At 46.2% G+C, this 72,089-nt stretch overlaps 2 protein-coding genes across 2 annotated transcripts; both read left to right on the forward strand.

The window, feature by feature from the left end:
• The first annotated feature begins 25,569 nt into the window (after positions 1 to 25,569).
• On the forward strand, positions 25,570 to 28,992 carry LOC141082252 (uncharacterized). Its single transcript, XM_073566191.1, has one exon. It carries the CDS (start codon positions 26,048 to 26,050, stop codon positions 27,530 to 27,532), a length of 1,485 nt encoding a protein of 494 aa, XP_073422292.1. The 5' UTR covers positions 25,570 to 26,047; the 3' UTR covers positions 27,533 to 28,992.
• An 8,757-nt stretch (positions 28,993 to 37,749) lies between these two features.
• LOC141082398 (gastrula zinc finger protein XlCGF66.1-like) lies at positions 37,750 to 41,896 on the forward strand. The gene is made up of 4 exons (XM_073566338.1): positions 37,750 to 37,797; positions 41,215 to 41,364; positions 41,494 to 41,673; positions 41,756 to 41,896. The coding sequence occupies exons 1-4, from the start codon at positions 37,750 to 37,752 to the stop codon at positions 41,894 to 41,896; spliced, it is 519 nt and encodes a 172-aa protein (XP_073422439.1).
• Positions 41,897 to 72,089: the final 30,193 nt, after the last annotated feature.

Below are 72,089 nucleotides of genomic sequence, written 5' to 3' on the forward strand. Positions count from 1 at the left end.
TTAGGCCGGAATCAAACTACCGTGTGTGATGCAAGAAACACATGAGTCTCTCACATCAACATCCGGCGCTGCTGCCTGTACTCAGGACCGGAGCTGCGGCTGCATAGAAATACATGGCTGTTGATGCGACAGACTCGTGCGAGTTTCTCGCATCACACACAGTAGTGTGATACCGGCCTTACATGTCTACTCCTTTCTCAGTAAAGGCTTGCACACAACTGAAGTTTATTCTCAAGACAAAGAGACAGGAATTAGCCATTCTCTCCTTCACATTAGGAGACGCTGACCGTTACCTTCCCAGATCTGTAACTATAAAGCCAAATGACAGCGTACGTAGAATGTGCTGACAAGATAGAAAATCACTTTGAAGAAAAATCTTCTGCTGGGCCTGTAAGAGAAAGCGGAGGGTAATGATTCTGTTGGCTTCCTAGATCCCTGAGATGTTATCGGATGAATCTTCTCTCCCTTCTGTGCTGCTGAATGTCTCATGGTCCCTACAAGACCAGGTCCAGTCTTTCTGGCCAAACTTTCCTTTTATAATTAACAACAGTAAGGCTGCGTTCACATCCGCCCACATAGGGATGCATTGTTCTGCTTACTTTCCGCATGTGGCTGTGCACACCATGCGAAAAGTAAGCAGAACATTTGCGGATGGTACCCACGGTCCGGAGGAGAGGAGACTGTCCTCCAGGCTCTGGGTACCATATCCCTGTAAAAAATAGAATTAAAATTAAAAAATCAGGTTATATTCACCTTCCGGCGTCCCGCGTAGCGTCCCCAGGCCTCAGCGATACAAACGGCAGCTACCGTTCCCAGTAATGCATTGCGATGCATTTGCTGACGTCGTGTGTCGTGATCATGTAGCGACGTCAAAGGTCATTGCCGCAATGCATCACTGGGAACGGGACCTGCCGGAGGATCGTGGAGGCCTGGGGACACTGCGCGGGACGCCGGAAGGTGAATATGGCCCGATTTTTTTATTTTTTTTTTTACTATTTTTAACATTAGCTCTTTTACTATTGATGCCGCATAGGCAGCCTCAATAGTAAAACGTTGGTCACACTTGTCAAACACTATGTTTGACGAGTGTGACCAACCTGTCAATCAGTTCTCCAAGCGATGCTACAGATCGCTTGGAAAACGCTAGCATTCTGCAAGCTAATTGCGCTTGCAAAACGCTAGTTTTTCCGCGGGAAAATCGCGGGAATTTAAAATGCGATTTTCCCACGGAATGGAATTCTCTCGGTAACTTCCACGGGAGTTCCGCAACGTGTGCACATAACCTCACTGCACATTTAGGCTAAGTGTGAATTTTTGTACAATAACAGCAGAGTTTCCCTTTATCCTGACTTTTCAATTTGTATTAAAACCAACTAACTTCAAGGAGTATTGTGATAATCTCCAGGACAAACATTCCACCTGTGCCATGATAGATCTCTAAGCTGTGCGTGGCTGAGGGCTGTAATATACATTTATTCCCGCCTGCAGGAGATGTGTTGGCTCCAGCCCTGGTGTCATGGATTCCCTCCACGTCATACATTACATTGTTTTTGATCCTAAGGAATTCAGATTACTGCACAATCTCTCCTGAAATGTGGAGCAATATTATTTTCTCTAATCTTCTGCTCAGGATCCATAGTAGCTCCAATGGTCCACCATAAATGAGGGCGACTCTGATTTACTGTTGTGTAATCTGTATTTGTAGCTTTCAGTTAATGAGATTCTCGTACTCTGGGGCGGGGCTGTGGGTGGGGCTGTGGGCGGGGCTTTATGTGGTGCGCTGATTACATATTCATCTGTGCTGGCTTATGACAGGTCGCTGATCCCTCACTGACCTGCCCCCCATATTTACATAATGCATATAATAGCATTGATATTATTGTTGACTAGAGGTGTGCCCGACGTTATCGCATCGAGAGGGAAGTGTATGTGTGTGTGTACATGTGGGTGTGTGTGTACGTGTGTGTGTGTCCCGCAGCTGCCTGTGCACCCACCTCCGTGCAGTCACAGCAGGCAGGAAAGAGGGTGGTTTGTGGCCTGTGCTGGAGATGTGTGTGTGAGTACGTGTGTGTGTATGTACATGGTGGGCAGGCAGGTTACTGAGCACAATCCTGCTGACAGGTTCCCTTTAAGACCTCTCAGCTCTGCACTTTTATACACAGTTCTCTATAAATGTGTAATATTTCTTCATGAATGGTTTTTAACAGGGAGAAATGCAAAGTACTACATCTGGGCAATAAAAATGAAAAAAGCATATATAGAATGGGAGGAATAGGGCTAAGTGACAGCACATGTGAAATAGACTTGGGTATACTAATAGATCACAGACTGAATATGAGTCAACAGTGTGATGCAGCAGCAAAAAGGCAAATGCAATTCTAGGATGTATTAGCAGAAGCATACAGTCTAGATCACGTGAAGTCATTATTTCCCTCTACTCCTCTTTGGTCAGACCTCATCTGGAATATTGTGTCCAGTTTTGGGCACCACATTTTAAAAAAGACATCAACAAACTGGAGCAAGTTCAGAAAAGAGCGACCAGAATGGTGACCGGTCTGCAAACCCTGTCTTATGAGGAAAGGTTGCAGGATTTGGGAATGTTTAGTTTGCAAAAGAGAAGACTGAGAGGAGACTTAATAGCTGTCTACAAATATCTAAAGGGCTGTCACATTGTAGAAGGATCAACTTTATTCTCATTTGCACAAGGAAAGACTAGAAGCAATGGGATGAAACTGAATGGGAGGAGACACAGATTAGATATTAGAAAAAACTTTTTGACAGTTAGAGTGATCAGTGAGTGGAACATGCTGCCACGAGAAGTGGTGAGTTCTCCTTCAATGGAAGTCTTCAAACAGAGGCTGGACAGACATCTGACAGGGATGATTTAGCGAATCCTGCTTTGAGCAGGGGGTTGGACCAGATGGCCCAGGAGGTCCCTTCCAACTCTACGATTCTATGATTCTATCTGACAGAAAATATTGGCCCTTACGATAGTTTAGATTGTGACGTCACCGAGCCCCATACTCTAATTACACCAGAGAGGTTTTACCACTAGCTACTCATTTTTTACTGATGGAGACTGTGGAGTTTGATCATTTCAGTAGATATTATTGTCTATAGTCACAGTTTTAGATTACAGTAGTGTCCAAAATCCTCTGATTTAACCTCTTCCTGCAGTCAGTTTTGTGTTCCTAATCAGGCCCCATTATTAATATCTGACGTGTGTCACTTTATGTGGTGGTAAATTATTCACAAAGGATAATAGAAAACAAATGGATCTTACAAATACCCTATATACGGTTGTACACTACCGTCTGGGCACATGGCAGTGTTCAGTAGGGAAGGAGCGCCATTTAGCTATTTGAATGCAGATCTTGCTGGAATAGTTTGCAGACACAATGTATTGGGAGCTCTGTTCATGGTCACCTGGCAGCTCAAAAGATGTCCACCATGAACATGCTTGGCTCTATCTTCTCTGCTTTCCATATCCCAAGGATTGCCTTGCTCATCGCCCTTTAACACCCTTACATGGATCTGACCTTACACAGGGACCCCTAGGCTTGTACCATGGTGTTACCTGCTATTCTGTGGTGTTAGATGGCGAGAAGAATAGTCAGGTAGCTGGGTCAGAACCAGAAGGACAGAATACAGAATCAGAAGACACAAGAGTAGTCAGTAAATGGGCCACGGTCACAACCGCAAACAAATACACAAGCCGCAAGCTGAGCACAGAGGACTGAACCAGAGGAGAACAGCGCTGTATCTGGCAGATTCCGGCCATGTGCTTTGCGCTTTAGTAGGTTGTTGTACTTTCCAGTTGGCTGAAGTGTGGAGCAGATTACTCCAGCTGGACAGCAGGAACAGATCCCAGATGAGATTGGACACACCATATGCAGAAGCCCTAATATAACTAAATGACAGAAAACCAGAATAGTCGAAATCCCCATAAAGTGATTCCATGTTATTAATTAATTCACTGAAGGTTATAATCTATACACACGTGGTCAAAATTGTTGTTACCCCTCGTTTAATGACAGAAAAATCCACAATGGTCACAGAAATAACTTAAATTTGACAAAAGTAATAATAAATAAAAAATCTATGAAAATAAACAAATGAAAGTCAGACATTGCTTTTCAACCATGCTTCCACAGAATGTGAAATTGCGGTGTGTCCACTAATTAGCATCACCGGTGTCTACAATCCTGGAATCAGTGAGTGGCCTGTATAGAGGCTACAGATCCTCACTGTGCTGTTTGGTGACATGGTGTGTATCACACTCAACATGGACCAGAGGAAGCGAAGGAAAGAGTTGTCTCACGAAATTAGAAAGAAAATTATAGACTAACATGTTACAGGTAAAAATTATAAGACCATCTCCAAGCAGCTTCATGTTCTTGTGACTAAAGTTGCACATATTATTGAGAAATTTAATATCCATGGGACTGTAGCCAACCTCCCTGGACATGACCATATGAGGAAAATTGATGACAAATCAAAGAGACAGATAATATGAATGGTAACAGAGCCCAGAAAAACTTCTAAACATATTAAAGGTGAACTTCAAGCTCAAGGAACATCAGTGTCAGATCCCACCATCTGTCGTATGAGCCAAAGTGGACTTCATGGGAGACGACCAAGGAGGACACCATTGTTGAAAAAAAAACAAAAAAACAGACTGGAATTTGCCAAACTACATGTTGACAAGCTACAAAGCTTCTGGAAGAATGTCCTATGGACAGATGAGACAAAAATGGAACTTTATGGCAAGGCACATCAGCTCTATGTTCTCAGACGGAAAAATGAAGCATATCACAAAAAGAATGCTGTCCCTACTGTGAAACATGGAGGAGACTCTGTTGCATTCTGGGGCTGCTTTGCTGCATCTGGCACAGGGTGTCTAGAATCTGTGCAGGGTACAATGAAATCTCAAGACTATCAAGGGATTCTAGAGAGAAATGTGCTGCCCAATGTCAGAAAACTTGGTCTCAGTCGCAGGTCATGGGTCTTGCAGGATAATGACGCTATACACAGCTAAAAACACGCAAGAATGGCTAAGAGGAAAATATTGGACTATTCTGAAGTGGCCTTCTATGAGCCCTGACCTAAATCCTAATGAGCATCTTTTGAAAGAGCTGAAACATGCCGTCTGGAAAAGGCAACCTTCAAACACGAGAACTGGAGCAGTTTGCTCTTGAAGAGTGGGCCAAAATATCTGTCGAGAGGAGCAGAAGTCTCATTGACAGTTACAAGAATCGTTTGATTGTAGTGATTGCCTCAAAAGGTTGTGCAACAAAATATGTTAGTTAAGGGAACCATCATTTCTGTCCAGGCCGATTTCATGAGTTTTACTTTTTTAAATTCTGTGGAAGCATGGTTGAAAAGCAATGTCTAACTTTCATTTGTTAATTTTTATAGATTTTTTGATTTATTATTACTTTTGTGAGATTCAAGTTATTTCTGTGACCATTGTGGGTTTTTCTGTCATTAAACGAGGGGCACCAACAATTTTGACCACGTGTGTAGGAGGAGTGAATATTTTGACTCCACAGCAACTTTCCGGAAATTAACACACAGTGGATGTTGGAGAGTGAAAATTACACATTTGCCATTTTCTTACCCAGCACATAGTGCCCAGATTGTGCTCCAGGAGACACACACCGCAAATTAAGTGGGTTCTTCTCACTATAATATTGCTCAATACAGGGATCCTAAATGTTGTTTGCGCACACTGCAAGACTCCGAAGTGAGAGCGGATTTTGCTGGATTGGTTTATAGAAACCTTGTTGCTTTTCAGCAGCCTTTGAGCAACTAATAGTGTGGGAACCTCTGTTTTTCCATTGACAGATGATGGACCTGAGTGGGGACTTGGTTTTGTGAGATGAGAATTGGTATTATTTTCGCATACATAACATTGATTGGTTTCTTTTTATTCGATATTTGGGAGGCAGAATGAACACCACAAACTAGAGTTGAGCGAAACGGGTCAGCCAAATTCAGAATCCGACGACTTTGGCTTAAAGTCGGGTTTCGCCGATCGAAACCCGACCATAGCGTGAGGTCACCGACTTGAGCGCCAAAGTCGCATTTCCCACAATCCTTCCAGCGCCTTTTCTCAGCCAATCATCAAGGACGCACACTGTGGGCAACGGGATTACGTAGGCAGCGGCCCCCACCATATTACAGAAGGGCGTTCAAGTGATTGTCTGGCTTTGTGTGACGTTACAGTGCCTATAAAAGGCCGTGACCGCCGACCGCCATCTTACTTCTGCCAATCTTAGCATAGGGAGAGGTTGCTGCTGATCGTTCTCAATAGGGAGAGTGTTTAGGCAGGCAAAAACAAAAAAAGTTCCTTCTGCTGATAGCGAATGTCACTGTAAAACACAACAGTACAGTGTGCAGTGACAGGGGAGGATATATTTGTGTGCAGCAGCTCTGTTGGTGATTAGACTGCCTTATAAGGCTCTGTGATGAAGGAGCAGCCGCCATCTTAGAGATGGGGCCACATGTCTGAGCTCGGCATCCATTTTGGTCTAAGTTCATGAATTACAGGCAGCTTCTATACCCCCAGGTGCTGTGTACTTAGTGAATACAAGCAGGATTTAGTGTTCCAATGCTAAATAGGCAGGGCCATTGGTGTGATAATGAGAATAGGCCCAAAACAGAGCTTCAAAGCTCAGGTACGGAGCCGTGCCAGCAGGGGGCCGGAAAAAAGCCTAGGGCTTCAATTAGAATGTACCTGCTAGCAGACACAGGAATATACACTCACTGGCCACTTTATTAGGTACACCTGTCCAACTGTGTGTTAAGACTTAATTTCTAATCAGCCAATCACATGGCGGCAACTCAGTGCATTTAGGCATGTAGACATGGTCAAGACAATATCCTGCAGTTCAAACCGAGCATCAGTATGGGGAAGAAAGGTGATTTGAGTGCCTTTGAACGTGGCATGATTGTTGGTGCCAGAAGGGCTGGTCTGAGTATTTCAGAAACTGCTGATCTACTGGGATTTTCACGCACAACCATCTCTAGGGTTTACAGAGAATGGTCCGAAAAAGAAAAAAAATCCAGTGAGCGGCAGTTCTGTGGCCGGAAATGCCTTGTTGATGCCAGAGGTCAGAGGAGAATGGGCAGACTGGTTCGAGCTGATAGAAAGGCAACAGTGACTCAAATTGCCACCCGTTACAACCAAGGTAGGCAGAAGAGCATCTCTGAACGCACAGTGCGTCGAACTTTGAGGCAGATGGGCTACAGCAGCAGAAGACCACACTGGGTACCACTCCTCTCAGCTAAGAACAGGAAACTGAGGCTACAATTTGCACAAGCTCATCGAAATTGGACAGTAGAAGATTGGAAAAACGTTGCCTGGTCTGATGAGTCTCGATTTCTGCTGCGACATTCGGATGGTAGGGTCAGAATTTGGCGTAAACAACATGAAAGCATGGATCCATCCTGCCTTGTATCAACGGTTCAGGCTGGTGGTGGTGGTGTCATGGTGTGGGGAATTTTTTCTTGGCACTCTTTGGGCCCCTTGGTACCAATTGAGCATCGTTGCAACGCCACAGCCTACCTGAGTATTGTTGCTGACCATGTCCATCCCTTTATGACCACAATGTACCCAACATCTGATGGCTACTTTCAGCAGGATAATGCGCCATGTCATAAAGCTCGAATCATCTCAGATTGGTTTCTTGAACATGACAATGAGTTCACTGTACTCAAATGGCCTCCTCAGTCACCAGATCTCAATCCAATAGAGCATCTTTGGGATGTGGTGGAACGGGAGATTCGCATCAGGTATGTGCAGCCGACAAATCTGCGCCAACTGTGTGATGCCATCATGTCAATATGGTCCAAAATCTCTGAGGAATGCTTCCAGCACCTTGTTGAATCTCTGCCACGAAGAATTGAGGCAGTTCTGAAGGCAAAAGGGGGTCCAACCCGTTACTAGCATGGTGTACCTAATAAAGTGGCCAGTGAGTGTACATCCTTTGTGTGTCCCAGACGCTTTGGCTCCATCCTAGGAGCATGGATTATTAGCCCACCCTCTGACACAGGAGGAGGAACCTAGCATGTTTAAGGACTCGCAGCCCCTGGCAGACATTCATTCCTTCACACAGAAGATCCGGACAATGACGATCTAAGAAGGACCTGGGGACAGACCTGCCGAGGGGAGCAGCGGCCCATGCTTTGGGGGTCTGTCCGGCAACTAAGATTCTTGTACCTGTGGACTGCAGAGCTCCCCAGCACCCACATGACCCTACAATCTTGTAAATTGACGTCCAGCTTAATATCTTAAGTCTTGTACCCTTATTGTTATATCTTTTCTCTGACTCCAAATTTACTGTATAGTTCTGTAATTATCTAGTGCGCCCTTAAGGCAATTAAACTATAAACTTAATCTTGGGCTGATGCTTTTACTCTGATCACGAATCTTAGAACCCCCAGCGGGTAACAGGACCTCCTCCCCGGCGACCATTTGCTCTAGGTGCAGTTCCCTTACTGACCTGAGAGACAAAGGGGGCGCCGGAGAGCTGTGCCTGTGTAGTTACGTCACGTGGTGACGTGGGAGGAACGGGTCCGTGTGTGCGTTCCTCCACACTTGGTGGCAAGCGGTGGGATCAGAGTAATAGTGTGCGTGGGACCCCTACTCCCAGACACTAGAGACTACCAGCGGTAACTTTCACTGCTGGGGTCTTAAGGTCAGCCCAGCACTAGACGGTCAGAGGGCAAATATAATAAATTGTGTGCGAGGCCAGGGTTGCAGCTGTGTCAGTAACCAAAGGTTCCCAAGATGGTGGAAGGCACCAGGAGTAGGACAAAGGGGGAGGCCAATGCTATGGTCTATGTGGAGGTGGTGGAGGACAATACCAATGAAGGCGAGGGGGAGCTCAGCCAGGGCTCCCCAAGGAGCCAGACCCCCGTGCTCAGTCCCGCAATGGACTGCCCACCACATGCCCACCCCAGCCTGTCCAGATCGGAGGCCCTTTTCCAAGCGGCTATGGCACAGCTCGAGGCTGGTAATGACGCCGCCCATGACAGACTCCTAGCGGCAGCAGAGAAAGCAGCGGAGCGTGAGCAAGCAGCGGCCGCGAGAGCAGCGGAGCGTGAGTATACTGAACGCCGTGAAGCGGCGGATCGCCGGCATCGACTGGAGATGGCTCAGCACGGGCTCCCGCTGGACGCTCCAGCCCCACCAGGGACCAAGGCTTCCAAGGTGCGGGAGGAGGACTTCCCCTTGCTTGAAAAGGATGGAGACCTGGATTCCTTTCTGCTGGCCTTTGAAAGAACCTGCCTCCAACACCATCTGGCCCTGGATCAGTGGGCAAGGTACCTGACCCCCCGTTTGAGGGGTAAATCCCTGGAAGTTTTGGGGGACTTACCTGCCGGGGAGGAGCAGAACTACAACAGCATCAAGCGGGCCCTGATCCAGCACTACAACCTCACCCCGGAGTCGTACCGCAGGAAGTTCCGGAGCCTGCAGCGGGGCTCAAAGGACACCTGGACCGACCACATGCGGGCACTGCTGAGAGCTGCGGAGCAATTGACCTCGCGTCTAGAGCTCACCACCCGCCAGGAGGTCCAGGAACTGTTTGTCACGGAGCAGTTCTTGTGGAACTGCCCAGAGGACCTCCAGCAGTTCCTCCGTGACCGGGAACCAAAGGGGGCTTCTGCTACAGCCGCCCTGGCAGACGAGTATGCCAACAACAGGGCCCCTGAGCCGAAGAAGCCTGCCAGCAGCACCTGGAGAGGGGGTAAGCCCAGTCCCGCCCCTGTCCCCCCAGCCCCCAGAGTGCAATGGGTGTACCCCCCTGCTGCCCTCTCCAGGCCAGGAGCAGAACCCAGACTTCATCATTGCAACCAGCCGGGACACTTTAAGGCTGCGTGTCCCCAGCGCCATAAGGCCCCATCCCTGTCCCAGAAACCGTCCACTGTTTTGTGTGTGGGGGGGGTGGAGAGAGGTCCCTGGACAATTACCAACCCGTCACCATCGGCCGCTCAGCGGTCATGGGACTGCGAGACACAGGCGCTGAACGGACCCTGGTACTTCCTGAGGTGGTGTCCCCTCAAGACTTGGTGCCTGGGAAAACCCTTTCCATCTCCGGAATTGGAGGTGTTGAACCGGCGCTGCCCGTTGCCAAGGTGTTTTTGGACTGGGGTGCCGGGAGGGGAATGCGGGAGGTGGGAGTAACGCCAAATCTTCCTGCCAATGTGTTGCTTGGGACCGATTTGGGGCAGCTAGTGTCTCAGTATGTGGCCACTGAACCCCCAAGTCCGGCTCCCCAAGAATGTCATGACCCTACTGTGACTGCAAATGCTAATGTATTGAATGTGCCTCCAACAATGGAGGTGGGAGTAATGCCAAATTTTCCTGCCAATGTGTTGCTTGGGACCGATTTGGGGCGGCTAGTGACTCAGTGGGTAACCACTGAACCCCCAAGTCCGGCTCCCCAAGAATATCATGACTCTACTGTGAATGCTAATGTTAATGTGTTGAATGTGCCTCCAACAGTGGGGGAGGGACTGAAACCTGATGGTAAGCCATGCACTGACACTACACACACAGGGCTCACAGTGAGGACAGGTGAGAAGCCTGCAGGGGAGAGCTCAGAGGTGGAGGGAGGGGCTGCAATGGGCAGTGTAGGGCCCCTAAGTGAATCCAGCCTGCTGAGTCGAGGGCCTCTGCAGAAAGAGGAACAGGCCATGGGGGGAGGGGGCGTCCCGGGGGAGGAGCCACCAGGTAAGACCCCAGAGCAGGAGTTCCCCACATCCGGGATGTCAGGAGGCCAGGGAAGTCTGCCTGACCCAGCGACTTGGTCGGGGGCCGAGGGGAAGCAGGCGCTACCTGTGGTCTCAGCGGTCGTGGCCGCTGTTACCAGGAGTAGGAGCGCTGGAGCCCAAGGAGCCTCATGGAGGTCCGACGGTTCCCCTCTCTCCGACCAAGTGGCTGCCGAGTCAGACAGCGGCCAGGAGACAGGTCCCGGGGAGCTGACAGAGGAGGTGGCAGTTTCGTCAATTCTTGCCACATCGAGTCAGGGATTTCAGGCAGCGTTGGAAGCTGACGCTAGCCTGAAAGCTCTCAAGGAGCAGGCGGCACAGCCTCCCATGGAGTCCCACCGCGAGCGAGTGGTCTGGGACCAGGGATGGCTGTACCGGGTAACGGTCCAGCAGGGTTCACCGGAGGCGTGGCCCAGGGACCGACAGTTAGTGGTACCCTATCCGTTCAGGGCAGAATTGTTGCGGATCGCACACGAGATTCCCATGGCTGGACACCTAGGGATTGCTAAAACCAGGGGCAGGCTAGCTCAGCATTTCTACTGGCCAGGAATGAGGACCGAGGTGATTGCCTACTGCCGTTCGTGTGACACCTGTCAGAGGGTGGGGAAAACAGGGCGGCGCCCCAAAGCCCCACTAGTAACTCTGCCCATCATCGAAGAGCCTTTCTCGAGGGTGGCTGTGGATCTCATTGGACCTCTGTCCACTCCCAGCTGCTTCGGGAAATGCTTCATACTAACGGTAGTGGACTATGCCACCCGGTACCCGGAGGCGGTAGCTTTGTCGTCCATTCGGGCCGACAAAGTGGCCACTGCCTTACTGGAGATTTTCTCCAGAGTGGGGTTTCCCCAGGAAATGCTCACCGACCGAGGGACCCAGTTCATGTCGCAGCTGATGGAGTCTCTCTGTAAGCAGTTACAGGTGCAACATCTGGTAGCCAGCCCGTACCACCCACAGACTAATGGCCTGTGTGAGCATTTCAATGGCACCTTAAAGCAGATGCTGAAGATGTTGGTCGACTCCCACGGGAGAGACTGGGAGCGGTATCTCCCACACCTGCTGTTTGCCTACCGAGAGGTCCCACAGGCCTCAACAGGGTTCTCCCCCTTTGAGCTCCTGTACGGACGACATGTACGGGGGCCCCTTGCTCTGGTGAAGGAAGCATGGGAAGGGGATTTGGCTAACCCTGGAGTGTCGGTCATTGAGTATGTCGTGCGCTTCCGAGACAGAATGACGGCCTTGACACGGCTGGTGCATGACAATATGGCCCAAGCCCAGGCTGACCAGAAGCGGTGGTATGACCAGAATGCTTGTGAGCGGACCTACGAGGTGGGTCAAAAGGTGTGGGTACTGGTCCCCGTACCTCAAAACAAGCTTCGTCCATACCTCGTGCACCAGCGGCTCAACGCTGTCACCTATTTGGTCACCCTGGACCACGCCGGTGGAAGGAGGAAGGCCTTCCACGTGAACATGATGAAGGCCCATCATGAGCGGGAGGCTTGTGCCCACCCAGTGTGCAACCTTCCCGGCAAGGAGAGGGTGCGGAAGGGCGCATGGGGATCACAGGAATGTGATACCCCCTAGCGCCCTCTAAAGCAGGGAGGTGTGATGAAGGAGCAGCCGCCATCTTAGAGATGGGGCCACATGTCTGAGCTCGGCAAGCATTTTGGTCTAAGTTCAGAAATTACAGGCAGCTTCTATACCCCCAGGTGCTGTGTACTTAGTGAATACAAGCAGGATTTGGTGTTCCAATGCTAAATAGGCAGGGCCATTGGTGTGATAATGAGAATAGGCCCAAAACAGAGCTTCAAAGCTCAGGTACGGAGCCGTGCCAGCAGGGGGCCGGAAAAAACCTAGGGCTTCAATTAGAATGTACCTGTTAGCAGACGCAGGAATATACGTCCTTTGTGTGTCCCAGACGCTTTGGCTCCATCCTAGGAGCATGGATTATTAGCCCACCCTCTGACACAGGGGGAGGAACCTAGCATGTTTAAGGACTCGCAGCCCCTGGCAGACATTCATTCCTTCACACAGAAGATCCGGACAATGACTATCTAAGAAGGACCTGGGGACAGACCTGCCGAGGGGAGCAGCGGCCCATGCTTTGGGGGTCTGTCCGGCAACTAAGATTCTTGTACCTGTGGACTGCAGAGCTCCCCAGCACCCACATGACCCTACAATCTGGTAAATTGACATCCAGCTTAATATCTTAAGTCTTGTACCCTTATTGTTATATCTTTTCTCTGACTGCAAATTTACTGTATATTTCTGTAATTATCTAGTGTGCTCTTAAGACAATTAAACTATAAACTTAATCTTGGGCTGATGCTTTTACTCTGATCACGAATCTTAGAACCCCCAGCGGGTAACAGGACCTCCTCCCCGGCGACCATTTGCTCTAGGTGCAGTTCCCTTACTGACCTGAGAGACAAAGGGGGCACCGGAGAGCTGTGCCTGTGTAGTTACGTCACGTGGTGACGTGGGAGGAACGGGTCCATGTGTGCGTTCCTCCACAGGCTCCCTGATAGCTGCATTGCTGTTTGCACACTGCTGTGCAGACTGATTTTTTAAAAGCAAAAATCCTTTTATTCCTTTTTTTCTGCACAGTAGATACTGAGCGTAAATTTTTTCACACACCGTATAGAGGTGTACGCTCCTCACACACCACCGTGTACTGGCTGGTATCACGGACAAATACATGCTATATGTGTGTGACTCCGTAAAAAAATACACGGAGATTAACATTTTTCCATACATACACCGTATAGAGGTGTCCGATTCTCAAACAGTATTGGATATCTGGTGTTCTTATTACGGTCACATCTACACAGAGTCAGCGTTTGTGTGTGACATTCCGTAAATACATATACGGACATTTCCATTTCTCCATACACGGTATTGACTGCTGTCCGATTCAAACACTATCGGATATCTGGTGTTCTTATTACGGTCACATCTACACAGAGTCAGCGTGTGTGTGACACTTCGTAAATACATATACGGACATTTCCATTTCTCCATACACCATATTGACTGCTGTCCGATTATCAAACAGTGTCGGATATCTGGTGTTCTTATTACAGTCAGTGCACATCTACAGAGTCAGCGTGTGTGCGTGTGACACTCCGTAAATACATATACGGACATTTCCATTTCTCCATACACCGTATTGACTGCTGTCTGATTATAAAACAGTATCGGATATCTGGTGTTCTTATTATGGTCATATCTACACAGAGTCAGCGTGTGTGTGTGATACTCCGTAAATACATATACGGAGATTGACATTTTCACCAACAACGTATACAGCTGTACACTTCTGATACAGTACTGTATATCTGCTTGTTAGATTACTGTGAAATACATACTGGGTGAACGTCTGTGACTCACAAAATATATACGGAGATTTCACTTTTTACACACACCTTACACAGCTGTACGCTCCTCGTACAGTACCATTTCTCTGCTGGTCTTTTTGGTACATTTTCCCAAAAATGAGGAAGTATGATGGAAGAGGCCACGGACGTGGGCGGGGGGGTGCAGCTGGTACTGATGGTGGTGGTGGTGCATCGGCTGGTTCTGGGAAAAGCACAATAGCAGCTAAGGCAGGAGGTGTTGAACCTGCGTCATCGTCTGGCACAACAAGGCTGGAGGGATGTGGATTTGCCAGAAAGTGCTCCTCCACACATCACTGTCAGTGCAGCATTGACACCTGGAACATTGGCCCACATGTCAGATTATGCCTTGCGGATCCTAAAAAGGGACCCCCGCATTGCCAAAATGATGAGGGATGACGACTACAGGTTGGCCAGCATCCTCGATCCACGCTATAAATGCAAACTACACAACATCATGCCACAGGAGAACCTAGAGCTAATATTGGCTAATAAACAAGCAACTCTGGTAAACCATTTGTTTGAGGCATTCCCAGCACACAGCAGCGGTGATGGTTCTCCCACGAGCCGTAGTGGGCAAAATGGAAGAGGTGTTCGTGGTGCACACAGCCGAACTGGCGTTGGAGACGGGGTTCCAGACCATGTTGTGGTCTGATTTCTCAAGTACCGTATAAAAAGAAAATTCTCCAAAGAAGCATTTTAGTCCATTACTGTAAATACAAGAATTGTGTCTCATGTAGTCTCAATCGACAAAGACGGCTCCCACTAAATTGGAAAGAAACAAGAGAATGCTGGAGTCCAGATCTATCTAAAGCAGTGCAAACTTTTATTGACAAACAACAGGCACATATAGAGTAACAGAACAATCATGATAGGATAATAAAAAGGCAATAAATGACTGCCCGGAGCCCACTGAGACAGACAAATCAGCAACAAATAAATTTGTTATCATGTGAAAAGCACTCAGGCCCTTTGTAAGGGAAATGGATTAGTGCAGGTAAAAAGTGCTGGGGAGTCTGCACTGAAAAGAGTTAATCCACAGAAGTCTATGGCACTAGACCCTGGCAGTATGAATCTCTAGTGCTGTGGCAATGAGTATGACCCCCACTGATATCTAATTCGCTGTGGACAATATAATCTGAAAATGCAGCATATCATAAGGGGGGCAATAAGACATCACCACCGGACCAGCGTCCCCGCAGTAGCGAGTGCAGTACAATCCAGGCAGAAAAAAGATCAGCACTACCCCCGAGGAAGCGGTATTTTCACCGCGAAACACGTGTTGGGGTGCACAGATCAGCGGTCTCTTTGCACCAGGACATGATGGGTATGTCCATACAATGATATTTCTCTTCCCCTTCGTTTGGGCATCTGTGCAATAGATATAATACACAGTGCTGGTCGTTTTTCTGCCTGGATTGTACTGCACTCGCTACTGCGGGGACGCTGGTCCGCTGGTGATGTCTTACTGCCCCCTTATGATATGCTGCATTTTCAGATTATATTGCCCACAGCGAATTAGATATCAGTGGGGGTCATACTCATTGCCACAGCACTAGAGATTCATACTGCCAGGGTCTAGTGCCATAGACTTCTGTGGATTAACTCTTTTCAGTGCAGACTCCCCAGCACTTTTTACCTGCACTAATCCATTTCCCTTACAAAGGGCCTGAGTGCTTTTCACATGATAACAAATTTATTTGTTGCTGATTTGTCTGTCTCAGTGGGCTCCGGGCAGTCATTTATTGCCTCTTTATTATCCTATCATGATTGTTCTGTTACTCTATATGTGCCTGTTGTTTGTCAATAACATTTTGCACTGCTTTAGATAGATCTGGACTCCAGCATTCTCTTGTTTCTTTCTCAAGTCCCGTGCAGACGACAGCTAATACAGAATCGATGGAAAGTGACAGGAGACAGCAGTTGTCAACTATGGTTACAAACTACTTCTCCTCCCATATCGATGTTCTCCCACACAGGTCATTCCCCTTTGACTATTGGGCCGCTAAACTGGACACCTGGCCTGAATTGGCACAATATGCCTTACAGGAGCTCGCTTGCCCAGCTGCTAGTGTGCTATCGGAAAGAGTCTTCAGTGCAGCTGGATCAATCCTGACAGAAAAAAGGACCCGTCTGTCAACCCAAAATGTGGATGATCTAACCTTCATTAAAATGAACCACGCATGGGTTTCCAAGGATTTTGTCCCACCTTCCCCTGATAGCACATAGATTGGCAGAAAAATGGCTTGCTTTTGTCCTCCTATTCCTCGGACTTCTCCAATTCCTCCATTTGCAGCTGCTGAAAGTCCAGCCTACACATAAACATATGCAATTTTTTAAATCTCCCTAACTGTGCTCCCCCCCAGGACCGGGGTCACCACCTGCCGCCCCCGGGCAAGTGCTGTTGCCCTGAACAGGTGTGTGTGCCCACCCTTGGGTGACGGCACTGGCACAGGGCCTCTCATAGTACAGTAAAGTGTCTCTGATGGTGGGGGGGCCCACTCGCCGTCAGACACACTGCCGTGCTATGAGGGGCAGGGCCAGCTCCAGGTTTTTGAGGGCCCCGGGCGAAACAGTCTCAGTGGGCCCCCCCTTGAACACATACCACGATTCATGATGCACAGATACAGCAGAGAAATATAGGTCAGCCGCCAGTGGCTACACATCAGGTGCCAACTGCCAGAAAGCAATGACCACACATCAGGTGCCAACTACCAGAAAGCAGTGACCACACATCAGGTGCCAACTACCAGAAAGCAGTGACCACACATCAGGTGCCAACTACCAGAAAGCAGTGACCACACATCAGGTGCCAACTACCAGAAAGCAGTGACCACACATCAGGTGCCAACTGCCAGAAAGCAGTGACCACACATCAGGTGCCAACTGCCAGAAAGCAGTGACCACACATCAGGTGCCAACTACCAGAAAGCAGTGACCACACATCAGGTGCCAACTACCAGAAAGCAGTGACCACACATCTGGGCTGCCCTGGAATATGGGAATGGTCACGTGCAATATTTTTATTATAGTCGATGCGCACTTGGTGCAGATTTCCCTTATGGGTTTCTGTGCTGAATATTGGCAGTGTACACGGTTCTGCAATTGTGTCCACTTTCTGCTTAACCTTTAGCGGGTTTGCTTTCATCATATTTCCGCCAGTATGGAAGGTTGGTAACATCTGTTTCGGCAGCTTCCTAGCATAGGCGCGTCTCCATCAGTGAACGTGGCATCGACTGCACGTACCACAGTGAGGTGCTTGTGACTAATGTCTAATGGTGTATATTCAAACTGTAGGGTAATTGACCTGTGAGGCAGATTTGTGCGGATATAGGAGAAAATCCCTGATAAAATCCGCATGTGACACACTGGGAATGGATTTTACTGCAGATACGTCGTGGAAAATCCTCTGCCAGTCCCAACAAATCTCCCACAAGCTTAGTGTGGCGGGCATGCTGCCAGGCTGAAATAAAGGCTCCACAGAGCATGAACAGCATCAGTGTGTTCTCTGGTAGTGGGAAAGTGAGGAATGCAGGGAACTCTGAGGAGTTTGCCACCACTAACATGGCTGCTCGGGCCTGATATTTGTGAGGCGTGGGGGAGACACCCTTGTTGTGGTGGGCCCGTCACATACCTGCAGTGCCTCCCTGACACCGGCGGCTCCGAACCACACTGCAGCCTGGCGGGTGGTAGGCAGGTCAGGAGATGTGTCTCGACTCTTGCCGTCGCCAGTGTCCGGTCGCCGCCCGGTCCCTCTATTTCCAGAGAGAGGCGCGCAGCGCGCTTCACAGAGCTCCTGCCCTGCGTCCTCCGTCCGCCCTGTCCTGTTTCTGCCTCGTCACTTCCTCCCTGCGGGCCGCGGCACACGTGACAAGAGACAGGGGAGGGGAGCTCTCCCACCAATCAAAGGAAGACACTCCTGGGCTGCTGGACTGTGATTGGCTAAGGCGCGCGTCTCCTGCCGGAGCCACTGAATCAGATTAGGTCGCATTCCCCAGCAGCCAGACAGCGTGTGTGGGCCCTTCCGTCGTGCCAGGGCCCCGGCACTTGCCCGGGTACGCTGGGTGCTGACGCCAGGCCTGATGAAGGGCCCTTTGCCAGTACCGGCACCCACGACTGGCACCACCCTGCTTGCTCAGGGAAACAGCACTTGCAATACTTACTTCTCCCTGCTCCACCACTGTGTAGTCTGGCCAGTTAAATCCTTCACAGGGACAGCCACTACAAATTTGGTGTACTGATCGATGATGGTTAAGATGTAGCTATGGCCTGTCCTGCTGGCCTCTACCTTCAGATGATCAATGGCTACCATTTGTAATGGACGTCAACTCACAATCAGATGCAGTGGTGCTTTATGATCACCTTTCACATTTTTCATAGTCATAGATGTGTGACCTTCCTGCCACTATTTTTCAATGTCTCCTCTCATGGCAATCCAACAGAATCCCCTACGCCTGTGGCTTCTGTGTTTTGCACTCCAAAGTGACCAGACAGATCATGATAGGCAGTGAGGACCATGTCTACAGCTCTCCCTGCGATCACAATGTGATGGAGGTGAGTAACGGTGATGGGATCGACGCTGCTGCGATACAGCAACCCTTTCTTCACTAATTTCTGTTTTAGCTGTATCCACAGTAAAAGTAATTGAGGGTCACCATCGCCTCTGCTAATTCTCCCGGGAGGTTTTCCCGCGATTACCGTATATACTTGAGTATAAGCCGACCCGAGTATAAGCCGATCCCCCAAATTTTGCCACAAAAACTCAGAAAACGTATTGACTCGAGTATAAGCCTAGGGTGGAAAATGCTCCATAGATTATTCCCCATATGCTGCCCCCATAAGAAGCTCCATAGATTATTCTCCCATATGCTGCCCCCATAAGAAGCTCCATAGATTATTCTCCCATATGCTGCCCCCATAAGAAGCTCCATAGATTATTCCCCCATATGCTGCCCCCATAAGATGCTCCATAGATTGTTCCCCCAAATGCTACCCCCATAAGATGCTCCATAGATTATTCCCCCATATGCTGCCCCCATAAGAAGCTCCATAGATTATTCCCCCATATGCTGCCCCATAAGATGCTAAATAGATTATGGCCCCATGTGCTGCTGCTGCTGCATGTAAAAATAAAAAAAAGACATACTCACCTCTCCGTCGCTGGGTGTCAGGTGCCGGTGTCACTGCTGGCACCTGAGATACTCACCTGTCCTGCGTCCATGGCTGCTTGCTGCTGTCTGGTACGTCATCGGTCAGTGACGTTCAGACTGCAGGGGGTGTGGTGCGCACTAACCACGTCACCGCGCCCTCTGCTGTCTGAAGTCACTGACAGATGATGTGCCAGACAGCAGCAAGCAGCCATGGATGCAGGACAGGTGAGTATCGCTATACTTACCCGTCCTGATGCTGTCTCTTCAGCCCTCAGCTTCTCCGCGCTCTCCCTTCCTGCCTTCAGTGGTCACGTGGTACCGCTCATTAAGACTCATGAATATGCGCATATTTTTAATGAGCGGTACCACGTGACCGCTGAAGGCAGGAAGGGAGAGCGCGGAGAAGCTGGGGGCTCAAGAGACAGCGTCAGAATGGGTAAGTATGACCTGACACCCCCGCCCCCCTCTGACTCCCTGGTGTATATGACTCGAATATAAGCCGAGAGGGGGGACTTTCAGCCAAAAAAATGGGCTGAAAATCTCGACTTATATTCGAGTATATACGGTAGTAATTCAAACTTTTCTGAAATCACTCGACTTTCCATCTGTACTTTTATCCATCTAGCTTCTTGTAGCGGAGAGTCTGGACTGGCTTATTGAGACTGAAATATATACGAAGATTTCAAAGTACCCCAACACTGTATAATGGTGTACGTTTCGAATATTCTGAGGAATAAATATCAAAATAAAAAAACACCAATATACTTACCCCGATCCGCAGAAGTCCACGAGGGTCCCACGTCCATCTTGCGTGGAGAACAGCAGCATCAGCTGATGCTACCGTTCTCTACCAGCTCCAGGAATACAATGACGGAAGGTAGGTATCCTTCCGCACTGTATTCCTCCACCACTTTAAAAAAAAAAAAAAGTCCCTAGTCTCACTTTATGCCATTGCTGCGTGGGAATTTCCCATGCAGCAATGGCATAAAGTGAGACTAGGGACTTTTTTTTTTTTTTTAAAGTGGTGGAGGAATACAGTGCGGAAGGATACCTACCTTCCGTCATTGTATTCCTGGAGCTGGTAGAGAACGGTAGCATCAGCTGATGCTGCTGTTCTCCACGCAAGATGGACGTGGGACCCTCGTGGACTTCTGCGGATCGGGGTAAGTATATTGGTGTTTTTTTATTTTGATATTTATTCCTCAGACGACAATGGCTTCGGGGATCAAAGTGACAAGTGACGGTAAGTATGTACTCTATGTTATATGTACTGTATGTCTATATGTATGTATTGTATGTAGTATATATGTATGTTGCATGCATGTAGTATATATGCAGTATATATGTAGTATGCATGTTGCATGCATGTAGTGTATGTATGTAGTATGCATGTAGCATGTATGTAGTATGTATGTTGCATGTATGTATGTATGTATGCATCGGACGATGCCTGCACAGACCACCGGAGCCTGCACAGACCACCGGAGCCTGCACAGACCACCGGCAGGCCGGCACAGCCCCCCGGCAGGCCGGCACAGCCCCCCGGCAGGCCGGCACAGACCACCGGAGCCGGCACAGACCACCGGCAGGCCGGCACAGACCACCGGCAGGCCGGCACAGCCCCCCCGGCAGGCCGGCACAGACCACCGGAGCCTGCACAGACCACCGGCAGGCCGGCACAGACCACCGGAGCCTGCACAGACCACCGGCAGGCCGGCACAGACCACCGGCAGGCCGGTAAAGACCCCCGGACAGTCGGCACAGCCCCCCCGAAGGCCCGAACTGACGGCGCATCATAATGCGCACAGACAGCGCATCATGATGACGTCATTTCGGCAGCCAATCGGAAAGCTCAACACTAGTCAACAGGGGGACACAAAATCGCTAAGACTCCTATTTTTTTTTTTTCAGAGTTTAATACAAGCAATTCTAGTTTCTTAGCGATTTTGTGTCAGCAGGGGGACACAAAATCGCTAAGAAACTAGGATTGCTTGTATTAAACTCTGAAAAAACTAGGATTGCCATTCCCCATTCATTAACATTGGAATCGCTGCAATACTCGCATCCCCATTCATTAACATTGGAATCGCTAGACTCGCAACGAATAGCGAGTTTCCGACTCGGACTCGTTACAGTCTAGCGATTCCGAGTATTTCAGGATTCGCCCATCCCTAATCCCTTACCCTTTTACTGATTTTTATATTGTGTAATCCATACTGACCCTAAGAGCGTTTGTGTGTGCCTCCTGAAATAAATAGGGAGATTTGCAATGTTTAAACAATGCTACAGTATATCTACCTTGTATCTGGTGATACAGTACCCTTTTTCTACTTTTTATATTCTTGGCTAATGCATACTGGGACTGAGAGCGTCTGTGTCTGCCTCCTGAAATGTCTACGGAGATTTTGAATGTTTAAACTATACTATATATACCTTGTATCTGGTGATACTGTACCCTTTTTCTCCTTTTTTAATTGTTGTCGAATCCATACTGGCCATGACAGCGTCCGTGTCTGCCTCCAAAAATATAAACGTAGATTTAGAATGTTGAAACTATACTATATATCCCTGGTATCTGGTGTTAAAATTAAACGCCACGCAGGGCTGGGGGTTACTCAGTACCGGGCCTTTCAGGCTCTTTTAAGGGGGAAGTATGTCACGGTGGTGATTGTTACACGGTCCGTGGCCCTGGGTGTCCAATAAAGAACATGACAGTTCAGATGAGGGGGAAGATGGTATGATAATTAATTTGAAAAAGGGGGATCGTGACGCCACCCATGGTACTCAGCTTGGGTAGCCAACGCTGCAATACATATCCTCTGGGACGGTGTTAAAGCATCCAAGATGATGAAGCTCTCCACGGGCACAGCTATATCCCAGGGCAGTTGAGATGGTGCTTGTGAGCCGTTGACGATGATGGTGAGTGTAGCGTGTGTAGCAGGCGAGTTGTAAAAGACATCAAGGACACAGTTGGGTGCAGTTTCTGAGTTTTTCCTCAAAAGTTTTGTGCACAAGATGACCCACTTGGTACTGTGTCCTCCGAGGGAGGGGTCCGGCAAACTCCAAGGTAGATCAGGAACACCTGTTCAAGACTCCTCCTTGTGTATCCTTTCTAGGCCGTGTCTCTGCGCTGACCTCTCCCTTCCTTCCTGTTGTGCGCCTTCGCAAACAGTATCCCAAGCGGGCAGCCACGGATCACACTGGGCTACGTGGGTCAGGCCCTGGGGTCTTTTATTCCATCTGCTGCCTTTTTGAGTTTTGAATGCGGCTGCGACTGAGGCACTTAAAGTTATCTCAGCCTCCGTCTTTCTAGCTGAGCCCTGTATTTCTCCACTACCTTCAGGAGCCACCTTCCCGAACGAGGCCTGGTTCTTCCTTCTCCAGAAACAGGCCTCACAGGTGGCTTATTGCATTTCCCATGCCCCAAAGATGCCTTCCTTCCAGTCTAGGAGCTTGGACAAGGTGTTTCTATCTTCTCTGACCCTCAGCCCTCTCACAGCAATCCTGCTCTTACTCTGTCCTGTCACCAACTGACAACTCTCTAGAAAGATCCATTTACCTCAGACTAGCTACACCCACCAACTGTCACCTTGCTCTCTCTCATTGGATGGCCATAATCACTCCACTACCTAAGCTCCTCCCACTGTACTTACCTTCAACACTAACCCCCAACACCCTTTCCTAGTTAGTCTGGGATGAGGCCATCCTCTCGCTGGGTACACACAGATGCCCTGACTAACTAGTGTGTGTGTTGAGTGCAGGTTTAGGAGTCCTGAATGGTGATCCCTCCTTACCTGAGGATGGGATACCACACCTTTGGATGAGGTGCAGTACCTCTGTGGCGACCATACCCTAAGGGGCGCCATAGTACCCTTTCTCAACTTTCTATATTGTTGTCGGATCCATACTGGGCCTGAGAGCGTCTGTGTTTGCCTCCTGAAAAGTATACGGATATTCAGTATGTTTAATCTATACTATATATACCTTGTATCTAGTGATACTGTACCCTTTTGCAAATTTTTATATTATTGTCTAATCCATACTGAGCCTGTGACCGTCTGTGTCTGACTCATGAAGTATATACGGAGATTTACAATTATCCCTAGACGGTATAGAGCTGTCTGCTTCTGATACAGTACCATATATCTGCTTGTATTTTGAGTTCATTTTCACAAAAATTATTAAGTATGGTGGAAGAGGCCGCGGACGTGGGTGTGGGGGGCCAGCTGGTACTGATGGTGGTGGTGCATCTGCTGGTAGGGCCAAAAGCACAATAGCAGCTAAGGCAGGAGGTGTTGAGCCTGCGTCATCGTCTGGCACAAGAAGCCCTTTAAGGCTCTCTTTTATGGGAGTAGGTAAACTGCTTTTAAAGCCAGAGCATCAGGAACTGCCTTACATTGCCAAAACAGCCTCCATCTTTATCACCTCCTCTTCAGAAGTTTACAAAAATGCAAGCACTGAGTTGTCAGTGCAGGCTTCTGGTCAAGAACCACCCCTTTCCTTGTCTCCTTCACCCCCACCCAAAGTGCAGGATGCGGCAGCCCACAATTCAGATTACTCCATGGAGCCCTTTTCACATGCCATGCCTGTTTTATCAAGTGAAATCCTGAATTCCCCAGTCCAACATGAATCGGAGATTGAGTGCACTGATGCACAGCCACTGCTAGATGATTCCGCTGGTACATTCACCCACAGCACTACATTCCTCTCGCACTCTAAAGAGCCAGAATGTGACACTGATGAAACTCAGGTGCCCCTTCCCGCATACTATACCACCTTACACGGTGACACAGAGGAAGGTGCAGATAAAAGTGCCGGTTCCCTGAGCAGGTGGGGGGGTCCTAATCGTGGGCAACAGCAGTGGCACAGGGCCCCTCATAGCACGCAAAAGTGTCTCTGCCGGTGGGAGGGCCCACTCGCCGTCAGACATACCGTCGTAATATGAGGGGCCCTGTGCCAGTGCCATCACCCACGAGTGGGCCACCCATGCTTGCTCAGGGCCACAGCACTTGCAGTACTTACCTCTCCCTACCGCCGTGACATCTTCCGCGTTTCCTGACAGTGACATTCAGGTTTGAGAGCGCGTTGACATTACGTCTGTATGCCCTCTACCGAAACAGTACAAGTGCAGAGAACTTGAAGATGGCAAAGCTGAGGAGTCCAGAGTACAGCAGTGCCCAGCGAGGAGAGGTATTTAATTTTTTTAAATGTTGGGAGCATTTTTGGGGGAGCAATATACACTGGAGAATGAGATATGGGGCCCATCATACACTGGAGCATCATCCATTTGGCCCATCATATACTGGAGTATTCCAAATGGGGCACATCAGACACTGGAGCAGCATTTATGGGGCCCATTATACACTGGAGCATTAGAAATAGGGCCCATTATATATGGAGCATTATTTGGGCCCATAACACACTGGAGCATCGTCCATGGAGACCAACATATACTGGAGCATTCCAAATGGGGGACATCAGACACTGGAGCAGCATTTACGGGGAGCATTATACACTGGAGCATTAGAAATGGGGCCCATTATATATGGAGCATTATTTGGGCCCATAACACTGGAGCATCGTCCATGGGGACCAACATATACTGGAGCATTTCAAATGGGTTACATCAGACACTGGAGCAGCATTTATGGGGCCCATTATACACTGGAGCATTAGAAATGGGGCCCATTATATATAGAGCATTATTTGGGCTCATAAGACAGTGGAGCATCATCCATGGGGACCAACATATACTATAGCATTATGTGGAGCTCATCATATACTGTATGGAACATTATATGGGACCAATTATTCTGTATGGAGAAATATATGGCGCTCATTATTCTGTATGGTGCACTAGGTGGTGGCCATAATACTGTATGAAGTAATATACTGTACTTTTTGAGCTATTGTAGAATTTAAAATAGATAATATCAGTCATGTCATGTAAGCAGTGAAATATTTTTCATTGTACTATACCTATATTTCTGTGCGGTATCGGAGCATTATGAATTGTGGTATGTGTTAAAAGGGCGCACTGACACTCTTTGGCCCAGGGCACATGAAAACCTGGCGTCAGCCCTACCCCCCCCACAACTTTAGCCAAATAAGCCCCAGTTTTCAATGCGTAAGTATTATTATAAAGTAAATTAAGGTTGACAAGCTTAAGTAATAAGAATTGATGTCGTTGCCATTAAAATGGGCACTGTAGGTGTGTTTACTGTCCTCCACTCCCTACCGACTTTGCTGCCCTATTGACTTGCATTGGGTTCCGTGTTTCAGTCGGACCCCGACTTTTCCCTATAGTCGGCCGATTTCGTTCGACCCGACTTTTAAGAAAGTCGTGTTTCATGAAACCAGACTCGACCCGAAAAAAGGAAGTGTCGCTCATCTCTACCAAACACTACTGGTTCATCCAACAAAGTTTTCTACTAGACTGTGAACAGTCATTGTCTTAGTAAATGATTAAAGTTTTTTACATAGCTTGCCATTTTTATGGACAGTTTAAGTAGAAATGTTCAAAAATATAAAACTCAAGGATATTTTATTAATAAATAATAATTGTTTTATATCTTAGCAGATGACTGTACCAGGAGATCAGATGGACAGCTGACATCTTCAATTTTTAAATCTGATCTTGAGATCCTACAAGATACAATTGAAGTGAATGCCATTACTCCAGATATATCATCATCCATTCACAGCAAAGATCTGTCATCTGATCCTATGAAACAGGTCCCATCTTCTGATTCATTACTGACTACTAAGGAAAATCAAAGTCACAAAAGAGGCAATAAAAAACAAACTGCTGCTAAAGCAAAGAAGTCATTCTCATGTTCAGAATGTGGGAAATGTTTTACATGGAAATCACGTTTTGTTACACACCAAAGAACTCACACAGGGGAGAAGCCTTTTTCCTGTTCAGAATGTGGGAAATGTTTTACACTGAAATCAGATTTGGTTAATCACCATAGAACTCACACAGCGGAGAAGCCTTTTTCCTGTTCAGAATGTGGGAAATGTTTTATACAGAAATCACATTTTGTTACTCACCAGAGAACTCACACAGGGGTGAAGCCTTTTTCCTGTTCAGAATGTGGGAAATGTTTTAACCGGAAATCACATTTGGTTAATCATCATAGAACTCACACAGGGGAGAAGCCTTTTTCATGTTCAGAATGTGGGAAATGTTTTAACCAGAAATCAGATTTGGTTAATCACCAGAGAAATCACACAGGGGAGAAGCGTTTTTCCTGTTCAGAATGTGGGAAATCTTTTAACCAGAAATCACATTTGGTTAATCACCATAGAACTCACACAGGGGAGAAGCCTTTTTCATGTTCAGAATGTGGGAAATGTTTTGCACATAAATCACATTTTGTTAGACACCAGAGAACTCACACAGGGGAGAAGCCTTTTTCCTGTTCAGAATGTGGGAAATGTTTTAACCAGAAATCAGATTTGGCTAATCACCATAAAATTCACACAGGAGAGAAGCCTTTTTCATGTTCAGAATGTGGGAAATGTTTCTGCACTAAATCAGAATGTGTTAGGCACCATCGATCTCACACAGGGGAGAAGCCTTTTTCCTGTTCAGAATGTGGGAAATGTTTTACATGGAAATCACGTTTTGTTACACACCAAAGAACTCACACAGGGGAGAAGCCTTTTTCCTGTTCAGAATGTGGGAAATGTTTTACACTGAAATCAGATTTGGTTAATCACCATAGAACTCACACAGCGGAGAAGCCTTTTTCCTGTTCAGAATGTGGGAAATGTTTTATACAGAAATCACATTTTGTTACTCACCAGAGAACTCACACAGGGGTGAAGCCTTTTTCCTGTTCAGAATGTGGGAAATGTTTTAACCGGAAATCACATTTGGTTTATCATCATAGAACTCACACAGGGGAGAAGCCTTTTTCATGTTCAGAATGTGGAAAATGTTTTAACCAGAAATCAGATTTGGTTAATCACCAGAGAAATCACACAGGGGAGAAGCGTTTTTCCTGTTCAGAATGTGGGAAATCTTTTAACCAGAAATCACATTTGGTTAATCACCATAGAACTCACACAGGGGAGAAGCCTTTTTCATGTTCAGAATGTGGGAAATGTTTTGCACATAAATCACATTTTGTTAGACACCAGAGAACTCACACAGGGGAGAAGCCTTTTTCCTGTTCAGAATGTGGGAAATGTTTCTGCACATAAATCACATTTTGTTAATCACCAGAGAACACACACAGGGGAGAAACCTTTTTCATGTTCAGAATGCGGGAAATGTTTTTGCACTAAATCACATTGTGTTAGGCACCAGAGAACTCACCAGGGGAGAAGCCTTTTTCATGTTCAGAATGTGGAACAATTTTTAACCAGAAATGGAGTCTTGTTCCACACCAAATAACTCACACAGGGGAGAAACTTCCTTCATGCTTAATCGAAAATAAATCTTGATCACATCAGAGAAGCCATTTTTCCTGTTCATAATGTGGGAAATGTTTTAACAGAAATGGAATCTTACTACTAATAATAATCTTTCTTTTTATATAGCACTAACCTATTCCGCAGCCCTTTACAGTTTGCACACATTATCATCACTGTCCTCAATGGGGCTCACAATGTAAATTCCCTATCAGTATGTCTTTCAAATGTGGGAGGAAACCCATGCAAACACAGGGAGAACATACAAACTCCTTGCAGATGTTGTCCTTGATGGGAGTTGAACCCAGGATTACAGCACTACAAGGCTGCAGTGCTAACGACTGAGCCACCTCAACAGAGAACATACACAGGGGAGAAGCCTTTTTGATTTTCTTAATGTTGTCAATATTTTACTTGGAAATCAGCTGTTAATAAACATCAGAAACGTCACATAGGGGAGAAGCCTTTTTTATGTTCATAATGTTGGAATAGTTTTAACCAAAATTGAATTTTCTTAAATGGGTTGTCTCTTGTCATTCCTCCTGTATGCTGAAAAAAGGATAAAACTAAACTTTATTAATTCCAAATGTAAAACTATACCCATAATTCACCCCCTGAATGTTAGTCAGAAGGTGACTAATAGAAAAAAACATGTACCCCACATCTCAGTATATAGGGTGAGGTGATGTATACACACTCACTCTCCAAGCCTCACATTTCTACGGGTTTCATTGTCCTCACCAAAGGCGTCATCAGGTGACTATTTAATATTGATCTATATTCCAGCGAGACTGGACAAAAAAAAATTAAAATCATGTTATCTGAAACAGAAAACTAGCCACATATCGGCAGATCCCAGACTTCAAACTTTATACTTCGTATAGTTTTTACATCACGAGGGACATGGATCTATCATTCTACAGGAAACAACCTAGGGGTTTTCAGCCTTGGTTGGAAGAATACAGATCTGCTTCATTCACCATCGCTGAACCATGGATACGTTTGGAGAAGCCAGGTTGTGATCCTCGGATTAACTGGCCTTTTTTTAGCTTGTATGGACTGAATGGATTGTCATCTTCCTACGCTTGTCGTTACCTCCTCTCTGAGCGTGCCACAGGTGGGGTAGCGACCCCAGGAGCAAATCAGCGGAAGGCTGAGACTCTGTAATGTGCACTCTGTTGGGTATTTTGCTGGGACTGTTCTATGTGTTATCTGCCTGTTTTGTGGTACAATAAAGCATTGCCACACTGCATTACCCTCACTGTGTGTGTGTTGTCTGAGTAGCGTTATGCCCATGTTAAAGGGAGAGCCTGCGTTCGGTGGGATGATCCCTGATCCATGTCGTTTCGGCCAGCGGACCGGGGTGCACGCTGACAACCCATGTCTCCACAGGCATGATTCAATAGTCTCAATGGGAGGCTAGAAGCTTTCTAAACCCGATCGGCTCTGCTACATACAGGCAATGATCAGATCACCTGCATGTAGCAGAGTTGCTCACTTGCTATGAGCGCCGACCACTGGGCAGCGCTCATAGGATCCGGAAGTGACAACCATAGAGGTCTGCTGGAGACCTCTGGTTGTCATTCCAACCTATCGGTGACCGCGATCACGTGACAGGGTCACCGATGTGCGGGATTTCTGGCCCATCATGTGTGAGAAAAGATGTGGGCTCAGCGCTGGAGCCCACATCAAAAGGAGGGAGTCCGACATCAGCGTACATTTACACCCGATGTCAGAAAGGGGTTAAAGGGGATTGTTTTTACAGACAGAAGTGGTATTTAATCATGTATACATACAAATAATTACAAAAATACACAGCTTCTAATGTGAAATAGTATAGAGTTAAGACAAAAAATATATGTGTAAATATAAAAATTCAGGCAAATGTCAAATGTTCAAAACCACAGCAAAAAGCAGAGATGCCGACCTGCCCAGACCTCCAAACAAATGCACTGTCAGGGTGAGTGGGCCCATATAGTTAAGATGGGGGCAACACAGGTGCAAGAATACCGATGAGACAACCACTCACAACCTACCAGTGTATGGAGGGGTCGGATGCTTGGTATATTAATGCACAATGAAGACTTGTATGCTCCGCTGTTCACACAATGGTAATGCACATCATCCAGGCTAACAGCCTATTAGTTACGCCCATAGTATTAGATCAGGCGGGCTGCCTAGCGCTATCCAAATGCATCCCATGTGAACAGACACCACAGTTTACAAGACCGAATGGGCCCAACTGCACCCTGAAAAATAAAGTGCAAAAAACACATATAAAAAATATGAGAGGTATTAGTAAATATTTTCGCCAAATAACGTAAGCAAGTAACCCACGTCATGCGTTGGCCTAAAAAAGTGTCAAAGGACTCACAGAAATCGCTTCTACCTCCACCACTGCTGCTGCTGCTAATGTTTTGGCGTTGAAGAATTGACGGTCCAGAGGTTGGAAGTCTACAGCTGCGATGTGAACGGTGTGATTCACTGCCGTATTGGGGAAAAGCTCTCTTAGGCCGGTTTCACATTTGCGTTTCAGGGCGCAGCGACAGCCTGCGCACGGCCACCGCTAAGCCCCGCCCCTGCCGCGCCTCCTCCAGTAGCTCCGCCTACCGGTGCATGACGCTGCATGCGTCCTGCGTCCCCTATCTTTATCACTGGGGATGTAGGCCGTGCGCAGTATGTGTTTGGCGGCACATGCGTCCTTTTGACGGTGCGCCGAGCGCAACCAAATTGCAACAGGTTGCGTTTGGCTGCGCTCGGCGCATCGTCAAAAGGACGCATGCGCCGCCAAATGCATACTGCGCACGGCCTACATCCCCAGTGATAAAGATAGGGGATGCAGGACACATGCAGCGTCATGCGCCGGTAGGCGGAGCTACCGGAGGAGGCGTGGCAGGGGGCGGGGCTTAGCGGCGGCCATGCACAGGCCGTCGCTGCGCCCTGAAACGCAAATGTGAAACCGGCCTTAAGGTTGTGTAAAAGCGTGTTTCAATACTACTGCATTCGCTGTTTCTTTTCTAGGGTGGGGATCATCTGGCAAAATTTGGTTTTATAACGTGGATCTAATAAAGTGGCAACCCAGTGGTCAGCATTATTCCTCATCATAACTATACGGGGATCATGTTGCAGATAGTGCAGCAAGAAGGCACTCATATGTCGGGCTCTACCATGAGGTCCAAGCCCATGCTGTGTTGGTGACTGGGTAACAATGAGGCTCATTTCCTCCATCTCAACCCTCCAACCACGCATAACAGAGAGGGGAGTATTATCCTCTTCATCTTACAGTTGCTCGCCCATCACCTCTTTCTCCTCCATTTGTTCCTCGGATCTTGCACCTTCCATAACAGCTTGTCTATCACCACCCCCCTCGATCACAGTAATCCACCCTCCCTTGGTACCCACCTGTGTAGCGACAGTCTTGAACTTAGAGACAGTATTATCCCTTCTGCATCCTCCTCTGCTTCCTCCTCTTCTTCTGGGACCACCATCTCTTCCTGCAGGCTATTCAATGTCTTCTCCAGCATATAGATGACCGGAATAGTGATGCTGATGATGGCGGCATCAGTGATAACTATCTCCGTAGCCATTTTGAAACTGTGCAGAAGGGTGCAGAAGTCCTTAATCTGTGCGCACTCTGTAAATGTGACATGCGCCAGGTCCATACTGCATTGGCCCAGGCTATATGACATGACATACTGCGTCAGGGCTTGTTGCTGCTGCCACAGTCGCTCCAACGTGCAGAGTGGAATTCCACTGCAAGTCGATGAGGAGAGGGGTGTGAACGGCAAAAATGAGCACACAGCTTACGTGCCTTCTTGAGCAGTTCACCCAGGCCAGAATAGTGGTGGAGAATACGCTGTACCACCAATTTGAGAACATGAGCCATGCAAGGCACATGTGTGGGCTTGCCTTGCCGTAGGGCCGCCACCAAGTTTGCACCCTTAACACCTTCCCTGCATGCAGGTTCAGCGGAGACAGCCATTGATCAAACTGAGCCTGGAGAACTGTCCACAACTCTTCAGCTGTATGACTGCGATCTCAAAGACATATCAATTTTAAGACTGCCTGATTGCAGAGAGCCCTGACTGTGCAGTACGGAGGTGGTGGGGGTCTGCTCCGCACTTGGAATGCGTGTCTCATTAGGGCAGAGGTTGAGGGCATAGGTGGAGGCCCTAGAGGTGATAGAGGAGGCAAAAGCAGTGGAGGAAGTGTTAAATGTAGAGTTTTATCCTGCAAGCCTTGGGGATTCCAAGACTTGTGGAGCAGCACCTGTCCCCACAGCCAGTAGAGTCACCCAGTGCCCAGTCAGCGAGATGTAACCCCCTTGGCCATGCTTACTCGTCCAAGTGTCTGTGATGAAATGCATTCCAGCAGACAGCGATTTTGTCATGGAACGGGTGATTTCTGCGACATGCTGGTGTAGCACAGGCACAGCTTTCTTAGAAAAGTAATAGCAACTGGGTAATTGGTACTGGGGGACTGCGACGGCTATCAGATTTCGGAAACTGTCTGTATCAGGCAGAAAGGCAGCATTTCCGTGGCCAACAAATTGGAGATGGTGGAGTTCAACCTCTTTGCTTCCTCCTACGCATGACAAAGCTATCTTTTACGTGACCACAACTGCGGAACCATGGGCTGGCTGCAGTGCTGAGAGAGGGCGGAGAACGATGAACCGGACAAACTGCTGGACCGTGAGAGTTGCAGGCGGAGATGTTACTGTGGTTTGAGAAACTTGTGGTGTGATAGTTCTCTCTGATCAGTCAAAAACTAGGCTTGTCCGGTTCCGTTACAGCTGAAGGCGGCATCTCAGTCAGCGTGATTTGCGCAAGTACAGAACGTGAGGTTTTGTGGTTGAAGATCTGCATCTCAATAGTTGATACAGTAACCAAGGAGGAGGAAGCAGCAGATGTGATTGAAGGGGCGGCTGATGGTTGTTGATGTCCGCTGGTCCGCATTTTTGTGCAGTGGAATTCCCACAGTAAAGCATGTTAACATAGTTAAAAAGAAGACATTTGTCCATCTAGTTCAGCCTATATTCCATCAGAATAAATCCCCAGATCTACGTCCTTCTAAAGAACCTAATAACTGTAAGATACAATATTGTTGCGCTCCAGGAAGACATCCAGGCCTCTCTTGAACCACTTGGCTGAGTTCGCCTTTACCACCTCCTCAGGCAAGGAATTCCAAATTCTCCCTGCCCCAACAGTAAAGAATCCTTTTCTCTGTTGGTGGAAAAACCTTCTCTCCTCCAGACGCAGAGAATGCCCCCTTGTGACCGTCACCTTCCTTGGTATAAACAGATGCTCGGAGTGATTGTATTGTCCCCTTAAATACTTATACATAGTTATTAGATTGCCCCTCAGTTGTTTTTTTTCTAGACTAAATAATCCTAATTTTGCTAATCTCTCTGGGTATTGTAGTTCCCCCATCCCCTTTATTAATTTTGCTGCCCTCCTTTGTACTCGCTCTAGTTCCATTATATCCTTCCTGAGCACCGGTGTCCAAAACTGTACCAGTACTCCATGTGTGGTGTAACCAGGGATTTGTACAGAGGCAGTATAATGCTCTCATCATGTGTATCCAGACCTCTTTAATGCACCCCATGATCCTGTTTTCCTTGGAAGCCGCTGCCTAGCACTGGCTGCTCCAGGTAAGTTTATCATTAACTAGGATCCCCAAGTCCTTCTCCATGTCAGATTTACACAGTGGTTTCCCGTTCAGTGTGTAATGGTGATATGGACTCCTTCTTCCCATGTGTATAACCTTATATGTATCATTGCTAAACTGCATCTGCCACCTTTCGGCCCAGCTTTCCAACCTATCCAGATGCATCTGTAGCAGAATACTATCTTCTCTTGTATTGACTGCTTTACATAGTTTTGCATCATCTGCAAATATCGATATTTTACTGTGTAAACCTTCTACCAGATTGTTACTAAATATGTTGATTAGAATAGGTCCCACACCAACCCCTGTGGTACCCCACTGGTCACAGCGACCCAGTTAGAGAATATACCATTTATAACTACCCTCTGCTTTCTATCACTAAGCCTGTTACTTACCCATTCACACACATTTTCCCCCAGACCCAGCATTCTCATTTTGTGTGCCAACCTCTTGTGTGGCACGGTGGCACGGTATCAAACGCTTTGGAAAAATCAAGCTATACTATGTCCAATGACTCACCTTGGTCCAGCCTATAGCTTACCTCTTCATAAAACTGATTAGATTGGTTTGACATGAGCGATTCCTCAAAACCCCATGCTGATATGGCGTTACACAGTAATTCTCATTGAGATAATCCAGAATAACATCCCTTAGAAACCCTTCAAATATTTTACCAACAATAGAGGTTAGACTTACTGGCCTAGCCCTTGTGTTGATTGTGCATGTGAAAGTTCATGTTGTAGTCAAATTATTGCACTTTTTACCTCAGCTCAGTTTTTTTTTTGCAAAGTTGACAGATTATGTGAGTTGGCTCATAATTTGCAGTGTCAAAAAAGGCCCAGATTACGCAACCCTTGCCACCTCTGCAAACTGCAGACCCATGGACGAAGCTGGTGAGAGGCACAGTTGTGGCTGAGGATGCATCGCTCGTCGTGGCTGCCTCACTGCGTGTTTGCGATGAACAGTGCAGCATAACCTCGTTTTCCTTCTCAGATGACCTACTCAGCTGTGTGTCTCTATGTTCACACCAACTGGGATCTATCACCTCATCATCATCCTCCATGTTATCACATTCCTCGCCATTGGAGTCACCCTCCTCCTCTTCTTGCCCTGACAGCACAGTACAATCCACATGCGCCTCAGATATCTGAGTCTCATCATGACCATCTCCCCCAGGGGTAAGCGTCTGCTGATGAGGGTCAGGATGCTGTTCAGACCCTACTTTGTCCTGCCCCGGATCCAGCTAAATAAATTTTGGGCATCGGTGCAGATTTCCTCCTCTTGACTCTGTGAAGCTTTTGAGTACACTTCTGATGAATTCGGGATAGAATGTGTGAACAACTCTTCAGACTCACCCATCTGTGGTTCCGTACAGTCAATTGAGCGGTTGGATAGTTGGGATGCGGTTGGAAGTAAATGGAATTTTGGTGCCACATCTATGGACTGTACTGGGTGTGATGTAGGAGGAGGAGGAAGAGGAGAGGCCACTTGAATGTACACTTTGTCAAAGAAATGGTTAATCTTAGTTTCCTTAAATCTAGAAAAATAACTGAAAAACAACTTGTAACCCGTGACACTATTTTTATTGCTATCATCTGCCAATGTGGTTGGATAATTCTGCCAGTGGTCAGTTCCAAATTCCCCTTTTCTTCCATGAATAATGTCTAAATATGTTGAGGCCAAATATCTATCTGGGCAAAATGTACTAACAGGATATGGTTCCATGAATTGTTAAATTGACATAAGGGAAAAGCCAAAACCCCCACATACCCGTCACCTCCAATTAAATAATATCTCATAACTCATGATATAGTTGACATATTGTTATATAACTATCATTCTTACCAATTATTGTGAAATCTTTCCTCCATTTTTGCCAATTGTTACACAATGTTACGGAATTGTCCATATTTGTTCATTTCCTCTTCTAGTGGGCTATAAAAGATCCAGCCTGACCCCCCTAATAAAGGAGATTTACTTGATAGACAAGCAACCTGTGTCTCTCGTTTTATTTCTCCCAATCCTAGGTACCTAGGCAAAAGCTCCACCTGAGCTATACCCGAGGAGACATAGAAATCCCTTCTCCGACAACTTGGAGGCCCCAGCGAGATATAATATTCCCCTTTGACTTTCATGTCAGACTGAACAATTGACCGCCTCTATCCTGAACAGAAAACCAGATCCCGGGTAAGTGAGTAGAATTGTTACTCACACAGTTTTCTCTCCGGGAAAGGAGGCTTTCTGGAGTCAGTCTTTGGATTTCTAACGGGAAAAGCCCTCGGGTAAAAAGGTATATATTATTTGTTATCTCTTGCTTGATTGTCTGTTTAAGTGCTGTTAACAATTGTTTTGTTTCAGGATGAAGTGCGCTGATTTCCCATTTGTTTTGTCTGTATCTATAACAAAGGTTCCTGTCTTTCTGTTTGTAATGATGTCAGTGTTTGTTAATATTGAAAATATTGCAATCAGATTGTCTTGATCCTGCTTTGCTATACTTGGTTTATGTTTGTTCTAACTTTTATTCTTCTTTTGTTTGTTGATGCCTTGTCAGATGTTAATTGATAAGTAGTACTGATAATGCTGTGATGGACTGTTCTGATTATACTGCGGTCCTGATTTTGTTATATCTGTGTTGTGGGGCACTAAGCTGCGCTGTTGATGTATGGAGACTAAATGATTTGTGCTCAGTGTATAAATAGCCTTTTCATTATGCAAAGCAGTGAGTAAGATAAAACTCTCCGGTTAGTTGCTACTTGGAAAAAAAACTTATAGGAAGGTCCTGGGTGGGAGTTTGTAGTGAAGAGGGAAACTCACGTGAAGACAATCTATGGGAATGTAAATGTTTTTTGTATGTAACCCGGTACTCAGATAGGACGCTAATTAGAGGATATAGTGAACCAAGCAAGAGTTTCTACAAATAGATGCGATTCATGTTTTCGTCCATTGGCACTAGAGCATTTTTGATAAGATGCGGGGAGCGGGAGAGTACAGAAGTACTGCGTGTATGGATGTGATTGAAGTGTCAGACAGATGCTTACCATGTGTGTGCCATATGCTGTGTGATAAGGGTCTGTGTTCAGTTCAGCAGTATAGGCGCAGAGTATATTCTTGTCATATGCATTGTTCAAAAGCTGGGTAGATGTATTGGACTCTAGAGGGTATATGCCAAGGTGGCAAGATAATATCACGCACGAATATTATCTTATTGAACCCGGAGCGGATTCAGGAATAGATCTTCCATATTCAGAGTCTAGTAAGGGCTCAGATCCAGGTATGAGGAGTATACAGCGCTTGTGTTTGGAGCTGTGTTGTTGACAGTATTCTGTCTGATTGGGAGAGTATGTATCAGCATTAGGACAGAAAAGAGAGCTGCGGTTCAGGTTATTGCTTTGATAGTGGGATTGCTGGCTATTGTAGTAGACCAGTGGGATCCCACTAATACATAACAGGGCTGAAGACAGGGGTCGCTACCCTTGACAGCTGTTATGGTGCTGGGCACACCAGGTCAGGACAGACTACGGATCCGAGATATAAGATAAAGGACCTGCAGGATTATGAAGCAGTTAACAATACCGCTGACAAGTCTTGAAAAGGCAGAAGTGCCAAGGAATGGATGTTTGGATGCTGAGAGATACGATGAGTGTTTAAGTAAGGAGCATGCTGTATGGATTGGAAAATGTGATTATGGTGTGCAAGTTGCAGCGTGGATCAGAACCTCTGAATGATATGTTGTGTTTTATTACTAAGAATGATGAAGTTATTACTAAGAAGTTATGATGAATGATGAAGTTAATACTAAGTGTGATGAAGTTAGAATGAGAGAATGTGTGTCAGGCAATCTGCAGCGTCTCCACACACAGGCTGCTCCCCCTTCACAAGATCAGTCTGTGCTTCCACAGCTCCCTCCGCCCCTGTAGTAAGCGGAGGGGATGAGACCGGCCCCCCTTAATCAGCCCAAAGAGCGAAGTTATGTGCTGACAGGAGATTTCTGTCTGCAGCCTTAACATCTGTATAATTCTATACGCCCCATCTCTGGTAGACCCTGGTGATATACCATCAGCCAGGGGTCCCATAGGTGCCAAACACGGGGGGAGGACTGATCCCCATGTCTCCGCAGATGCAAACTAGCTGACTTGTATATGATGCTTCTCCTCTATGCTTATTACCCTTGGGTTGCCACAGGGGTTCACAGACAGTCTCTCCACTCCGGTAAGGAACAGCCCCAAGCAATTCCTACGGAGGGGAGAAATGAGGAAACATTTTACATTACACTTGCAGACAACCCTTACACCTCATAACTATGATTTGTAAAACCCCAGAGAGGCCAGATTTGTAAAAATATGTTACTGATAGGACTGAAGGAAGATCTGAGAACAGAAGTGATGAGAGTACGGCCAGAATGTATATACAATCCCTTCCCATGTTCAGGGGATAGATGACCAGATTACCAATAGGAAAGTGAAGAAGCAGCAGAAGGCAACTCCTGTTATGGTGAATACACCTCCGGATGCATTTAATAATGCTGTGAAAACTGTGGTGCAGGCGGCAGGTATACATCACAGGGGGAGAGAAGAAAAGGAAAGATGGGAGAACAGACCCGGAGAAGTGGAAACAAGAATAGCGGTTCCCCCACAGGATGGTCCAATCACTAATCACTTAATTAAATCTTCCTCCTGGGAAACAATTAAAATGCCTGATTGATAGGGGGTGAGCCGTACTATAATATATAAGAAAAGGATATGCCACAACAATTCATGACAGGGAAAACGTTACAGGGATTAGGAGCAGGAGGAATAGTTCATCCCTTGTATGAAACAGAACCCATGAATGCGTGAAAAGCACGTACCACAGACTTGTGTGCCTAATTGCTAGTCTCAGATACAGTTGTGGCCAAAAGTATTGACACCCCTGCAATTCTGTCAGATAATAGTCAGTTTCTTCCTGAAACTGATTGCAAACACAAATTCTTTGGTATTATTATCTTCATTTAATTTGTCTTAAATGAAAAAACACAAAAAGAATTGTCCTAAAGCCAAATTGGATATAATTCCACACCAAACATAACAAAGAGGGTGGACAAAAGTATTGGCACTGTTCGAAAAATCATGTGATGCTTCTCTAATTTGTGTAATTACCAGCACCTGTAACTTACCTGTGGCACCTAACAGGTGTTGGCAATAACTAAATCACACTTGCAGCCAGTTGACATGGATTAAAGTTGACTCAACCTCTGTCCTGTGTCCTTGTGTGTACCACATTGAGCATGGAGAAAAGAAGAAGACCAAAGAACTGTCTGAGGACTTGAGAAACCAAATTGTGAGGAAGCATGAGCAATCTCAAGGTTACAAGTCCATCTCCAAAGACCTGAATGTTCTTGTGTCTACCGTGCACAGTGTCATCAAGAAGTTTAAAGCCCATGGCACTGTGGCTAACCTCCCTAGATGTGGACGGAAAAGAAAAATTGACAAGAGATTTCAACGCAAGATTGTGCGGATGTTGGATAAAGAACCTCGACTAACATCCAAACAAGTTCAAGCTGCCCTGCAGTCCGAGGGTACAACAGTGTCAACCTGTACTATCCATCGGCGTCTGAATGAAAAGGGACTGTATGGTAGGAGACCCAGGAAGACCCCACTTCTTACCCCGAGACATAAAAAAGCCAGGCTGGAGTTTGCCCAAACTTACCTGAAAAAACCTAAAACGTCTTGGAAGAATGTTCTCTGGTCAGATGAGACAAAAGTAGAGCTTTTTGGGCAAAATCATCAACATAGAGTTTACAGGAGAAAAAAGAGGCATTCAAAGAAAAGAACACGGTCCCTACAGTCAAACATGGTGGAGGTTCCCTGATGTTTTGGGGTTGCTTTGCTGCCTCTGGCACTGGACTGCTTGACCGTGTGCATGGCATTATAAAGTCTGAAGACTACCAACAAATTTTGCTGCATAATGTAGGGCCCAGTGTGAGAAAGCTGGGTCTCCCTCAGAGGTCATGGGTCTTCCAGCAGGACAATGACCCAAAACACACTTCAAAAAGCACTAGAAAATGGTTTGAGAGAAAGCACTCGAGACTTCTAAGGTGGCCAGCAATGAGTCCAGACCTGAATCCCATAGAACACCTGTGGAGAGATCTAAAAATGGCAGTTTGGAGAAGGCGCCCTTCTAATATCAGGGACCTGGAGCAGTTTGCCAAAGAAGAATGGTCTAAAATTCCAGCAGAGCATTGTAAGAAACTCATTGATGGTTACTGGAAGCGGTTGGTCGCAGTTATTTTGGCTAAAGGTTGTGCAACCAAGTATTAGGCTGAGGGTGCCAATACTTTTGTCTGGCCCATTTTTGGAGTTTTATGTGAAATGATCAATGTTTTGCTTTTTGCTTCATTGTCTTTTGTGTTTTTTCATTTAAGACAAATTAAATGAAGATAATAACACCAAAGAATTTGTGTTTGCAATCGTTTTCAGGAAGAAACTAAGTATTATCTGACAGAATTGCAGGGGTGTCAATACTTTTGGCCACAACTGTACACACGTGGCTCTGCTCCGTACATATTGTACACACATAGCTCCGCTCCGTATACCTTGTACACATGCGGCTCCGCTCCGTACACCTCGTACACACACGGCTCCGCTCCGTACACCTCGTACACACACGGCTCCGCTCTGTACACCTCGTACACACACGGCTCCGCTCCGTACACCTCGTACACACACGGCTCCGCTCCGTACACCTCATACACACACGGCTCCGCTCCGTACACACACACGGCTCCGCTCCGTACACCTCGTACACACGCGGCTCCGCTCCGTACACCTCGTACACACACGGCTCTGCTACATCCACCCTGTAAACCCCTCCTGACCCCACACAGAAACTTCCCCTCATCCAGCACCATGACAACCAGCACAGCAGAGTCCTGCACACACTGAGGCCTCTGATCATGTGACCCCTGACTCCTCCCCTCCTGTGACCTCATCACAGGTCCTGTGCGCACAGAGCAGCTGTAGAAATCTCCGGCCTCGGGGGTCTCACCAGACTTCGCTCTTTTCTTGCAGGGGCCGCAGTGGATTTCATCCTGGATCCATAGAGCTGAATAGAGGAGCGATGTTCCTTCACTCTGATGGGAATTGATGGTGACGTTTGTCCAACGTCCACGTTACCGAGTAAATCCCCCCAGGACTGCAGCCGGTAAAGACCCCGATATCCACAGGTGTCCCCTCTAATTGGGGGAAAGGGATAGAAAAGCCTCTTATCCCGAGGGGAAACCCTGTACATGGAGACATCGGCCTCAGATCTCTCCTGTCCTGTTCTTCCAGAAAAGCCTCAAACTTCTGTGTGTGACTCAGAGCTGAGATCTAACGTGAGAGAAGATTCCAGTGCGGGGAAGACGGGAAACCTTCATATAGACGGCCGGTGGGGATGGAGGCAGTGACCGACTCTGGCCAAATCTGTCTCTAGAGCCGCAGTAGAAGATGAAGATGTCGTCCTCATCATGAAGGAGTTATTTCTTATGTCGCGTGTAATGAATATCTCCTGCAGTATTGCTAATGCCGATTCCAGTGTCGGTAATGAGACGAGAATTAGCGTTATGGAAGATGAGTCTATGAGGAACGTGTTCAGCTGCCGACTCCGAGGAGGAAACTGCTTGTTGTCTGTGGCCTAAATATATAGGTTTTATTAGTAGATGTCAGGGAAGAAAACTAAACCCTGTAAGATAATAAATCTCCTCATATGTTTCCCTTATTATCTCCAGTAATTGTATTATTACACAGGATTCTTATGATGTTACATCGGCTCATCTTCTTCTCATTCAGGTCTCTACAATATCGGATCCTCTCAGTGAAGATCTTCTACAGAAGAGAATTTTCCTGATTTACCCATCAAGGATGGATATGGACAGAGACAAGATGGCGGAGAGGATGTTACACCTCACCCTAGAGATCCTCTTCCGTCTCACTGGAGAGGTGAGAGATTCTGATAACGTCACATTACATCATTCTTATCTATGGGAATAACAGATGGACAGAACTGGAGAGGTGAGGACTCTGGAAATGTCTGGAGTGAGATTTATTAATGTGTCTCTCCATAACCAGGATTACACAGTGGTGAAGAAGACCTCTAGTGATCGCTGTCAGGACCCTGTGTCCGAGGGAGGGGGAAGACCCCTGAGCCCAATCTCGGGGCCTCCACCTCACCCCCTGATCCATGAGGACATCAATGACCAGAAGATCCTAGAACTCATCTACAAGATGATTGATCTGCTGACTGGAGAGGTCACACTGCTGGGAATGCTGGGACATTATACAGTAACACTATGAAGGGATCGGGGGATGACGGTATCATTGTATGTGTCAGGTTCCTATAAGGTGTCAGGATGTCGCTGTCTATTTCTCCATGGAGGAGTGGGAGTATTTAGAAGGACACAGAGATCTGTACAAGGACGTCATAATGGAGGTTCCCCAGCCCCTCACATCACCAGGTAATAGACAGGACTAAATACACACGGCCTATAATTATCTGTATGTAGAGAATGAATTCAGTCCCTGTATGTGTTTCCTCCAGATCTATCCAGTAAGAGGACAACACCAGAGAGATGTCCCCGTCCTCTTCTTCCACAGGACTGTAAACAAGAAGATCCCAGTGCTCCTCAGGATCATCAGGTAGATGGAGAGAAGGTGTCAGGAGATCTCCCCTATGATGTGTAGACGGCTGTGAAGGTCTTGTGCTCAGTCTTGTTTTATCCACCAGTATTATATGTTTTATACTTGTGTAATGAGAGCGGTGGAGATGGCAGGATTAGAGCTGATCATAGATGGGACTTCTCCATCTGTCTGTGACTTTTACAATATTTGTTTCAGGGTGAAGATCTGACCCATATTAATACTACAGAGACATATCTGAGAGATGATGAGTGGTGTAAAGAGCAGATTCCCACATATGACTACCCAGGTGAGTAGTAACCACTGAATGCAGAGAAGTCACAGATTCCTCTCAGTCACCGGCTGTGGCTGCTTTATCGGTGGTGTAGTCCGGCCGTATTACCATGATCACCATTTTGCCTCTAGATCACAACATTCTCCTCCACCCAAAACTGTTCAAATGACTTTGGCCATTGAAAGCCCTTTTCTATAGAACTTCCCACCTGGAGGATCCACCTACCCCCTGGGATTTGGAGACGCTGACCGTTACCTGCCCAGATCTGTAACTATAAAGCCAAATGACAGCGTACGTAGAATGTGCTGACAAGATAGAAAATCACTTGTAAAAAAGTATTATGCTGGGCCTGTAAGAGAAAGTGGAGGGTAATGATGCTGTTGGCTTCCTAGATCCCTGAGATCTTATCGGATGAATCTTCTCTCCCTTCTGTGCTGCTGAATGTCTCATGGTCCCTACAAGACCAGGTCCAGTCTTTATGGCCAAACTTCCCTTTTATGAGTGACACCAGTAAATGTGCAGTGAGGCCAAGTGTGAATTTCTCTACAATAACAGCAGAGTTTCCCTTTATCCTGACTTTTCAATTTGTATTAAAACCAACTAACTTCCAGGAGGATTGTGATAATCTCCAGGACAAACATTCCACCTGTGCCATGATAGATCTCTAAGCTGTGCGTGGCTGAGGGCTGTAATATACATTTATTCCCGCCTGCAGGAGATGTGTTGGCTCCAGCCCTGGTGTCATGGAGTCACTCCACATCATACATTACATTGTTTTTGATCCTAATGAATTCAGATTACTGCACGGTCTCTCCTGAAATGGGGGCGCTAATACTTTCTCTACTCTTCTGGTCAGGACTCACAGTGGCTCCAATGATCCACCATAAATGAGGGCAACCCTGTTTTAGTGATGGAGTTCTCCCTTCATATTTACGTTGTTGTTGGGGATGTTACATAGAGTAATAAATTATGTCTTTTTTACCTGTTCATTCTGTATGATGATAGAGGTATAGTATTGGGGCGCACACAGTCTAATAGGGGAGGTGCTGGTGTAAGGACTGAGAAGTCCCAAATAAAAGAGAGTCAAGGGTTCACCGCGCACTCATTTATAATGCAGATTTTCATTTATTACAGTCCAAAAAAAGCTGCTCTTACAAATGAGCGGGTCTTACCTTTTATGTTACTTATTCTTTTGTTCGTACTTACAGTTTTGTCTGTTTCGTTGTATTTACATTTTATTCTTTTCTGTTAGTGATTCAGTGAGTAAGACCCGGGAGGGGCGAAATGTCTGATGTAGCTGTTGTCCCTTTTTACAACCTTGGTTGCTATGTTTATGACTACCGCTCATTTGTAAGACCAGTATTTTGGACTGTAATAAATGAAATTCTGCATTATACATCTTATGAGTGTGCACTGAACCCTTGACTCTCTATTCTGTATGATGGTTTGATTGTGGCGGGATCGGCCGGCCTCACTTATGTGAGTCTGTAACTCCCTGATAGTCTTGAAAAAAATCTCTCCATTGCCACTTCCAAATGTCTGAGATCTAAATTTAAGGTGAACCTGTCAGCAGGATTGTGCTCAGTAACCTACAGACACTGTCAGGTCAGCGCCGTTATACTGATTACAGTGATACCTGGTGATGAAATCTGTCTTGTGGTTGTTGTTTAATCTTTATTTGTAACTAGCTGAAGACCCCGGCGCTGCCCGGGCATAGTAACTAACTGTGGTTAGTTATAGCAAATTATAATTATCCTCCATCCCATAGTCCCATGCCCATATACCCATCATACATATCCACGATCCCATAGGCCCGTGCCCATATACCCATCATACATATCCTCCATCCCATAGTCGAGTGCCCATATACCCATCACACATCTTCCATCCCATAGTCCCATGCCCATATAACCATCATACATATTCTTCATCCCATAGTCCCATGCCCATATACCCATCATACATATTCGCCATCCCATAGTCGAGTGCCCATATACCCATCACACATCCTTCATCTCATAGTCCCATGCCCATATATCCATCATACATATCCTCCATCCCATAGTCCCGTGTCCATATACCCATCATACATATCCTCCATCCCATAGTCCCGTGCCCATATACATATCCACCATCCCATAGTCCCGTGCCCATATACCCATCATACACATCCTCCATCCCATAGTCCCGTGCCCATATACCCATCATACATATTCGCCATCCCATAGTCCCATGCCCATATACCCATCACACATCCTCCATCCCATAGTTCCGTGCCCATATACCCATCATACATATCCTCCATCCCATAGTCAAGTGCCCATATACCCATCACACATCCTCCATCCCATAGTCCCATGCCCATATACCCATCACACATCCTCCATCCCATAGTCCCATGCCCATATACCCATCATACATATTCGCCATCCCATAGTCGAGTGCCCGTATACCCATCATACATATCTGCCATCCCATAGTCCCATGCCCATATACCCATCATACATATCCACCATCTCATAGTCCCGTGCCCATATATCCATCATACATATCCTCCATCCCATAGTCCAGTGCCCATATACCCATCATACATCCTCCATCCCATAGTCCTGTGCCTTTATACCCATCATACATATCCTCCATCCCATAGTCCCTTGCCCATATACCCGTCATACATATCCTCCATCCCATAGTCCAGTGCCCATATACCCATCACACATCCTCCATCCCATAGTCCCTTCCCATATACCCGTCATACATATCCTCCATCCCATAGTCCAGTGCCCATATACCCATCACACATCCTCCATCCCATAGTCCCTTGCCCATATATCCATCATACATATCCTCCATCCCATAGTCCAGTGCCCATATACCCATCATACATATCCTCCATCCCATAGTCCAGTGCCCATATACCCATCACACATCCTCCATCCCATAGTCCCTTGCCCATATATCCATCATACATATCCTCCATCCCATAGTCCCTTGCCCATATACCCGTCATACATATCCTCCATCCCATAGTCCAGTGCCCATATACCCATCACACATCCTCCATCCCATAGTCCCTTGCCCATATACCCGTCATACATATCCTCCATCCCATAGTCCAGTGCCCATATACCCATCATACATATCCACCATCCCATAGTCCCGTGCCCATATACCCATCATACATATCCTCCATCCCATAGTCCAGTGCCCATATACCCATCACACATATCCACCATCCCATAGTCCAGTGCCCATATACCCATCACACATCCTCCATCCCATAGTCAACTATTATGACATCATAATGAGCGGCGGCGGGGCTTGCAACCTATGATGACATCAGCGTCGCCATGGCAACCATTGTGACATTATAATGAGGGGCGGGGCTTGATACGCACACACTGCTTCCCCAGTATGCAAATAGGGGCATTATGACATCATAATGAGGGGCGGGGCTTGACGCACACACACTTTTTCCCCCAGTATGTAGATAGGGGCAAAATTGTTTGGTGAATTGGAACGTGCGGGGTTAAAATTTCCCCTCACAACATAGCTTAGGACGCTCTTGGAGTCCAGAAATGTGACTGTGCCAAATTTTGTGGCTGTAGCTGCGACGGTGCGGATGCCTATCCCGGACATACACACATATACACACACACATACATACACACATACATACACACTTTGAGCTTTATACATTAGATTAACAGTGAACGAGATTCTCGTGCTCTGGGGCGGGGCTGTGGCGGGGCTGTGGGCGGGGCTTTATGTGGTCTGATTACATATTCATCTGTATTGGCTTATGACAGGTCGCTGACCCCTCACTGACCTGCCCCCATTATTACATAATGCATATAATAGCATTGATATTATTGGTGATAATGCCTATAATATTGTGGCTATTGTGAGGCTTAGAAAAAAATTACATCCAGCAAAATGACACCAGCGGTGCTTGTCCAGTAGCTTCTATCTCTTACTTATTATAGGTGCTACTGCGCAGGCGCCGCCACCACTGGTGACGTTTTGCTGGCTCTAATCTTTTTCTAACCCTCACAATAGTCATCTATAGATTATCAAAAATAAGGAAGCGAGAGCGAAACGTGCGTCGGGGCCTTGGCGTGGCGCACAGGCATCTTTGAACATGGGTAAGAGGGTTTGGTTCAATCTCATGTGAGCAGTGGCTTTCATATTTTGTTACTGTTTTTTTTGTCTCCACAATACATGTGTCTATGGTAATATAATACGGAACGATACTCTCACTTTGGCATTATGTGGTGTGCATACGTATTCCTATATTTGCCAGTGTTTATTTGCTGAATGTACATTTGCGGTTTGATTGTCTTTCTAAACGCCTCTTTTCATGTTCATGTGTGATTAAGGCATCTTTCACACATCCGGTTTTACATAACATTTGCCGGATCCGGCGCTCTGGCACGACGCCGGATTGCGCCTGACGGCGAAAAACTGATGTGTGAAAGTAGCCTAAGGGAGCTTCGCACATGTAATACTCCTCTTAGGTTACTATCACATCGTGTTGCTCTCTGTCTTAATTACCTCATGCCTGTGTGGCCGCACTATGGTTGTGTTGCTGTCCGCCTGATTTTATTAGTTTTTGTACATAAGGTGTGGAGCATTTTATATGTATATTTATATGCCCTGTTTTGGTGGATTTAAATAAAGGCTTTGTCATACTTTTTTTGATAAACAGGGATAAGATGGAAGTTGTGACTTTTCTTATACACACACCTTCTTTTGACTCTATTCTAGGGATCTAAGCTCCCAAAGGTTCTTTATTGCTTTTCATGATTCATGGACAGTATCTCTAATCAAGAAATATGATTGTTATATCTACCTTTGATTCTAGCTATGTTTTCATCACTATTATATGCATTATGTAATAATGGGGGGCAGGTCAGTGAGGGATCAGCGACCTGTCATAGGCCAATACAGAGGAATATGTAATCAGAGCACCACATAAAGCCCCGCCCACAGCCCCGCCCCAGAGCACGAGAATCTCATTACTGAAAACTACAAATACAGATTACCAACAACCACAAGACGGATTTCATCACCAGGTATCACTGTAATCAGTATAACGGTGCTGACCTGACAGTGTCTGTAGGTTACTGTGCACAATCCTGCTGACAGGTTCCCTTTAAGACATCTCAGCTCTGCACTATTATACACAGTTCTCTATAAATGTGTAATATTTCTCCATGAAACTCATCTGACAGAAAATATTGGAGCTTACGATAGTTTAGATTGTGACGTCACCGAGCCCCATACTCTAATTACCCCAGAGAGGTTTCACCACTAGCTGCTCATTTATTACTGATGGAGACTGTGGAGTTTGATCATTTCAGTAGATGTTATTGTCTATAGTCACAGTGTTTGATTACAGTAGTGTCCAAAATCCTCTGATTTAACCTCTTCCTGCAGCCAGTTTTGTGTTCTTAATCAGGCCCCATTATTAATATCTGACGTGTGTCACTTTATGTGGTGATAAATTATTCACAGAGGATAATAGAAAACAAATGGATCTTACAAATTATTCTCCAGCTTCGCACTATACCCTACATACGGTTGTACACTACTGTCTGGGCACATAGCAGTGTTCAGAAGGGAAGGAGCGCCATTTAGCTATATGAATGCAGATCTAGCTGGAATAGTTTGCAGACACAATGTATTGGGAGCACTGTTCATGGTCACCTGGCAGCTCAAAAGATGTCCACCATGAACATGCTTGGCTCTATCTTCTCTGCTTTCCATATCCCAAGGATTGCCTTGCTCATCGCCCTTTAACACCATTACATGGAATCTGGACTTACACAGGGACCCCTAGGCTTGGACCATGGTGTTACCTGCTCTTCTGTGGTGTTAGATGGCAAGAAGAATAGTCAGGTAGCTGGGTCAGAACCAGAAGGACAGAATCAGAAGACACAAGAGTAGTCCGTAAACGGGCCACGGTCACAACAGGAAACAAATACACAAGCCGCAAGCTGAGCACAGAGGACTGAACCAGAGGAGAACAACGCTGTATCTGGCAGATTCCGGCCATGTGCTTTGCGCTTTAGTAGGGTGTGGTACTTTCCAATTGGCTGAAGTAGGGAGCAGATTACTCCAGCTGGACAGCAGGAACAGATCCCAGATGAGATTGGACACACCATATGCAGAAGCCCTAATATAACTAAATGACAGAAAACCAGAAAAGTAGAAATCCCCATAAAGTGATTCCATTTTATAAATTAATTCACTGAGGGTTATAATCCTTAGGAGGAGTGAATATTTTGACTCCACAGCCACTTTCTGGAAATTAACACGCAGTGGATGTTGGAGAGTGAAAATTACACATTTGCCATTTTCTTACCCAGCACATAGTGCCCAGATTGTGCTCCAGGAGACACCGCAAATTAAGTGGGTTCTTCTCACTATAATATTGCTAAATACAGGGATCCTAAATGTTGTTTGCGCACACTGCAAGACTCCGAAGGGAGAGCGGATTTTGCCAGATTGGGTTATAGAAACCCTGTTGCTTTTCAACAGCCTTTGAGCCACTAATAGTGTGGGAACCTCTGTTTTTCCACTGACAGATGATGGACCTGAGTGGGGACTTGTTTTTTGTGAGATGAGAATTGGTATTATTTTCGCCTACATAACATTGATTGGTTTCTTTTTATTCAATATTTGGGAGGCAGAATGAACAAACAGTTGAACACCGCACACTACTGGTTCATCCAACAAGGTTTTCTATTAGACTGTGAACTGTCATTGTCTTGGTAATTAAAGATTTTTACATAGCTTGCCATTTTTATTTACAGTTTAAGTAGAAACATTCAAAAATATAAAACTCAAGGATATTTTATTAAAATAATTGTTTTTTATCTTAGCAGAGGACTGTATCAGGATATCAGAGGGACAGATGACATCTTCAACTTTTAAATCTGATGATCTTGAGATCCTACAAGATACAACTGAAGTGATTGCCATTACTCCAGATATACCATCATCCATTCACAGCCAAGATCTGTCATTTGATCCTATGAAACAGGTCCCATCTTCTGATTCATTACTGACTACTAAGGAAAATCAAAGTCACAAAAGAGGCAATAAAAAAAAAACTGCTCCTAAAGCAAAGAAGTCATTTTCAAGTTCAGAATGTGGGAAATATTTTACACGGAAATCATATTTTGTTAACCACCAGAGAATTCACACAGGGGAGAAGCGTTTTTCATGTTCAGAATGTGGGAAATGTTTTAATCTTAACTCAAAATTGGTTAGGCACCAGAGGAGTCACACTGGGGAGAAGCCTTTTTCCTGTTCAGAATGTGGGAAATGTTTTAATATTAACAAACATTTGATAAGGCACTGGAGAATTCACACAGGGGAGAAGCCTTTTTCCTGTTCAGAATGTGGGAAATGTTTTAAACAAAAATCACATTTTATTACTCACCAGAGAACTCACACAGGGGAGAAGCCTTTTTCCTGTTCAGAATGTAGGAAATGTTTTAGCAAAAAATCAAATTGTGTTATGCACCAGAGAACTCACACAGGGGAGAAACCTTTTTCTTGTTCAGAATGTGGGAAATGTTTTAATCTTAACTCAAATTTGGTTAGGCACGAGAGAACTCACACAGGGGAAAAGCCTTTTTCCTGTTCAGAATGTGGGAAATGTTTTAATCTTAACTCAAGTTTGGTTAGGCTCCAGAGAACCCACACAGAGAAGAAGCCTTTTTCCTGTTCAGAATGTGGGAAATAGGGAAATATTTTATCCGGAAAGAGCATCTTGTTAGACATCAGAGCAGTCACACAGAGGAGAAGCCTTTTTCATTTTCTTAATGTGGGAAATATTTTACTTGGAAATCAACTGTTAATAAACATCAGAGACGACACATAGGGGAGAAGCCTTTGTTGGAATCATTTTAACCAAAATTGGATCTTCTTAAAGGGGTTGTCTCTTGTCATTCCTCATGTTTGCTGACAAAAGGATAAAACTAAAGTTTATTACTTCCAAATGTAAATCTATACCCATAATTCACCCCCTGAAGGTTAATCAGAAGGTGACTAATAGAAAAAACATATATCCCACATCTCAGTATATAGGGTGAGGTGACGTATACACACTCACTCTCCAAGCCTCTAATTTCTATGTGTTTCATCATCCTCACCAATGACGACTCATCAGGAGACCATTTAATATTGACTTATATTCAAGCGAGACTAGACAAAAAAAACTAAAATCATGTATCATGTTATCCGAAACAGTCAGAAAACTAGCCACATATTGGCAGATCCCAGACCTCAGACTATATACTGTGTAAGTTTATAAGCCCCTCCAGTGTCAGGAATAGATAGTATGTGAAAATACAGTTTTATTCTTGTGATTTTTCTCCTATAGGGACTGCCCTAGTTTGGTATTGTAACAGCTGTTAATTAATAGTGCAGACAAATTGGAAATTATCTCTGAAAGTTAAGTGTTCCCTGAGCAGTATATACTGTATCTTCACATACTATCTATGTGATAGATACCTGGCCGACCTCTTCGTGAGGTCTAAGGTCCATTACCATTCTATAGGCCTGCTCAAATTTTACCAAAAAAGAGAATGGATCATCGGAAATATTTGTTTGTAAATTCCCTAAAATATCAACTGTAGGCATGTCTTTGGGTCGCCCTCGCACACCCAGGGCAGCGGGGTACTCGGTACCGGGCCGATGTCAGGCGGGAATGTGTCACAGCAGCAGTGACCTGGTCCGTGGCCCTGGGCGCCCAATATCAGTGGTGGTGATGTAGTTAATGGTAGAATAGTTTGTGACGCCACCCGTGGTGTTTGGCAAGTAAGGTGTTGAGCCAACGCTGCATACAGATCTGCTGGGACTGATGGTGTGGTGCAGCAGAGATGGTATAGCTCCCCACAGGTGGAGCTGTAGTCCCAGGGCAGTGTAGGTGCAATGGATGAGGAGAGGCACAGAATGATATTGAGGCTGGTGCCCAGGTGTAGTGGTGCTGGAATAACTGGAGGACACCAGAGTATGCGGTTCCAAAGCTTTACTCACTGTTTGCAGTTCACACAACTGCCTGCCTCCGTACTGTGTTCTCCAGGTCAGGGCTCCAGCCAACCTCCAGGCAGGATAGGATTCTCCATTCCACACTCCGCCAATATGTACCTTCACTGAACGACTACTCCAATGCGCCTTTAGGTGCGAAGCACTCCAGTACTTAATTACCCTGGAATACCTCTCTCTAGGTGTTCCTAGTCTTTACTTGTATGACAGACAGCTGTAGCCTGCTTCGGGGACTCCTCACTGCGTCCTGACTCTCTATTCAGTTGCTGTTGTGTCCCAAGTCTATGATGGGAGCAAGGCGTTAGCGGCTCACTACTCCTCCGGTGTCTGTTGCCGGACATAAAGATCCAATCAACCTCGGGGACTGGGCCCCGGCCTTTGCGTTCTCTGGACTGGAAGGGTTCTCTGTCTTTCTTCAACCAGCTTCCCACCATCCTTCTATTCTCCTTCGTTCCGATCTGTTCTATCTCTCTTATGGAAGGTTAGGTTATCAATCTTATCAGTCTCTTTCTCTGGTCTTTCTCATGCCAGCAGCCCAGATCACTGGGACCTGCTGCAGCACGTCCCTCAGACACCTATCTTCTCTCTCCTCTAACCAACTGCTCACTAACTCTCACTCTTCCCACTCTTTTGCATCATCTCACTCCACCCGCCTCCCAGCACATCTCGTGTTACGAAGCAGGGTTCCACGAGGGGTGCTCTGCTAACCCCCAGCCTGAAGCTGTTAGGTGGCCCCACTGAACTATCCTGTGTGTGGAATGCAGGTGTGGAGTGTGGTCAGGAGCTCCCACCTTACCTGGATGGTGGGGAACTACACCTTAGGAGAAGGTGCAGTACCTCTGTGGCAACTGAAGCCTCAGGGGCGCCACATACCCCCCCGTTAATCACAGCATGTCCGCGGGCTGCAAGACAACAAAAGGTACAATACAGGAACACACAAAAATTTGTAAATGCTGTTTAACAATACTTATCTAATCTTCCTAATGTAGGAGGCACATTTCTTAAACGTTACAAACAGGCTAACTTCCTATCTTAGTATCAAAAATTTACTTAAGTGCAATTCTTAATTCAAAGTGCTATACTCAACACATTTTCTTTATTACATTTGCTATCAATTATTCTCTTTTTCTCTTTCTCTACTGGACGCAAGACACTGACCATCTACTCTTGGCCTGTCACCTGTCACTTTCAATTCTTCAGTCTTTATTCAATTCTCACATTCTATCTCAAAACTTTTCTAACTCTATAAAAGACATTTACTTTTCATAAGACACAACATTATCAAATACGTTATCATAAAACATTCAAAATTCTTGCAAAGTGCTGAACACTGCTCCCAGCCGGGATTTCTTTCAGTGTCCCTTGAGGTAGACATCATTCTTCGAAAAGTGTCCATTCAAAAACATCATCTTCGCAAAGTCTTTTCAAACTTTTCAAAGTGCTTTATGATCCATGTAGTGCTGGACATGTGTTTATTTGACCACAACATTTTATTGGGTCCTGGTGTCTCAATTTAGTGTGATTGATTAACGAGCAGAGAGAGCCACAAAAAAAAAAAAAAAAAAAAAAAAACTTAGCCTTAACCTCCTATATATTCAGACCTAGCTAGGGGGAGCATTTATGCAGGGGTGGCATTTATGCACATGTAATCTAAGTACATGTATCAAAGTACTTCTGGCAGTTATAACATGGCAGTTAGACAGGGCAGGAGACAGGTAAGACATTTATATACATCTACTCTCTGTACATTTGGAGTACAACAAATATATACCATATGCATTTGTGTAATTTTTATCCTGGCCGCTGCATTCACACACATCCACCGCCCTGGCATTAACTCTCCACACTCCATCTATATTGGCCCCTCGCTTCTTTCCTCTCCTATGTATAGCACTCATGCTCTTTTCACATTGTTAAATTGCACAGATCCAGCCAGTCCCACCATTCAACACCAGAGACGCTCTCACAAATCACTTAACCATCTGCTCACTCTTTCTATCCTCCTTCTCCTAGTTGCAGGAGACATTGCTCCCAACCCTGGTCCCCCATGTTATAGAAAGTCAAACCCCCCCACTGCTACACTCAGAAACCCCTCTAATCTTATTAATATTCCCTGCATGCCATCTGTCTCTCTTAATTGTGCACTTTGGAATTCTCGCTCAGTGTGTAACAAACTCTCCTTCATTCATGACTTCTTCCTTTCTAATTCTCTTAACCTCCTGGCTCTTACTGAAACCTGGATCCAGCAGTCAGATACTACCGCTGCTGCTGCTCTTTCATACGGGGGGCTACACTTCTCTCATACCCCAAGATCAGACAATAGAGCTGGTGGAGGCGTTGGACTGCTCCTATCACCAAAATGTACCTTTCAGGTTATCCCTCAAGTACCCTCACTTGTCTTCCCTTCTTTTGAGGTCCATGCCGTCAGACTCTACACCCCCTTCTCCATGCGAGTGGCGGTGGTGTATCGTCCTCCCGGCCCCTCCCATCAGTTCCTGGATCATTTTGCCACTTGGCTTCCACATTTTCTCTCCTGTGACATCCCTACCCTCATCATGGGAGATTTCAACATCCCCATTGCTCTTCCCCTCTCCCCATCTGCTACTCACCTTTTATCCTTTTATCTCTAACCTCCTCATTTGGCCTTTCGCAGCTTACTAATTCTCCAACGCATGAAGACGGAAACTCCCTCGACTTGGTCTTCTCTCGGCTTTGTGCAGTGGATGATTTTGCAAACTCCCCTCTCCCGCTCTCTGACCACAATCTTCTTTCATTCTCTATAAAGAACTGCCAGGCTGCTCAGGTCACCCCCACTGTCCAGACTTATAGAAACATACAGGCCATTAACACCCAGAAACTTCTGAAGAACTTGCAGTCTTCATTGGCCCCTATCTCCTCCCTCTCATGTCCTGATTCTGCATTGAAGCATTACAATGAAACACTTCAAAGTGCCCTGGATGAATTTGCACCCCCTATAAATAGAACACCACAACGCAGACGGCGACAACCCTGGCACACGGTGCAAACACGTTTCCTGCAGCGGTGCTCCAGGTGCGCCGAACGTCTGTGGAGAAAATCCAATCTACACGAAGATTTCATCCATTTTAAGTTTATGCTTAGAACATACAACACTGCCCTTCACCTCTCCAAACAAACCTATTTCAACACCCTCATCATCTCACTGTCCAATAACCCGAAACGTCTCTTTGACACTTTTCATTCTCTACTCAATCCAAGAGTACAGGCCCCAACCACGGAGCTCCGAGCTGACGATCTGGCCAATTACTTCAAAGAAAAAATTGACCTGATTCGACAGGAAATTATCTCCAAATCCCCTCATACCATGCACTGTCCTCCCTCCCCCACTGCATCTAACTCACTCTCTGATTTTGAACCAGTCACAGAAGAAGAAGTAAGCAGGCTCCTTGCATCTTCTCGCCCAACTACTTGCACCAGTGACCCATTTCCGTCACATCTCCTCCAGTCCCTTTCCCCTGCTGTCACCCCTCACCTAACTAAAATATTTAACCTCTCTCTCTCTTCTGGTATTTTTCCCTCCTCATTTAAGCATGCCATCATACATCCACTACTTAAAAAACCATCCCTCGACCAAAACTGTGCAGCTAACTATAGACCTGTCTCTAATCTTCCCTTCATCTCTAAACTCCTGGAACGCCTGGTCCACTCCCGTCTTATCCGCTATCTCTCAGAAAACTCTGTTCTCGACCCTCTCCAATCCGGTTTCCGCTCTTTACACTCCACTGAAACTGCCCTCACTAAAGTCTCTAATGATCTGCTAACAGCTAAATCAAATGGTCATTACTCCATGCTAATTCTCTTGGATCTCTCTGCAGCATTCGACACTGTGGATCATCAGCTCCTCCTCACTATGCTCCATTCCATTGGCCTCAAGGACACCGTTCTCTCCTGGTTCTCCTCCTATCTCTCCGACCGCTCCTTTACTGTTTCTTTTGCCGGTTCCTCCTCCTCTCACCTTCCCCTTACTGTTGGGGTTCCTCAAGGATCGGTTCTAGGCCCCCTCCTCTTCTCCTTGTACACTGCCCCTATTGGTCAAACAACCAGTAGATTTGGTTTCCAGTACCATCTCTATGCTGATGACACCCAATTATACGCTTCTTCTCCTGACATCACGCCAGCCTTTCTAGAAAACACTGGCGATTGTCTAAACGCTGTGTCTAATATCATGTCCTCACTATATCTGAAACTGAACCTGTCAAAGACTGAACTCCTTGTGTTTCCTCCCGCTACTAATGTACCTACACCCGACATTGCCATTTCCGTGTGTGGTTCCACTATTACTCCCCAGCAACATGCCCGCTGTCTTGGGGTCATACTTGATTCCGAGCTTTCCTTTGCCCCCCACATTCGATCACTGGCTCGCTCTTGTCATCTGCACCTCAAAAACATTTCTAGAATTCGACCTTTTCTTACTTTTGACTCTGCAAAAACTCTTACTGTTTCTCTTATTCATTCTAGTCTCGACTATTGTAACTCTCTTCTAATCGGTCTCCCTCTTACCAAACTCTCCCCTCTCCAATCTGTCTTGAATGCTGCAGCCAGGATCATATTCCTCACCAATCGTTACACCGATGCCTCTACCTTGTGCCAGTCATTACACTGGCTACCCATCCACTCCAGAATTCAGTATAAACTTATTACCCTCACCCACAAAGCCCTCCATGGCTCAGCACCACCCTACATCTCCCTTGTTTCAGTATACCACCCTACCCGCGCCCTCCGTTCTGCTGATGACCTGAGGTTAGTATCCTCAATAGTCAGAACCTCCCACTCCCGTCTCCAAGACTTTACACGTGCCGCACCAATTCTTTGGAATGCACTTCCCAGGTCAATACGATTAGTCCCCAATCCCCACAATTTTAAGCGTGTCCTGAAAACGCATTTATTCAGACTGGCCTATCGCCTCAACACATTAACCTAACCTATCCCTGTGTGGCAGAGCCAAAAGTTTTACCATAACCAGGTTCCCAGCATCATGTTCCCACATGCTTTATGCATCCATTAGCCCTCTGTGTCTGTACTGTTACACACTTAACATTATGGCTGGTCCATACAATCAGGGCAACTGTTACCACCCACCTTTCGTGTCTACCTATTTCCTCATAGACTGCAAGCTTGCGAGCAGGGCCCTCACTTCTCTTGGTATATGTTATAATCTACTGTATGTGATTATTGTTATGCTGTAATGTCTATTGTCTGTACAAATCCCCTCTGAAATGTAAAGTGCTGCGGAATATGTTGGCGCTATAAAAATAAAATTTATTATTATTATTATTATTATTAAAGTCTTTATATGTAAAACCAAGAGAGAGCACCCAAAGGGGTGCAAACTATTTACAAGAAAGTTTTGGATCACACAGCGTTCATGATCTCCACAGTTCCATTTGTAGAAAAACACTGCCAATCAAAAGCAGGCAACAAAAGTGCTACCGTAAAAACATGATAGCAAACAAGGCACAACTGGTGCAAAGAAAACCCTCCTGGGTAACGAGATTTTGTAAATTATTTTAACGGCTACCAGATTCCAAGTAGTCATTAGCAATCCGCAGGTACTCCTCTTCCCACGGTGTCAAACCAAAGATCTTTGGTTTGGGCCGCCGAACTGGAGGTGATGCAATAGCAGCCTTGTTCTTGGAAACAGGTACCTGAGCAGTCTGTGGGGTACCGGTGGATGGAGCATTGACTGGTCTTGATGGCAGGTACCTCTCGATGAACTCTGCAGGGATACGTCGTACATTCAGGGTGTACCATCCCCTGAGTCATGAGGCAGGGTAAACGTCACATATTCCCCAGGCTGCAGGTCTCCATCTGGATGCCCTCTCCTCAGATGGGGCTCCACATCCCGCCGGTTGAAGAACAGGTCACCAATGCTTTGGGGTCCGTGATGAATCCAAAACCTCTCCTTATTCACATTAAGCACCTGCCCCTAACCAGCTGCATCCTGGGAACCATAATGCCCAGCACGGGTCCTCACTTTTCTCTTCAGATCCGGGCCCAGTACAGCCAAACTCCTCTGCTCCCTCTCCCGGTACTCATCTGCCAGCTTTTTAATGGTGGCTCGACAATAGGCCTCATTCTGCTCCTCCCGGGGCCTGCTTTGGCCTACTGGGGCCTGCAGTGCCACCGTTGGGGGTTCCGGTATCTCCTCCCAGGGACTGGCTTCCCGGTCCCAGACCAGGTCTAACACAACCTGGCCGGCCGTTGCAACGGTGGGGCAACCCCGGGTCTTCTCAGGGGAAGGAACATCAGACATACCTGAGGTCTCCCGGCAGTGCGGCCTCGGCTCCAGTGCAGATGATGAAGGAGCAGTTGCGGGTTCTGGATCCGCAGGGGTCTCTGTGGGGACCGGCGCAGCCGCGCCAGGTCCAGGCGGGAGCTCTGCTTCCACTCCCGGGTCCTCCGGTAACTTCTCCGGGCCGGTGGTGCTCAACCGCACGGTCAAAGTAGATGTGTAGGTCAGCGCCGCCTGGGGACAGTCCAGTGAGGTAGCCACGGGTACCGATGGAGAGGGTGGTACCGCTGGTGTAGGCCCCGCCGGGGCGCGCTGCCGTCTCAGTTTCTCCAGCGCTTCTCTTCGTAGCTGCAGACGGGTAGTCAGTTCAGCGATTTCATCTTCTAATTGCTGGCGGTTCATTCCGGAGTTCGGGTTGGAGCCATCAGCCATGGCGCCAAGGGTTTGCACTTGCCCGCGCTCCGCAGGCCTCTTTCCCTCACTCTCCAAAATGGCGTTCTGGCGTTCTTCTCCTTGCTCCACCCTTCTGCTCGCCACTGGCTTCCTCTGCCCCTCCTTCCGGGGCGGCGTCTTCTTCCAGCGCCTCCATACCAAGCCAGTATACGAACCCCTCGGGGGTGGGCCATGCATCTGTCACATAGTAATTCAGGCAGGGACGGCCCAATACTCTTCGCGGTCTTTTCTTAGGACCTCCCATCTCTTCACGCCCTTCTTCTCCGCACCAGCGGCCATTTCTAATGTCCATTTTAGAGTCTATTAAATTTGGTCTTCTGCACATTTTCAAAAGTTGTAAATCCAAGGCACACAGAACCCGATGGCATCGGGTCTCGTCATCCTGTTCGTGACACCAAAATTGGGTCGCCCTTGCACACCCAGGGCAGCGGGGTACTCGGTATCGGGCCGGTGTCAGGCGGGAATGTGTCACAGCAGCGGTGACCCGGTCCGTGGCCTTGGGTGCCCAATATCAATGGCGGTGATGTAGTTAATGGTAGAATAGTTTGTGACGCCACCCGTGGTGTTTGGCAAGTAAGGTGTTGAGCCAACGCTGCATGCAGATCCACTGGGACTGATGGTGTGGTGCAGCAGAGATGGTATAGCTCTCCACAGGTGGAGCTGTAGTCCCAGGGCAGTGTAGGTGCAATGGATGAGGAGAGGCGAAGAATGGTATAGATGTTGTTACTCAGGTGTAGCGGTGCTGGAATAACTGGAGGACACCAGAGTATTCAGTTCCAAAGCTTTACTCACTGTTTGCAGTTCACACAACTGCCTGCCTCCGTACTGTGTTCTCCAGGTCAGGACTCCAGCCAACCTCCAGGCAGGATAGGATTCTCCATTCCACACTCCGCCAATATGTACCTTCACTGAACGACTCCTCCAATGCGCCTTTAGGTGCGAAGCACTCCAGTACTTAGTTACCCTGGAATGCCTCTCCCTAGGTGTTCCTAGTCTTTACTTGTATGACAGACAGCTGTAGCTTGCTTTGGGGACTCCTCACTGCATCCCAGCTCTCTATTCAGTTGCTGTTGTGTCCCAAGTCTATGATGGGAGCAAGGCGTTAGCGGCTCACTACTCCTCCGGTGTCTGTTGCCGGACATAAAGATCCAATCAACCTCGGGGACTGGGCCCCGGCCTTTGCGCTCTCTGGACTGGAAGGTGTTGTGAGTTCATTTTCCCCTTCATTACTGAGGCCCGAGGAACTCCCTCTTCTGGTAAAGAAAGGTAGTGAGCCTGATTATCAAACACCTGAGGCTGATGATGATGACTGGCTGAGTGGAGTTACTGACTGGATATAAGGCTGCCGACGCCCTTCTGCCCTGCGGGTGATTTCTCTGTGGGATCCTTGGAGACCAGTCTGAATTCCTGCTCTAAAGCTAAGTTTGCTGCTCAGCCTTTTGCTTTTGTGCTTAGACTTTGTTTTGCTTTGTTTTTCTGGATTTCTGCCATTCCCTGCTGGGGTGTGCTGAATTCATTTAGCTCTGTCTTCTGAAAATACCTGAGTGCTGATTTAGTTTTTGAAGCCTAGCTGCTTCAGGGCCTTTTTCATATCAGCTTGTTGGCTTATGTCTTTGATAGGGTTTTGGCAGATTGCAGACAGCAGCCTTCCTGTCCTTTCCTATCTAGGTAGTTTTGGGCCCCGTCTTTGCTCAGTCTATCTTTCTGTCTGTGTTAGTATTTTCATCTTGCTTCACCGTCATTATATGTTGGGGGCTGCCTATTGCTTTGGGGTCTGCTCTGGGGCAGTTTAGATTTCCCCTTTCTTTCTTTAGGCCTATGTATTTCTCCGGCTGTGATCGAGGGGTCTAGGGCATTGTAGGAACCCCCCACGGCTGCTGCTAGTTGTGTTGATAGGTTCAGGGGTCTGCAATCTGATAGTTGCCAACTTCTCTGGTTTTCTGGACTTAGCTTGTATTTCTGCTTTTGCCTCCTATGGTGACTCATTCATAACAGAATCACCCGCCATACCGAAGATTCTAGGGAACTCAATAGCAGGAAAGAATTGTTAAAAAAAAAAAAAAAAAAAGTGTATATTTTTTCCTCTATATCTCTGAGGCCGTAGGGGGAATTTTTTTTTTTTTCTCTCAATGGAGATAAATCAATTGTCTGATCGTGTGGAGCAGCTCGCTGCGGAAGTGCGGGGAATTTCCGCCTACCTTGCTCATTCACATGCTGCTGAACCTAAGATTCCTAAACCTGATGTATTTTTTGGGGATCGGTCTAAATTTTTGAATTTCAAAAATAATTGTAAATTATTTTTTGCCTTGAAGCCTAACTCGTCAGGGAGCTCCACGCAGCAGGTTGAAATTGTCATCTCTTTGCTGCGTGGCGATCCCCAGGATTGGGCGTTTTCTTTGAAACCAGATGATCCTATTCTGACTAATGTGAACGCATTCTTTCAAGCTTTGGGGTTGTTGTATGACGAACCTAATGCCATTGATCAGGCTGAAAAGACCCTGCTGGCATTGAGCCAGGGTCGTGACTCTGCAGAATTGTACTGTCAAAAATTCCGAAAGTGGGCAGTACTTACTACCTGGAATGATAATGCCTTGGCTGCTCTCTTTCGGAAGGGGTTGTCAGAAGCCGTAAAAGATACTATGGTGGGATTTCCTGTTCCCTCTGGTCTTGACGATTCTATGTCATTAGCCATTCAGGTTGATCGGCGTTTGCGCGAACGCAAAGCTGCACGAGAGGTGTTGACACCTGTTGAACAAATGTCTGAACCTATGCAATGTGATAGAGTTTTTTCCAGAGAGCAGCGTCAGGAGTTCAGAAGGCGTAATAAGTTGTGTTTTTTCTGTGGAGATGCCTCGCATATTATTTCTGTCTGTCCTAAACGAGAGAAACGCTTTGCACACACGTTTTCTGTTGGGGGTGTTCAACCTAAGTTTCTTCTGGCTATTACTCTGATCTGCTCCCTGTCCACATTTTCCGCCAAGGCTTTTGTGGATTCGGGAGCAGCCCTAAACCTAATGGACTTGGATTTTGCTAAACGTTGTGGATTTCCGATGACACCTCTGCAGATGCCTATCCCTTTGAGGGGGATTGATGCTACTCCTTTGGCTAAAAATAAACCCCAGTTTTGGACCCAGGTGGTAATGCGGGTCGCCCCAGACCATCAAGAAAATTGCAGATTTTTGGTGTTGCATAATCTGCATGATACTATTGTTCTGGGGTTTCCCTGGTTACAGATTCATAATCCAGTTTTGGATTGGAAATCTGTGTCTGTGGTGAGTTGGGGTTGTCGGTGTGCCTTTAGTGAGGCTCCGGTGTTTTCCACCTCTCCTCAGTCGCATGATGTTCCTGATTATTTGGCGGACTTTTATGATGTATTTAGTGAGAATGAGTCTGCGTCTCTGCCTCCTCATAGGAGTTATGACTGTGCAATTGAACTGAGCCTGGGGTGTAAATTTCCCAAGGGTCGGCTCTTCAATTTATCTGTACCCGAGCATGAGGCTATGAGATCCTATATTAAGGAGGCGTTGGAGAAGGGTCATATTAGACCATCCTCGTCACCCTTAGGTGCCGGTTTTTTTTTTGTAGCCAAAAAGGATGGATCATTAAGACCTTGTATTGATTATCGTGCCCTCAACAAAATTACTGTTAAATATCAGTATCCGTTACCTCTGATTTCTGATCTATTCTCCAGAGTTAAAGGTGCTTGCTGGTTTACCAAGCTTGACCTCAGGGGGGCGTATAATCTTATTCGCATTAAGCATGGGGATGAATGGAAGACGGCGTTTAATACTCCGGAGGGACATTTTGAGTACCTGGTGATGCCTTTTGGGCTCACTAATGCCCCTTCTGTCTTCCAGTGCTTCATGAGCGATATTTTCTGAGATTTTGTCGATAAATTTTTGATTATCTATCTGGATGATATTTTGATCTTCTCCAAGGATTGGGATTCTCATGTGGAACATATTCGGACTGTGTTCCGGATCTTGAGGGAGAATTCCCTGTATGTCAAAGGATCTAAATGCCTTTTTGGAGTACAGAGGATTTCTTTTTTGGGATTTATTTTGTCCCCGTCAACTATTGAAATGGACCCGGCCAAGGTACATGCCATTCACGATTGGGTTCAGCCCACTTCTTTGAAGGCCCTCCAGAAGTTTTTGGGTTTTGCTAATTTTTATCGGAAATTTATAGCTAAATTTTCTAGTATTGCCAAGCCATTGACTGATTTGACTAAAAAGGGTGCTGATGTGTTGAAATGGTCTCCGGAAGCTGTTTCTTCCTTTCAGGAGCTGAAGCGAAGATTCACCTCCGCCCCGGTTTTGCGGCAACCTGATGTCTCACTTCCATTCCAGGTAGAGGTGGATGCTTCTGAGATTGGTGCAGGAGCTGTTTTGTCCCAAAAGGATCCTGTAACATCTAAAATGAATCCCTGTGCTTTCGTTTCCCGAAAGTTTTCTCCACCTGAACGTAACTATGATGTGGGGAATAGGGAACTGTTGGCCATGAAATGGGCATTTGAGGAGTGGAGACATTGGTTGGAGGGAGCTAAGCATCAAGTCGTGGTCCTCACTGACCACAAGAATTTGATTTACCTAGAGTCGGCTAAGCGCTTGAACCCTAGACAGGCTAGGTGGGCCTTGTTTTTTACACGTTTTGATTTTGTGGTTTCTTTTCTTCCTGGAACAAAGAATGTCAAGGCAGACGCCCTCTCTAGGAGCTTCTTTGCTGATTCTCCTGTGGTGACCAAGCCTGCTACCATCTTAGGCGAAGGGGTAGTTCTTTCTGCCATCTCGCCCGATTTGAGACGTGCTCTGGAAGAGTTCCAGGAGGACAAACCTGAGCGTTGTCCCAGTGGAAAGTTGTATGTTCCTGACCAGTGGAAGAAGAGAGTGATGTCTGAAGTTCATTGCTCTGCTTTGGCTGGTCATCCAGGTATTTTTGGTACTAGAGATTTGGTGAGTCAGTCTTTTTGGTGGCCCTCCTTGTCTCGTGATGTCAGGAATTTTGTGCAGTCCTGTGGGACGTGCTCCCGGTCCAAATCGTGTTCTCGCTCTAGTGGGTTGTTGATGCCTTTGCCTGTCCCCAAGATGCCATGGACCCATATTTCAATGGATTTCATCTCTGATATGCCTGTCTCTCAAAGCATGACTGTTATTTGGGTGATTTGTGATAGGTTCTCTAAGATGGTTCATCTTGTACCACTCCCTAAGTTGCCGTCTTCCTCTGAGTTGGTGCCCCTGTTTTTACAACAGGTCGTTCGCTTGCACGGGATTCCTGAGAACATTGTATCTGACAGAAGAGTTCAGTTTGTGTCTAGATTTTGGAGGACTTTCTGTTCCAAGCTGGGAATTCAGTTGTCCTTCTCCTCTGCTTTTCACCCTCAGACCAATGGGCAGACAGAGAGAACAAACCAGACCTTGGAGTCGTATTTGAGATGTTTTATTTCCGCTGATCAGGATGATTGGGTTTCATTTTTGCCCTTGGCCGAATTTTCTTTAAATAATAGAGCTAGTTCTGCCACTTTGATGTCACCTTTTTTTTGTAACTTTGGGTTTCATCCTCGATTTTCTTCAGGGCAGGTGGAGCCCTCTGCCTGCCCAGGTGTTGACACTGTGGTGGAGAGAATGCACCAGATCTGGGACCAAGTGGTGGATAAGTTATCTCTCTCCCAGGAAAAGGCCCAGCGGTTTTCCAACCGACATAGGACCATTGGTCCCCAGTTTAAGGTTGGTGATATGGTGTAGTTATCATCAAAAAATATTGCTATGAAGGTGGCTTCTCCTAAGTTTAAGCCTAGATTTATTGGACCTTACAAGATTGTGGAGATTATTAATCCGGTCTCTTTTCGTTTGGCTCTTCCTGTCACATTTAAAATCCATAATGTGCTCCATAAATCTTTGTTGAATAGGTTTGTTGAACCTGTTGTTCCGGGGGTGGCACCTCCAGACCCTGTATTGGTTGAAGGTAACATGGAATATGACGTAGAGAAAGTACTGGATTCCCGTCTGGCTAGACGGAGACTCCAGTATTTGGTTAAGTGGAAGGGTTATGGTCAGGAGGATAATTCCTGGGTCTCTGCCTCTGATATTCATGCCAAAAGATTGGTGCGTGCCTTTCATCGGGCTCACCCTGATCGCCCTGGTGGCGTAGTTGAGGGTTCGGTGACCCCTCCTCAAGGGGGAGGTACTGTTGTGAGTTCATTTTCCCCTTCATTACTGAGGCCCGAGGAACTCCCTCTTCTGGTAAAGAAAGGTAGTGAGCCTGATTATCAAACACATCAGGCTGCTGATGACTGGCTGAGTGGAGTTACTGACTGGATATAAGGCTGCCGACGCCCTTCTGCCCTGCGGGTGTTTTCTCTGTGGGATCCTTGGAGACCAGTCTGAATTCCTGCTCCTCTAAAGCTAAGTTTGCTGCTCGGCCTTTTGCTTTTGTGCTTAGACTTTGTTTTGCTTTGTTTTTCTGGATTTCTGCCATTCCCTGCTGGGGTGTGCTGAATTCATTTAGCTCTGTCTTCTGAAAATGCCTGAGTGCTGATTTAGTTTTTGAAGCCTAGCTGCTTCAGGGCCTTTTTCATATCAGCTTGTTGGCTTATGTCTTTGATAGGGTTTTGGCAGATTGCAGACAGCAGCCTTCCTGTCCTTTCCTATCTAGGTAGTTTTGGGCTCCGTCTTTGCTCAGTCTATCTTTCTGTCTGTGTTAGTATTTTCATCTTGCTTCACCGTCATTATATGTTGGGGGCTGCCTATTGCTTTGGGGTCTGCTCTGGGGCAGTTTAGATTTCCCCTTTCTTTCTTTAGGCCTATGTATTTCTCCGGCTGTGATCGAGGGGTCTAGGGCATCGTAGGAACCCCCCATGGCTACTGCTAGTTGTGTTGATAGGTTCAGGGGTCTGCAATCTGATAGTTGCCAACTTCTCTGGTTTTCTGGACTTAGCTTGTATTTCTGCTTTTGCCTCCTACGGTGACTCATTCATAACAGGAAGGGTTCTCTGTCTTTCTTCAACCAGCTTCCCACCGTTCTTCTATTCTCCTTCGTTCCGATCTGTTCTATCTCTCTTATGGAAGGTTAGGTTATCAATCTTATTAGTCTCTTTCTCTGGTCTTTCTCGTGCCAGCAGCCCAGATCACTGGGACCTGCTGCAGCACGTCCCTCAGACACCTATCTTCTCTCTCCTCTAACCAACTGCTCACTAACTCTCACTCTTCCCACTCTTTTGCATCATCTCACTCCACCCGCCTCCCAGCACATCTCGTGTTACGAAGCAGGGTTCCACGAGGGGTGCTCTGCTAACCCCCAGCCTGAAGCTGTTAGGTGGCCCCACTGAACTATCCTGTGTGTGGAATGCAGGTGTGGAGTGTGGTTGTGGAATGCAGGTGTGGAGTGTGGTCAGGAGCTCCCACCTTACCTGGATGGTGGGGCACTACACCTTAGGAGAAGGTGCAGTACCTCTGTGGCGACTGAAGCCCCACGGGCGCCACATCTTCTCCGGTTGTAAACAATACCAATTGTCTAAGGCCTCTTTCACACATCCGGTTTAGGGTTCCGGCGGCATGCGGCGAAAAGCCGTGCCACCGGAACCGGCCTGTAGCGGTGACACCGGATGTGGATGCGTCGCCGGATGCGGCCTGGATAAAATTTAAAGGAGCCGCAGCATCGGGCGACGAGAGCCGCGCTGTAGAGACGGGAGCCGCGCTGTAGAGACGGGAGCCGCAGCGATGAGAGCCATCTGGAGAGAGCGGGGGAACGAGTAGTCAGACAAAAGAAAGGTATGGAGAGAGAGAGTATTGCGCTTGCCGGGCACCTGTGGGGTTAAATCACACAGTGTCCGGGCATGCGCACTTTAAAAAGCCGTTCCGGCGCTGCCAAAAAACGTTGCAGGGAACGTTTTTTGCAGAAGCCGGACGGCGCATTTTTGCCGTATCCGGAAAGAACCTGGGCCGCCGCATGTACATCCGGCACGATGCGGCGATCATTACTTTCTATGTGACAAAACCGGATCCAGTTCCGGATCCGGTTTTCACACTTTTCGCCGCATCGTGCCGGATTAAAAAAGACGGATGTGTGAAAGTAGCCTAAGTCTGTCTTCTTTTGTACTATGTGTCATTTCATGATCATCATTTAATCTGGGTGTGGTCAGTAATCTTTTTCCCATATGTGAAGGTAGCCATACTTTGAATATCTTATTTTTTTGTTCATCATTAAGATTGAATTTGTCTGCATTATAAAAGGCATCCATCTTATCGTTGTAATTTGGAATGTCTTTTACAATTTTCATTAACTGATCGTGTATTTTCCGATTAATGCGTGCTTCTCTGTCATGTAATTTTTTTCCGTTGTATGTCATCTGCCCATAAATCCTCTACTGTGACATCTGGATCTTGTGTGTCTGGTACAAATGATGAGGCAGCAGCACTGTCCTCCTGTTTACCTGTTGATCTTGTATTAGCAGAAACCTTTTTTATGTCTTGTCGCAATTTGGACAATAACTCTGTCCGAGTATCAATCTGATCTTCCAATTATTGTTCAATATGCTCTGACAATATCAAACAATTTGGATCATCAAAGTAATCCCTATCAGACTCCTGTGTGTCACCGTGTTTGTCAGTGTGATCAGTTTCCTGTGTGACAGTACAAGTTTTATACACTCACTGGCCACTTTATTAGGTACACCTGTCCAACTGTGTGTTAAGACTTAATTTCTAATCAGCCAATCACATGGCGGCAACTCAGTGCATTTAGGCATGTAGACATGGTCAAGACAATCTCCTGCAGTTCAAACCGAGCATCAGTATGGGGAAGAAAGGTGATTTGAGTGCCTTTGAACGTGGCATGATTGTTGGTGCCAGAAGGGCTGGTCTGAGTATTTCAGAAACTGCTGATCTACTGGGATTTTCACGCACAACCATCTCTAGGGTTTACAGAGAATGGTCCGAAAAAGAAAAAAAATCCAGTGAGCGGCAGTTCTGTGGCCGGAAATGCCTTGTTGATGCCAGAGGTCAGAGGAGAATGGGCAGACTGGTTCGAGCTGATAGAAAGGCAACAGTGACTCAAATTGCCACCCGTTACAACCAAGGTAGGCAGAAGAGCATCTCTGAACGCACAGTGCGTCGAACTTTGAGGCAGATGGGCTACAGCAGCAGAAGACCACACTGGGTACCACTCCTCTCAGCTAAGAACAGGAAACTGAGGCTACAATTTGCACAAGCTCATCGAAATTGGACAGTAGAAGATTGGAAAAACGTTGCCTGGTCTGATGAGTCTCGATTTCTGCTGCGACATTCGGATGGTAGGGTCAGAATTTGGCGTAAACAACATGAAAGCATGGATCCATCCTGCCTTGTATCAACGGTTCAGGCTGGTGGTGGTGGTGTCATGGTGTGGGGAATTTTTTCTTGGCACTCTTTGGGCCCCTTGGTACCAATTGAGCATCGTTGCAACGCCACTGCCTACCTGAGTATTGTTGCTGACCATGTCCATCCCTTTATGACCACAATGTACCCAACATCTGATGGCTACTTTCAGAAGGATAATGCGCCATGTCATAAAGCTCGAGTCATCTCAGATTGGTTTCTTGAACATGACAATGAGTTCACTGTACTCAAATGGCCTCCTCAGTCACCAGATCTCAATCCAATAGAGCATCTTTGGGATGTGGTGGAACGGGAGATTCGCATCAGGGATGTGCAGCCGACAAATCTGCGCCAACTGTGTGATGCCATCATGTCAATATGGTCCAAAATCTCTGAGGAATGCTTCCAGCACCTTGTTGAATCTCTGCCACGAAGAATTGAGGCAGTTCTGAAGGCAAAAGGGGGTCCAACCCGTTACTAGCATGGTGTACCTAATAAAGTGGCCAGTGAGTGTATGTTTCAGTTTTCTTAAAGACTAAATTATTGTACACTCGGACCATGTGCATGACATTTTGAAGCTTTCTTTGCAACTTTTTTACTGAGAAAAACCTCTTATCAATTTTAACATTTTCTGCTTCACATTGATTATACAAACTAGACCATAATTGTGCATCTGTATGACTATGAACATACTTAACCTCTATGTTACTTTTCTTAGAATAATTATGTATAAAATCCATTTTCTCACCTATGGAGCGTCTTTTCCTCTGCTGGGTTGATCCAACCGTCTATGGATGGTCCTTTGTCTTTACTGAAATCCTTAGACCTCCGTCTGGATGGGACGCATGCAGCTCTTTATGGTTGGAGATCCTTACACGTAGTCTGTAGATTCAGTCTGATCTTTGTGACGTGAAATGGTGGAATTCCTGAGGAGGCTTTGTACAACAGGTGTGTTTTTAGCAGAGTTTCCCTCCCCCCCCCCCCGTGTACAAACGATGAAGGAATGCCAGCCAAAATTAGCACAAAAGGTCAACCTGGCCTGAGCTCGCCAAAATGAAAATATCTCTTTCTTACTTTTCAAGTAAGAGCACGGTGAGGATAAAAAGGAAAAGCGATGCTGAATTGTGGATAAAATAAATCTTGTTTATGATTAACAAGAAATGATTACAAAAATGAAGAAAAGTGAGTACATGACATGCAATAAAAATTGAAGGAAAAAACAAACATTCAACTGTTCTTACATATGGCCTTGAGTTGAGCAGCTGGTCCGTGTGTTCGAGAGTCTCCAGCTTATGGGAGATCTCCTGAACAAGAGTTAGGCTGGCTTTTATACTATTTTGACCCATAGACTTGCATTAGTGTCTGTCCTATAATCACATACGGTGATTTGCCGCTATATTCGTAGCCTCTTCCATATTAGAAGAACTTTAGTTATTTTAACACTTTGCATATAGTTATTATCTTAGCCTAAGAAACTTAAACCTATGGAGAACCATTCATCATAAATAGTCACATATTGACAGTTCTGACAAGTGACCTATAGGTTTGACAAGCAGGGAACAGATGTATCAGCCAAAATCCTCAGAATAGCTCTCTCATCCACTGACCAGAGTTTCTGCTAGCTAGTTAGACTCTGCATATGTGAATTAATCTATATTTTTTATTATAGAAATACTGATATTTTGCAACATAACGTTGATTGGTTTCTTTTTATTTGATATTTGGGAGGCAGAATGAACAAACAGTTGAACACCGCACACTACTGGTTCATCCAACAAGGTTTTCTATTAGACTGTGAACTGTCATTGTCTTGGTAAATAAAGTTTTTTACATAGCTTGCCATTTTTATGCACAGTTTAAATAGAAATGTTCAAAAATATAAAACTCAAGGATATTTTATTAAAAAAGAATTGTTTTTTTTATCTTAGCAGATGACTGTAACAGGAGATCAGAGGGACAGCTGATATCTTCAATTGTTAAATCTGATGATCTTGAGATCCTACAAGATACAACAGAAGTGATTGCTATTACTCCAGATATACCATCATCTATTCACAGCCAAGATCTGTCATCTGATCCTATGAAACAGGTCCCATCTACTGATTCATTACCGACTACTAAGGAAAATCAAAGTCACAAAAGAGGCATTAACCCCTTCATGACCCAGCCTATTTTGACCTTAATGACCTGGCCATTTTTTGCAATTCTGACCAGTGTCCCTTTATGATGTAATAACTCTGGAACGCTTCAACGCATCCTAGCGATTCTGAGATTGTTTTTTCGTGACATATTGGGCTTCATGTTAGTGGTAAATTTAGGTCAATAATTTTTGTGTTTATTTGTGAAAAAATCAGAAATTTGGCGAAAATTTTGAAAATTTCGCAATTTTCAAATTTTGAATTTTTATTCTGTTAAACTAGAGAGTTATGTGACACAAAATAGTTACTAAGTAACATTTCCCACATGTCTACTTTACATCAGCACAATTTTGGAAGCAAAATATTTTTTTGTTAGGAAGTTATAAGGGTTAAAAGTTGACCAGCGATTTCTTATTTTTACAACAAAATTTACAAAACCATTTTTTTTATGGACCACCTCACATTTGAAGTCACTTTGAGGGGTCTATATGGCAGAAAATACCCAAAAGTGACACCATTCTAAAAACTGCACCCCTCAAGCTACTCAAAACCACATTCAAGAAGATTATTAACCCTTCAGGTGTTTCACAACAGCTAAGGCAATGTGGAAGGAAAAAATGGACATTTTAATTTTTCCAACACAAATTTCCTTTCAGCATCAATTTTTTCATTTTCACATGGGCAACAGGATAAAATGGATCCTAAAATTTGTTGGGCAATTTCCCCTGAGTACACCGATACCTCATATGTGGTCATAAACCACTGTTTGGGCGTACGGCAGGGCTCAGATGGGAAGGAGCACCATTTGACTTTTTGAATGGAAAATATGCTGGAATATTTAGCGGTTGCCATGTCGCGTTTGGAGAGTCGCTGTGTGCCTAAACACTGGAGCTCCCCCACAAGTGACCCCATTTTAGAAACTAGACCCCCCAAGGAACTTATCTAGATGCATAGTGATCACTTTGAACCCCCAGGTGCTTCTCAAATTGATCTGTTAAAAAAAAAAAAAGTACTTTTTTTTCACAAAAATTATCTTTTAGCCTCAGTTTTTTCATTTTCACATGGGCAACAGGATAAAATGGATCCTAAAATTTGTTGGGCAATTTCTCCTGAGCACACCAATACCTCATATGTGGTCATAAACCACTGTTTGGGTGCAGGGCAGGGCCCAGAAGGGAAGGAGCGCCATTTGACTTTTTGAATGGAAAATTAGCTCCAATCGTTATCGGACACCATGTCGCGTTTGGAGAGCCCCTGTGTGCCTAAACATTGGAGCTCCCCCACAAGTGACACCATTTTGGTAACTAGACCCCTTAAGGAACTTATCTAGATGTGTAGTGAGCACTTTGAACCCCCAAGTGCCTCACAAAAGTTTATAACATAGAGCAGTGAAAATAAAAAATCATTTTTTTTCCTCAAAAATGATTTTTTAGCACGCTATTTTTTATTTTCACAAGGGTAACAGGAGAAATTGGACCACAAAAGTTGTTGTCCAGATTGTCCTGAGTACGCTGGTACCCCATATGTGGGGGGGGGGCACTGTTTGGGTGCACGGCAGGGCGCAGAAGGGAATGAGCGCCATTTGACTTTTTGAAATGAAAATTGGCTCCAATCATTAGCGGACACCATGTCGTGTTTGGAGATCCCCTGTGTGCCTAAACTTTGGAGCTCCCCCACAAATGACCCCATTTTGGAAACTAGACCCCCTAAGGAACTTATCTAGATGCATAGTGAGCACTTTGAACCCCCAGGTGATTCACAGAAGTTTATAATGCAGAGCAGTGAAAATAAAAAATCTTTTTTTTTTCCTAAAAAAAAATTTTTTAGTCTGCAATTTTTTATTTTCACAAGGGTACCAGGATAAATTGGACCCCAAAAGTTGTTTTCCAGTTTGTCCTGAGTACGCTGGTACCCCATATGTGGGGGGAGACCACTGTTTGGGCACACGTCGGGGCTCGGAAGGGAAGTAGTGACATTTTGAAATGCTGACTTTGATGGAATAGTCTGCGGGCATCATGTTACATTTGCTGAGCCCCTGTGTGCCTAAACAGTAGAAACCCCCCACAAGGGACCCCATTTTGGAAACAAGACCCCCCAAGGAACTTATCTAGATGTGTGGTGAGCACCTTGAACCCCAAGTGCTTCACAGAAGATTGTAACGCAGAGCCGTGAAAATAAAAAATCATTTTTTTCCCTCAAAAAAAATGATTTTTAGCCTGTAATTTTTTTTTTCACAAGGGTAACAGGAGAAATTGGACCCCAAAAGTTGTTGTCTAGTTTGTCCTGAGTACGCTGATACCCCATATGTGGGGGATGACCACTGTATGGGCACACGTCAGGGCTCGGAAGGGAAGTAGTGACGTTTTGGTATGCAGACTTTGATGGAATGGTCTGCGGGCATCATGTTACATTTGCAGAGCCCTTGATGTTCCTAAACTGTGGAAACCCCCCACAAGTGACCCCATTTTGGAAACTAGACCCCA

The sequence above is a fragment of the Dendrobates tinctorius genome, unplaced genomic scaffold (genome assembly GCF_039654945.1).
Source record: "Dendrobates tinctorius isolate UK_male_01 unplaced genomic scaffold, ASM3965494v1 ptg000017l, whole genome shotgun sequence".
NCBI classification, from domain to species: domain Eukaryota; kingdom Metazoa; phylum Chordata; class Amphibia; order Anura; family Dendrobatidae; genus Dendrobates; species Dendrobates tinctorius.

Excerpts from the sequence above, each read along its gene's own strand:
- LOC141082398 (XM_073566338.1), top strand. The coding sequence starts at position 37,750 with ATGTTACTGATAGGACTGAAGGAAGATCTGAGAACAGAAGTGATGAGA. Across the intron at positions 41,365-41,493 it reads TCTTCCGTCTCACTGGAGAG|GATTACACAGTGGTGAAGAA; the intron begins GTGAGAGATTCT and ends CTCCATAACCAG. Across the intron at positions 41,674-41,755 it reads TTGATCTGCTGACTGGAGAG|GTTCCTATAAGGTGTCAGGA; the intron begins GTCACACTGCTG and ends TGTATGTGTCAG.
- LOC141082252 (XM_073566191.1), top strand. The coding sequence starts at position 26,048 with ATGAAACAGGTCCCATCTTCTGATTCATTACTGACTACTAAGGAAAAT.